The sequence below is a fragment of the Aulonocara sp. 'chitande type north' Nkhata Bay genome, linkage group LG3 (genome assembly GCF_057382095.1).
Source record: "Aulonocara sp. 'chitande type north' Nkhata Bay isolate Kocher_YH1m ecotype deep benthic linkage group LG3, A_spYH_male_GT1.1, whole genome shotgun sequence".
NCBI classification, from domain to species: Eukaryota; Metazoa; Chordata; class Actinopteri; order Cichliformes; family Cichlidae; genus Aulonocara; species Aulonocara sp. 'chitande type north' Nkhata Bay.
Window position 1 is genome coordinate 3,169,341 of NC_141346.1, and position 57,389 is coordinate 3,226,729.

The 57,389-nt window shown below is 43.6% G+C and overlaps 4 protein-coding genes, 2 long non-coding RNA genes and 1 pseudogene across 8 annotated transcripts; 4 read left to right on the forward strand and 3 right to left on the reverse strand.

Annotated features, from left to right (window-relative positions):
• The first annotated feature begins 5,757 nt into the window (after positions 1–5,757).
• Positions 5,758–14,476, forward strand: LOC147333513 (E3 ubiquitin-protein ligase TRIM21-like). Its single transcript, XM_086268204.1, has one exon. The coding sequence runs from the start codon at positions 5,827–5,829 to the stop codon at positions 7,516–7,518; it is 1,692 nt and encodes a 563-aa protein (XP_086124330.1). The 5' UTR covers positions 5,758–5,826; the 3' UTR covers positions 7,519–14,476.
• LOC147333514 (CST complex subunit CTC1-like) lies at positions 10,444–24,814 on the reverse strand (annotated as a pseudogene). Its single transcript, XR_015125598.1, has 25 exons — positions 24,482–24,814; positions 19,957–20,041; positions 19,473–19,572; positions 19,175–19,397; positions 17,980–18,209; positions 17,774–17,903; positions 17,408–17,704; positions 17,205–17,327; positions 16,889–17,118; positions 16,624–16,768; positions 16,348–16,550; positions 16,106–16,275; positions 15,911–16,025; positions 15,365–15,767; positions 15,174–15,263; positions 14,713–14,850; positions 13,653–13,699; positions 13,423–13,508; positions 13,116–13,251; positions 12,770–12,838; positions 12,534–12,696; positions 12,276–12,331; positions 12,013–12,169; positions 11,194–11,314; positions 10,444–11,122 (listed from the first exon to the last, which is right to left on the reverse strand). The product of XR_015125598.1 is annotated as a CST complex subunit CTC1-like (transcript).
• Positions 20,245–22,081, forward strand: LOC147333515 (uncharacterized). Its single transcript, XM_086268230.1, has one exon. The coding sequence runs from the start codon at positions 20,245–20,247 to the stop codon at positions 20,917–20,919; it is 675 nt and encodes a 224-aa protein (XP_086124356.1). The 3' UTR covers positions 20,920–22,081.
• Positions 24,815–26,645: 1,831 nt separating the features above from the next.
• On the reverse strand, positions 26,646–37,664 carry LOC147333516 (uncharacterized). Of its 2 annotated transcripts, XR_015125588.1 has the most exons (3): positions 37,526–37,664; positions 27,245–27,298; positions 26,646–27,129 (listed from the first exon to the last, which is right to left on the reverse strand). It is a non-coding gene; the product is annotated as an uncharacterized LOC147333516 (long non-coding RNA). The 2 variants fall into 2 exon arrangements; XR_015125591.1 differs by lacking the exon at positions 27,245–27,298.
• On the forward strand, positions 31,778–35,574 carry LOC147333517 (uncharacterized). The gene has a single exon (XM_086268187.1). It carries the CDS (start codon positions 32,215–32,217, stop codon positions 33,037–33,039), a length of 825 nt encoding a protein of 274 aa, XP_086124313.1. The 5' UTR covers positions 31,778–32,214; the 3' UTR covers positions 33,040–35,574.
• Positions 37,665–47,479: 9,815 nt separating the features above from the next.
• Positions 47,480–52,113, reverse strand: LOC147333518 (uncharacterized). Its single transcript, XR_015125601.1, has 2 exons — positions 51,623–52,113; positions 47,480–48,102 (listed from the first exon to the last, which is right to left on the reverse strand). It is a non-coding gene; the product is annotated as an uncharacterized LOC147333518 (long non-coding RNA).
• Positions 48,090–50,587, forward strand: LOC147333519 (E3 ubiquitin-protein ligase TRIM21-like). Its single transcript, XM_086268218.1, has one exon. The coding sequence runs from the start codon at positions 48,748–48,750 to the stop codon at positions 50,437–50,439; it is 1,692 nt and encodes a 563-aa protein (XP_086124344.1). The 5' UTR covers positions 48,090–48,747; the 3' UTR covers positions 50,440–50,587.
• Positions 52,114–57,389: the final 5,276 nt, after the last annotated feature.

Consider the following 57,389-nt stretch of genomic DNA (forward strand, 5'->3'; position numbering starts at 1 on the left):
CGATATTTAGTTTCGCCAGTAGGTGGCAGTGGCGGCTCAGCCAAACGGGTAACTGGCAAAATAATCCTTCACAAAAGTAACGCAGGCCCGTTATTACAATGGAAGCCGCCAGTAACACTGAATTGTTTTGCTGTGTTTCAGGTGAGAGCAAAATATGAGAACTACATACATTTATGTAAAGTTGATGCTTATTTAACATGTTTGGAGTGTAATTCTTGTTTATATGGTGTTTAATGTGAGCGAATAAGGGAGTTGTTTCACGTTATCTGTGGGTAATGCTAGTAACATTTGTGCGCTAGCTAAGTCATGTTTAATCATGCATTAATCTCTGTAACCGTGTTGTTCCATCAGTAAGGTGAAAGGAAACTGTTAGCTGGTTTCAGTTAAAGTTATAGGAAATAGACCAGCCAGTACATGTTATGTTGTCTATTGTTACTGGTCATTTTCTCTGTGTGAAGGGCTGATTAATACATGGCCATTACACGTAATGCTACAAAAGTAACGCAGGCCAGTTATTACGATGGAAGCCGCCAGTAACACTGAATTGTTTTGCTGTGTTTCAGCGCAATAAATCGTCCTGAGGGTAGAAGTGTGAACAGCCGTGTTGGGGGGATGTGGGGTCTTTGAGGATGGAGGCAGCTCTCCTCTGGACTCTGCGATGGTGGATGCAGAGGGCAGCGGGGTCCTGATCATCTTCTCTGCAGGCGTTTGGTCCATAGCAGTAGTGCTGCCGTACCATGCAGTGATGCAGCTGGTCCGTGTGCTCTCCACAGTGCAGCTGTAGAAGCTGCTGAGGATCTTGGGAATGAGTTTGTGAGGGATGACTGTATTGAAGGCGGAGCTATAATCAACAAAAAGCACCCTGAGGTCTTTGTTTTCCAGGTGGGAGAGGGAGTAGTGAGGGGCAGCAGCGATGGCGTCTGACGTGGACCTATTGGGCCGGTAGGCAGACTGCAGGGGGTCCAGAGTGTCTGGGATGTTGCTCTGGATGTAGGCCAGCACCGCTCTCTCAAAGCACTTTGCAATGATGGGAGTCAGTGCGACTGGTCTGCAGGCGTTTAGTGGCTGGGCTTTTCTTGGGGAGGGGCATGATGGTTGTGGTCTTGAAGCATGTGGGGATAGTGCTCTGTGTGGGAGTCAAATTGTTAAATGTTGTCATTGTGTTACTTACATTTGTAAGTCTTGGTTCAAGCAGCCTGATCAAAGACGTTCCTTTGTCTCTGGCTGATTGGGACCCACACCCAGTTTCACACCTTGGCTCAGGCGATTAGAGGATCATCAGGGGGTCCTTTTGTCCCTCTGTGGGGGGTCACTCCCACTAGGTTTATATCTGGGACTCTCCACCATTTGATCTTAGAACTGAAGAAGCTTCTCGGATGAGAGGTGAAACGTCTTCAAGTAACTTAAAGAAGTCCAGACGCTTTTCTTTGCAAGCTCCTTTGACTACGATGACCTGGATGACTGAGAGCCTTCACAGACACTTTGTCTCTGACCACCTCTCCAGCCAGTTTGTTGGTGGGGAGGCTGCAGTGTTTTGTTATAGGCACATCTATGTGAGGGCTCTGTTTGCTGCTTAGTAAGCTTCCTGCTTTATCATCCTTTGTGGGCAGGAGGTCACACAAACGCACCCCAAACACACACACACACATAGGGCCTTATGTTTGTTGACCATAGGGGTTTACAATGGGTGGTGCTTGTGTGTACTGTAACTGTGTTCAGTAAAAGGTCGTCTGTGGGTGGAGTCAGTGCTTTCCTGAGACACCGAGCGGTCCTCCCTTGCTAGCAAGTAAAAGCTGTTCGTCTTGTTTCCGTTAACAGGAACAAGTTTGTAAACCAGCGGGGCCTGTGGAAGCACAGACACAACACTCTGGCTGAGGAAAGGTTGAAGATGGAGGTGAGAACGTGGACTAACTCTGAATGCAGAGCTGGTTTGGAGCTGTGGAGACTTACTGAGGAGTAAAGTGGACATGAAGGAGTCACAGAGGGAGGAGGAGGTGAACAGTGATGTTTGTTAGACAGGATCAGACTGAAGAGGGAACATAAGAAGAGTTTCATGCTGGATTTGAACAGGACAGGAAGATAAGCTCCGCCCAGCAGCTGAGTCCTCTCTGCTCACACTGGTGTTGGACTGCAACATCAGGGAGTCTGCTTCCACATCTGGTTTCCACAGCTGGAGGAAGCTGTCCCACGAGCACGCCTACGCCCCTCTGTCATTACTGAAGTAGTGATGGTGTTTAATCAGTGTGAGACTGTTTCACTGGTCCAAGCAGAGATTTACATAAATGAGCTTTTATGAGTTCTTATATTATCTGATCAGGCCGTTTGCTCCTGTTAAAGAGAAATGTGCATCGAACGTTGTGGGTATTCATGAGTCTAACAGTTTAAACCTGTGTGTGACGTTGTGTCCTTGAACGGCCCTGACAGACGGCTGTAGTCCATAATATTAATGTTTCCTGCTGACTGAAATAAGCAGCTGAGCTCTGTGAGGGCAGAGCTGCTGCTAACAGGTGAGTCTGTTACCTGGACTGGACTGAGTGAGCTGCTGTGTCACAGCTTTATCAGTGACACACTCAGCATGTGTGTGTGTGATATGTCACAGTGCTTGAAACACACATGAAAATATATTAAAGGTTGAATCTTTTTTCTTTTGGTTTGTGGAACAAAAATCAGCAACGAAGAAACGCGAGCGTAAAACTTGGTGTAGAAGTGCAACAAAGGTAAGCCGGCTCATTTGATGCTGTGACGCTTGAAAAGGATTTGCGCACCTACATCATTATTTACGGTTTAAATTGTGCTGCCTTCAGGTGCACCTGGTAAATTCAGGAATCTCTACTCCAAACCACAGCAGGTTGTTTTAGAGGCTTTTCTGGGTTAATGTTGGTTTGTTGGCAGAAACATGTCTGTGATCGCTGTGTTGTTCTTTTTGATGCAGGATTTCATGTAACTCGGTGCTAAAATCATAACAATGAAGTTGAACAGTTCTAGTGCTCATGCGTCAGCTAGCATGCGTCAGCTAGCATGCGTCAGCTAGCATGCGTCAGCTAGCATGCGTCAGCTAGCATGCGTCAGCTAGCATGCAGCCTGTTTCAGTTGCTCCTGCTTTTACTCTTTACTCTAATTTTTTCTTACTTATTTCTTTGTCCTTTACTGAGTGTGTTCATCTGTTTAAAAGCTTTCTTTTCAAACATGTGGATCGAGAGAGTTTTTGTTCTGCTGTTGCTTTCACTGAGGAATGGGAGCGCAGCACAGCAGCTACACACCAGAGATCAGCTGAGCCGCCTGATGCTGCTGTTGCAGATTAACTGGTGTCTCAGATTAACTGGAGACGGTCAAACAGATGTGTGACAGACTTTAAGGAGCTGCTGCCAACAAACCAGCAAATAAACACTGAATATTTCATGTGTGACATTTGTGAGGTGGCCTTAAACACAGTCCGTCGGTCTTTTTGCTCTTGAACAGTGAAATATTAAAAACTGTCTGGAGTTTATTTGGTGATGTTCTCGTGCACGAGGCGAAAACAGCAAACAAACGTCACAGTAAATCTTTCCAGCTGATGTTAGGCATCCTCCACCTGCTGAATCCACTTCAGCCTCTTCCTGCTCATGTTCCTGTTTAGAGGCACAGTCGGCCTGTAAATGGAGAAAACTGAACACAGGAATATTTGGATTTGCTTCTTTTTCTCTGCTCATGTTCAACTTGTCTGATTCAAGCTGGGAATATTTATTAGAAACAAAGTGAATAATATTATTTTATTATCACGTTGATGCAGCACATGGTTCAGTTAGCTTTGTATAAACACATGTGTTAGAAATGTTCTTCAATCACCTCTTTTTACTCTCATTTCACAGCCACTACTTTTTTACTTTTACTTAGTAAAGAAGTTGAATTAGTACTTGGAGTATTTTTAACAGTAGTACTTCTACTTCAGTACACACTGTGTGTACTTTTACCACCTGTGTCTGAGACCTCCTTCAGGGTCCACCTGAAGCTCTCAGTCTGCTGTGGAAAAAGGAAATCCAGGTGAGTTTCTCCTGATCACCTGAGGCCGTCATTACTGTGTGAACCCACACACCACTCCTCACTCCTCCCACCCGCTGCACACAGTCACTGAGTACAGACCGGCTGATTCCTGTAAAGGGAGAGGCAGGAAGAGGCGGAGCAACACCTGAAAAACAAGAAGCTCAACGTCATTTTGCAGAAGTGAAAGTGTGAGAGAGCAGCAGCAGAGCTGCAGTCGAGTCCTGTTTGTCTCTAAAAGAAGATTCACTCGAGTCCATCAGGTTCCTCTCAGCAACAGTGGTGAGTGCAGCTGATCACACTTCCTGCTTCTACACAAATCTTCACTCTGTTCACTTCATCAGGACTCATCACAGTCACACTGGATCCATAGAAATCTGCTCATGTAACCACAGATCCACTGTAGGAGCATCGAGCTGCTGCTTCAGTCTCACTGTGGCTCTGCTCAGGACTGTGGACTCAGGCTGTGCTCTGGACTTCAGACTGACTCCACACTTCCTGTTCCTCTTAGATTGATTCTGGATCTGATTGATCATAAGGATTACAGACGTGAAAACACCTATTTATTCTTTATTGATATAAAGCCTTTGATACTGTAAACCAGCAGATTTTGGTCAGTACTTCAAAAAGTCATTCACACATTTTACAAAGATTATCTGACTTAGTGTATCCTGTAAGAGTCACAGATGATCCTCAATCATTCAGAAAACAGTCGATGCTGCACTTTATAACTTTGTGTGGAAACATGAATCTCATTATTTAGACAGATGTGTTTGAATCATCCTGATAATCAGGCTTTAAACATGTCAGAGTTCCACACATCAGCTGTGATATTCAAGCTGACCTGGATCAAACATGTCATCAGACACAAACATAGATGATGCTGTTTAATCCCAAAGCTTATTTAAACAAACTGGAGGACAGAATTCCTCCTTAAATGGGATTTTGATCAAATCCACTGATCTCGTTTTCACACACAGGCTTTATCATGGTGGCTTCTTCTCTACTAACATCAATCTTTGATTTGGACAAACAAATATGTGAAACACAAAAATAAATCAATGTTTTCTGAGGATCCAGAATAACATGAATGATGTATCCCAGCGAGTGACTGGAAAAGTTCATCTTCTTCCACATCCTGAGTTTGTGAGGATGTTCCAGTATCTGTGAGAGAAAACAGGACAGTTTTTACTGACGCACAAATGGACCAAATATACAGACACCTCTGAATAAACATGTTCTCATCAATGCCATTAAAATACTGGATCAACAGTTAATAACACATTTCTGAGGTTTGTGATTCATCGTCCTCCTCACTGTCAGCTCTACTGGAACAGTCACTGTTTAATATTAATGGCTCGTTGATCTGGACGTACAATAAGAAGTATTCAGTCACCAACAAGGTCGAAGTTTACTTCACAGTGATTGATGGAAAATATCCAACAAACTGATTTATTCAAGTATACAAATGATCTGGATGAATCTTGGACCTTCTGTAAAACAGAGAAACAATTTCACATCTTTGTAACGACTGTATTTATCTTCATCCCCAAACGTTGATCCTGTCCATCTGGACGCTGCACTGTACAGCAGACACTACGATGTTAGGTTTGTGTTTGGATGAACCAGTTTGTGTCTGAGTGTGTTGCTGGGTCTCCACCAGTTACTCTGAGAACTGAAGAAGCTTCTCTGATGAAACGTCTTCAAGAAACTCAAATAAGTCCAGACGCTTTTCTCTCCAAGCTCCTCAGACTACTGACGCTTGTTTCTCTCTTTGTAAAATGAAATTTAAAGTGAATTTTGAATCAAATGTTTCTCTTCTTTCTCCCTCAGAGTGCAGACATGTCTGCTGCCAGCAATCTGCGATCTGAAGATCAGTTTCTGTGCTCCATCTGTCTGGATGTGTTCACTGATCCAGTCTCTACACCATGTGGACACAACTTCTGCAAAACCTGCATCAGTCAACACTGGGACATGAATCAGAGCTGTCAGTGTCCCATGTGTAAAGAGACTTTCTACACTCGACCTCAGCTGAGGGTCAACACCTTCATCTCTGAGATGGTTGCTCAGTTCAGACGTGAAGCTCAGCAGAAAGCCAGCAGCAGCAGCTCAGAGCAACAAGCTGCCAAACCAGGAGAAGTTCCCTGTGACGTCTGCACTGGAACCAGACTGAAGGCCCTGAAGTCCTGCCTGGTGTGTCTGACCTCCTACTGTCAGACTCACCTGGAGCCTCATCTGACACTGAAAGGCCTGAAAAGACATCAGCTGGTTGATGCTGTGGAGAACCTGGAAGGCAGGATGTGCACGAAGCACGATAAACTCCTGGAGCTGTTCTGTAAGACCGACCAGACATGTGTCTGCGTGCTCTGCTCTGTTTTAGACCACAAGAACCACGAGTTTGTTCCTCTGAGAGAAGAATATGAAGGAAAGAAGGCAGAGCTGGAGAAGACAGAGGCTGAGATTCAGCAGATGATCCAGAAGAGACGACTGAAGATTCAGGAGATCACAGAGTCGGTGAAGATGAGTAAAGATGCTGCAGACAGACAGAAAGCAGAAGGTGTTCAGGTCCTCACGGCTCTGATGGAGTCTGTTGAGAGACGCCTGAAAAAGTTCATAAAGGAGATCGAAGACAAACAGGAAGCTACAGAGAAACAGGCTGAAGGTCTCATCAAAGATCTGGAACAGGAAATCTCTGAGCTGATGGAGAGAAGCTCTGAGGTGGAGCAGCTCTCACGCTCTGAAGACCACCTCCACCTCCTCCAAAGCTTCTCCTCCCTGAAAGCTGCTCCACCCAGCAAGGACTGGACAGAGGTCAGAGTTCATCCACCATCATATGAGGGGACTGTGGGGAGAGCTGTGGCTCAGCTGGAGGAGACAATCAGGAAACTCATGAAGAAGAAGCTGTTAGAGGCTGAGCTGCAGAGGGTGCAGCAGCATGAGGTGGATGTGACTCTGGATCCTGATACAGCTCATCCTAAACTCATCCTGTCTGATGATGGAAAACAAGTTTATCATAGTGATGTGAGGAAGAAACTTCCAGACAACCCAGAGAGATTTTCTTACTATGGTATTGTTTTAGGAGAGCAGAGTTTCTCTTCAGGCAGATTTTACTTTGAGGTTCAGGTTAAAGGAAAGACTGAGTGGGATTTAGGAGTGGCCACAGAGTCGATCAACAGGAAGGGAAAAATCACAGTGAGACCTCAGTATGGTTTCTGGACTGTGATGCTGAGAAATGGAAATGAGTACAGAGCTCGTGCTGGTCCTTCAGTCCGTCTCTGTCTCCATCCTGGTCCTGAGAAGGTGGGGGTGTTTGTGGATTATGAGGAGGGTCTGGTCTCCTTTTATGATGTAGGTGCTGCAGCTCTGATCTACTCCTTTACTGGCTGCTCCTTCACTCACAAACTCCACCCATTCTTCAGTCCCAGTCTGAATTATGGAGGTAAAAACTCTGCACCTCTGATCATCTGTCCTGTCAATCAAACTGATCAACGACTGATTTAATTGGATGCATGATTGATTTTTCTTGAAGGGAACAAATGAACATGTTGAGTGTAAATCCTCTACAGTCTCCATGTTTCTATAGAATCTGATCATCAGGACTCTGATTCACACTTTGATTCTCATGGAGTTTGATTTGAACAGAAGAAAAGTTGAATCAGGAAATGTTCCCACTGATGGAGACTCGAGCTGAAGAGCAAATATCAGAGAACAAATGTCCAAAAGCTTCATTTCCAATAAAGTTTGTTCAATGCTTTGAGTGAATCCAGACTCATGTGTGGCTGTTATACGGAGCATCAGAGTCCAGCTGAGTTATGTTGGATACAAACTGCTTATTTTGGCTCTGTGAGGAGTTTTGTTCACTGAAAACTGATGAGACGGATAATATTCAAAGAACTCTGTAGAGATTCATGCATCCATGTTCTCCACCTGCAGGCGTGGAGGAGAAAGGTGGAGCACAGACTGCTGCATCCTTCCAGTCACATCATTTTGATGATTATATTTGCATGTTGTGATGATTTGGGTTAAAGACAAACAGAGTTGAACGGCTGCAGTCACAGCATGAAGACGATGCTGAAGCTGAGCTGTCAGTGAACATGTTTCACTGTGATTTGATTTGAAGAATAGAAAGTGTGTGTGGCTGCTGACAGCTGCAGTCTCTGCTAGTCTGCATAACACACACACAACTTTCCCCCTGAGGCAACGATGCAGCAACAACACAACAGCTGCAGACACACACACGATTGTGCGCTCCCTTTCAGTCTGAACTCTCAAACACACAAACAAACTCTATCAATGTCGTACTGTTAAAGAACTCCTCCTTCTTCAGTAACAATGATTTGAGGTCTCTACCAGTGTCTCTTGTTTTGACCTTTGACCTCTTTATTCCTTATAACCAAAAAACCCTTTTATCTGATATTTTCACCTTATTGATTGATTATATATATCTATTATATTTTCTCACCTTACCTTATTTTGACCTTTGACCTATGTCCTTGTTAGCCTTGATCTTCCTTCATCAAAGGTGAAATTTCTTTCACCTTTGAACTTAAAGCTTAAATCAAACCTTTGTTAAAAAGCTTCTTACCAACTTGTAATTCCAACTCTCTGCATTAAACACGTATCTTATCATATAAACACTGGATCACTGAGAGAACTTTAGGCAGAACCAAATGAAGCAGCTGACCTCGTCAAACTCACAGCGACAGTAACTGACAGTGAATTATTTTAATCTTCTTCATTGTATTTGTTAGAAACATTTATTTTCCTTTAATTGGACTTTGGTTAAGTTCAATCCGATGTATTAACCGACCTTTGAGGTGAAGTGCAGCTGCGAAGAACGCTACGGCAGGCAATGAGGTGCGTTTAATGTCGCTCTGTTAATTTGAGCGTCCATAAATTGAATGTCTTATTTTTTCTTACTTTATTATTGCTCATTTATTGGAGAATTAGGCCATTTAATCAAGATAGATTTTATGTTGTTGGTGGTAAAGATCTGGATGGATATTTTATTCTGTGTTTCTATTTTTCAGTTTTACTTTTCAAGACTTGGTGAATTGCCTTTTTCTACTTTTTGTTTAGTTTTGTTAAAATTAGCAGCAGTGAGAAGTGTTGTTGTCGGTCTTGAATATATTTGATGTAGCCCATACTGTTAAGGTAAGTGTCATGTTTTTAGTTGTTAGTCTGATGAAGAATCTTTTATTTTTCTCCAAAAGTTGATTGTGTTTATCTGGACATAGTGTTTTTCAGGTCCAGCTGAATGCAGGTTTCCCCAGTCTTATACGTTGTGACAGCCACTATGGTGTGGTGTCCCTTTAAGACACCCAAGTCGAGGGTTGATGGTGTCATCAGTTTGTGCCGCTGCTCTCTCTCTCTGGGATTATGAGGACACGTGCCTGCACGCTTCTGCTTAACGAGGGACGGATTTATGTTTTCTTCTTGTTTTGTTTGCAACGCTTGGGTTGTATGAACGCTGGGCGTTATGCTGTTGAGCCGCAGCCGTTCAGCCGGGCTTTTATATGGTTGTTGAAGAAGGCGTATTAAAGAACCACCGTGGATTACCGATACCAGCGTGGGTGTGTGTTCTTCCGACTAGCCTGCTAGGTGTTTTGCCGCCTCCTCTCAACCACGCAACACAACCCAACGTTCCAACGTGTCAGGAGCATCAGCACAGCTGAAATGCATTTTTTCTAAGCACCGCGTCTCTGTGGCTTTTAAACCCCAAAACACGCTACAACAAAAATGGGTCCACCCCAAGGATGGGGTCCCCCGGTGTAGTTTCCACTGTGAGAGACTGTGGGCTTCCTCAGAGTGAGGCTGAGAGCGGCAGGCCCAGCTGGAGTCTGACCTGTGGCCCTTCAGATAAAGCTGAAAAAGGCCAATATATGATATTAAATATAAAATATAATTAAAAAACAACATCAGAATGAACAACGAGCTGCTGTTAAGAACTCCGACGTCCGTCCAAGGCCCGATTGGTTTCTGTTTCCATGACAACAACAACCGTATGTGGAAAAGACCAAAAACTGAAGCGGTGACAAAGTTTTGTTGCAGATTAACTATTAACTTTATGTTATTCATTGTCAGCTCGTGCCATCATTAAAGCATGTTAGAACACACATGTAGGATTTCACGAATCATCGCTCCTACATTTAATCGTCTCCATAACAACTGTGTGTACGTGTTCGCTTTGAAAACATCACGTTCTTTATGTTGGTTGGTTTAGACGAGTGATCTCCAGGATGAATGAGGGCAGAGGCCCGTTTCATGGAGACTGTTTAAGTGTAAACCTGGATTAAAAGCCACATTTGAACACCTTCATCAGAGGCTGTGACCATGTTGAAGGACTGATGCTGACGTGCTCTGACACTCATTAGCATAGAAAACAAAGTGGTGAAAGCACAGAGCCCTGAGGAGCTCCACTGGACGGTCTGTTCACAGAACATTTAATTATTTCACTTTTATTTACATGCAAAACAGCCTCAGAGAGAACAGCTGTTTCAGAGCTGCCAGCTTTATTGGAAAGATGAACTGAAATCCTAAAATAGTCCAATTCATGACAAACTGACACGGTGAAATGTTGCAGGATTCAAATGTGTCGATGGATGAACTCTTTCAGTATAAGATGCAATAATACAAAACACATGAAGGTGAGGAGGAATTCATTTAAAGTAAGTGTGATTTAAAGAGGACTGATTGTTTCCTGGTCAGGCTGAAGCTTTCACCGTCTGACCTCTGTAAACAAACCGAAACACGTTCAGTGTTTAGTTTTACCAATTAGGTTTCATGAATCACCATCTGAGAACGTCTCCGATGTGGGCGCCACTCACAGGGATCACTTCCTGTAGAAGGGTCACATGACCTGTTAAACCCAGAGAGCTTCGTGTGACCTCTGACCCTGATCACCAGCGTCAGGGTCAGTGAAGGTGAGATACCGTGTGACAGGAGGAGGAACTATAAAGTTTTATTTGTACGAACACGTAGAACAGATGAAGTCAGAACGAAGCAGGTGGAGCTCAGTCAGGGTGGAGGTGCAGACAGGTGAGCTGAAGGGGAGGAGCCAGTCTGGTCAGGAACTCTCTGTCTCCTCGAGTGAACCTCCTCACCTCTGAAACACACACACACGACTCTGAAGGTTGCAGTCAGGGTGGTGAGGGTGGTGTGTGAGGGTGGGGTTACCTTCTGGTCTCTGGTTGGTGTGTTTCCTGCAGGTGAGGCTGAGCGGCCGAATCATGACATCGCTGCTGCACAGACACAACAGGAAGTGGAGGAGGAAGTCGTCAGCGTCCCCGTCACACACCTGAGACAGACACAGAGGTTATGTCTCTGCAGACTCACGGCTCGGCCCTGTGGAAACGTCCTGCAGGACGCCTGTTTCTCTCTGTGGTGGCCCCCCCACAGCGTCCCCACCGTGCTTCACTGTGTGGACGCTGTTCTTTGGGTTGTAGCTGCATCTTCTTCTCGTTTCACCTCCTCTGACCACAGGACGTTTCAGTCTTTTAACACAGCTCCACCTGTGGGTGGAGGGGCCCTGTGGGTTCTCCTGGTGTGACCCGAGTCCTAAATGCCTCTCGCTGTCCTGCCCCTCCCCTGTGGTCTCCACCCTCCATGTGGGAGGTGTGGCATTCACAGTCAGCCCCGATTACCCTCAGAACTACACCACCTGCTGCTTCATCAGGTCGAGTGGGTGGAGTCAGGGGCACGACCTGAGTCTCGCTGAAACACACGGCTGTAAGGCCCCTCCCTCCTGTTCACGTGAGCCCAGCGTGGGTCCGTCACACCTACAGACTTTTAAAGGTGGAAGTGGCCACGCCCCCAAACCAGTTCAGCAGTAAGGTGTGAGCAGACGGAGCTGTTACCAGGATGCAAACAGGATGTGCCCTTTCACAGTTAAAGCCTCATCTTAAATTTTAAAGACAAAATAAAGTTTAAAGACGACGATGAGCACGTGACTCACCTGTGACAGGTTAACATATACACCTGACAGGTGCTACTGACCTGGCTCTGCCCACGAGGGAAGACTCTGATGTGACCTCTGACCCTGAGAGCTCTCTGAAGCCCCTCCCACTGAGCATCAGCCAATCCCAGCAGAGCAGGAACCAGAGCAGCTGAGAACCAGACGTGAGCCTCACCTGTCCCGTCATCGATCACCAGCCTGATCGAAGAGCAGAGCCACATGGTTTGATCATGTGACTGTCACCTGACTCATCCAGGTGATTAACACGTATCAGCAGGTGAGCTCAACAGGAAGCTGCTCTTACTTTGCTTTGGACTGAAACACTGACGAGGTCGAGTGACACTGAGAGCTGCTGCAGCCCTGAGAGAGAGAGAGCAACAGGTAAACACACACACCTGAAATCGTGAGCAGTTTCCTCCAAAACGACACTTTACTTACTGCACCAACACTAACACGCCACCAACACGCTAACAACACATGAAGCACTCTGAGTACTTTCACTGCACCCGAGAAACTGACACTAAACACATCCTGTACACACTGTGTGTATTTTATGCAGTACCTGTGTGTACACGCTGCCACACAGCGAGCAGCTCCACTGCAGTTGCAGGAACAGGAAACACACCACGTGACCTTTGACCTGTCCCACAGCGCACCTCTGCTTGCTGCTCAGAGCCCACTCACCCAGGTGCATGATGGGAGCAGGAGGAGGAGGCTGGGCCGAGCTGATAGAAACCAAACAAACAAATAAACAACAGCACGACAAACACGTGAACCAGACTTTACCTGTAAACTTACCTGGTGTCTCCCAGGGAGACCACAGTTATGGAGCTGACAGGTAAGTACGTGCACTACACACTTCCTGTCCTGAAACACACACACAGGTAAACCGCACAGGTACGTAACCATGGGCGTGACTTTGTATTGAACATTGGGGGGGTCAAGATCTCTGTCTAAATAAATAAATCTGGGTACATTTCCAGATGATCAAACAACTATTTTGCTGGTAACACCTGAAACCAGTAAAGAAAACCAGCAGCCTATTGATGCAAGATGATCCAGAACTTTATTGGGGCTGACATTGTTGGAAATGAGTCCAAATAAAGAGTCCAAACTTTTATAAGCCTGTCTATGTGTGTCTCACCTGGACAGCCTCCTCTGGAAACCAGACAACAGCAGAGTGTTACCTGGCAACAGGCCAGGTGGGTAGGGGGTGTGGCTTAAGTCCAGGTACACCTGCAGACTCCTCCCAGCTTGGTCACAAAGAGTGAGACGCACACCTGCACACACACATTCAGCTAACAGTCAGACCTGAGACTCAGACCTGAAGCACTGATGCCTGCAGTTCCTCTAGTGTCCAGCAGAGGCAGCAGTGAGTCGCCCCCATAGACCCCCATGTTACAACTTCACAGCAGAAAAGCCTGATACACAAACCACCTGTGTGTTTGTACCTGAGTGTGTGTGTCCAGAGTGGGCGGTCCTGTTGTTCACACTGATCCTTTCAGACACCACACCCTGAAAACACACCAGCTCTGAGCTGAAACACACACACACACACACACACACACACACACACACACACACACACACACACACACACCAGTAAGAGTTTAAAGTAGGCTGCAGCTGCAGTTCCTCGGATGGCCACAGGGGGCGACTCAGTGAGGGACGAGCAGTTTACCTGCAGTCTAAGACCTCTGAGACGGACAAGACTGTGGGTGGGACGGCCTGAAAACACAGACATTAAAAATATGACGTCATTCAGGGGTAAAACCGCAAAGGATTGTGGGAACGAGTGGCAAGCGGTACTAGCGCACGCAGGCTTTCACACGAAAACAGTCACACAGTAATAAAAAGAAACACAAAAATGCCAAGAAGCTGCTGTATTATTAACTGTGTTGTATTATTAAGTCTTCTGTTGGAGTTATTACGTAATTTATCACAACATGATTGTTGATGTAGGTTACAAATAAGTCTTATATTGATTTGAATTGAATTCGTTGCTATGCTGCTTTGTTCACTGTGGCTTTGCGGGCTAATCTTTGTTGTGTTTTGTAGGAAAACCAGAAACAAAATGCAGGAATGTGATCCAGACTGGCCCCTCTATCAGCCTGGGTCATACCGAGTTTAAAGCTGCTACCACAGCCAGATCTGATTGGTTAAGAGAGAGAGCGATATCGAAACAGCCACGAAACGTCCGCATATATGTGCCCAAGGGTTGTACTGAAGCAAGCAAGTGATGAATAACTGTTTTCCAGTTTGTTGTTAGCAAAGTTTTTTTTCTTTGCATTGTTGATTTGTTTTTCAGGAAGCAGCTAATAATGATGGATTTTTACAATGTTGCTTCTTTCTTGTAAGATTCTATAATAGAATGAAACAATGATGCCAGTTATAAATAAAGACAATAAATTGAATGAATTACGAAACACTCATTTTATTTATATTAGATCTGAAAATGTTGTGTAACACTACAACCTGAAACGACAAACAGATTGTGTTGGCCTGTACAGGAGATAAAATATTTAACAACAGCTAAATAAACGGTAAATGGCCTGTATTTGTATTCTTTACTTAGTCCCGAAGGACCCCAAAGTGCCGGAAATGCTAGCGCTTAATGCAGTGTTTTGATTTTGTTGCCACTTGTACCCACAATGCAATGCGTGAAAGTCACATGGTCTGTCAATCTCTAAAAAAAAAGTTTAAGGGTCCTGGAGGAAGACGGGGAGCAAACCGAGTGTTACCTGTCTGCAGGTGGGCAGCAGCAGTGGGCGTGTCAGAGTGTGGAATCTCCAACCACGTCTGACTTGTAGGGTCGACTCAGCGTGGAGATCCACCCCACTGCGCTCAGAAACTCCACAGCCAATCAGAACACTGGGATCCTGATTGACAGACACATGGGCCAATCAGCTGCAAGGATTCAGGTCAGATCAACTCCCCACAAACAGGAATGGTGGGAGTCATCTGCATAGCAGTAAAAGTGTAAGCTGTGTTTTGATGATGCTGCCTAAGGGAAGCATGTATAATGTAAACAGAACTGGTCCAAGCACTGAACCCTGTGGAACTCCATAATTAACCTCAGTGTGTGAACAACTACAGTTAAAGCTGAAAAACGTGTTCATGTGTCTAATATCAGAGAGCAGAGACCGATGAGGCCAACCTCTGGCCACGCCCCTTAGTGACATCATCAAAGCTGGGTTGATACCTGAGTGTTAGCGGCGATGAGTCTGTAGAAACATCCAGGCTGGAGGACAGGAAACCACCGCGTACACACACCTGAGAACGCCAGCACCACCTGCACACACACACACACACACACACACAGACACGCACACACACACACGTAACTGTGTATCCAGGTGAGCTCAGGGAAACACACACAGGTGCGTCTCTCACCTGTCTCTCCTGCTTTTGTTCACTTTCTTTCTCTGTCATTGGCTCATTCTTTGGGTCCCGCCTCCAGCTGACCACTGGACCAATCACAGCAGCTTTCACTGAGAAGCACAGTCTCAGCCCTGCCTCCTGATCCTCTGCCTCCGCCCCTGTATTCCTCCAGGACACACCCTCCTTCTGCTCCACCCTGATCACCATGGAGACACAGGGCCAGGGGTTGCCGGACTTGGCTTCTTCTTCTCTTCTCCTCCTCTTACTCCCAGCAGTCTCTTCTTCTTCTTCTACTGTCTGCTTCCTGGCAGTGACATCCCCTCCTGGCTCCTCCCCCTTGTGTCTCAGGTGTGTCTCCATGGCAACAGATGGACTCAGGATGTGCAGGTGGTCCAGAGAGAACTGCAGGTAAACCCTGTGAATTGAACCCAGCTTTATTTAACTCATAATGTTTACAACCAGGAAGGAAGCTCACTCCCTGAACCAATCAGACGCCCTCCTACATCACAGAGTGGACCAATGAGCAGTCAGCATGCTGCAGGTTGTGTGTGTGTGTACCTGCAGTGTTTGTGTGTGATGAACCTGTCCTGGTCCAGGTGTTGGTAGGAGGGGAAATCTGATTGGAGGAATCTCTCTGTCACCATGGTGAACTGCACCACACCCACCAGACAACCTGCAGCACACACACACACACACACATTAAAGAATAAAGCTGTGTGTCCCTGTGTGTGTGTCTGTGTGCGTGCATTGTACCGATCCAGGCGCTGTTAAAGACCGCCCTCTGCGCTCCCTCCTCCTCCTCGCTGCTCTCCGTCAGCACGCAGGCTGCAGCTCCCGCGGCGTCTCTGAGCTGCATCGAGTGTTTGAACTCAGACGTCTGTGACGGCAGCTCCAGCACGCCGACCAGCAGCAGGGGGCGCTGCCTGACACACAAACCGGCAAAAACCATTGGTACGTAATCACAAGACTTCATGTGGGAGCTGCTGTCACCTTACCTGACAGCGTCTCCACCCCGAGGCTCGGAGGACAGAGTCCTGCAAGACCAGGACAGGAACCCGTTGATCTGGGCGGAGGTCAGGTTGGAGCCATCAGGGGGCAGCAGAGAGCTCAGAGGGGCCGAAGACCAGCAGCCAGTCTGCAGGGACTCCAGGAGCTCCGACACACCGAGGTACTGCCGGACCGCCGAGGACACGCTGTACTGCAGGGACACAGAGCACACTGAGCATGCTCCACACTCACCTGTAAGGAAGACAGGTGAGAGTGGGACCTACCTGCGTCACAGGACAGGTGTGAGGCTCGTCCAGCATCTCAGCGTAGATGTCTCTGCGTCCTCGTCCTCCAGCTCTGCTCAGAGTCTCCATCAGCCTCCAGGACAGCAAGCACACACACTGCTGCCTCCACACACCTTGGACCAGACTGAGGACCAAGACCAGAACCAGGACCAGGAAACAAGCCAGAGCCAGCGGAGGACAGGAGGACAAAGGTTAGGCTCTGCTGTCTCTGACTGTGGACAGGTGGTGGTGGGTGGAGCCTCACCTGTGTGCCAGCTGCGAGCTTAGGTGACAGGTCCACAGGTAATCGGACACATCTGTGTTTCTCTGCAGCAGTAACCGTGGTAACGCCCCATCTCCCGGGCAGCGGTTGTCGGGTGGCGAGCCTCCCGCCCTGCTGAAGGCCGTCACCCTCAGGCTGGAGCGCAGGCAGGTGCAAAGCATGCTGGGAGGGAAGTCCGGGCAGGGCCGGTACAGGAAGTGGGCGTGATGCAACTGCAGGAGGAGGAACCATCAAACTTTATTAGTCGTGGCTGCCACGAACACAAACGGGCATGATGATGTCACATCATGTGACTCACCTCCACTCTGTCTCCCGCCCTCAGCTTCCTCTTCGCCGCCGGCTGATAGGCCACGCACAGACCCACCTTCCCATCCAGCACGTAGAGCCCCGCCCCCTCACTCACAACCTCAGTCACCGTGCCCTATCACAGCAGAGGAGGCTTAGTAATCAGCACACAGGTACAAACCTGTGGTAGCCAATCAGAGCTCACAGCACTCTCACCTGGTAGCTGATGACTTTGGATTGCTTTATCCTCACAGCTGATTGGTCCAGCTCCACCTCCTCATGCTCCGCCTCCTCACAGTCGTCCTCAGCAGGCTGTGACAGCAGGGACTCAGAGTGTGTGTGTTCCTGTGTGTGTTCCTGTGTGTGCGTGTAGTCGGCGTGCAGCTCGGAGCGCTTCGTCACACACAGGATGTTGTTTCCTCTCCAGCCTCGTAGCGCACACACACGTAGAGCTGTCACACACACGCTCTGCCCGACACACACACGCTGGATCCAGCTGAGCCGGCTGCTGTCCTGCACACACACACACACACTGAGCTTCATCGTCCCTCCTCACCATCATCATCCTCAGAGAGCTGGTACCTGTACGAGCACGGGCAGCGAGCGCGACTCATCCGTCAGCGTGAAGCAAAAGAAGGTCGTTCCTGCCACGGCCAGCAGAGGGCAGACTGAGCCCACCTCTCCGAACACGCTCAGCCGCTGACCTTTGACCCTGGAGCACACACACACACATCTGTCACACACACTGCTCAGAAACTCCGCTGCAGTTCAGAGGTCATGTGACCCACCTGTGCCTCAGCAGCCTGCCGGCCTCTCCGACTCCCACCGCTCCGCTTAGCTCCACCCTTCCAGGAGCAGCAGCCAATCCCTGCTCAGCACCAGGACACAACAGGACAGGGGAGCCAATCAGCTCCAAGAAGCCTGCGGCCTCTTCCTGGCCCGATGCATTGTGGGGGATGTAGTTCCAGTGAGGGAGGAAAACGGGACGATCGAGCCACCGGGGCGAGAGAGACAGGCACTGGATGAGGGCGAGAGAGAGACGCGGGTGAGAGAGTGGCGGAGTGTGTCCTGGGTGGATGCTGGAAGCCTGTACTGATGATGACAGCTTCATCAGCTCTGATCTGCAGTGATGCCGTTTGTTTTATAGCTGCAGTAGATCAGATTAGATTAGATCAGATTAGATTAGATCTAATCTGATCTAATCTAATCTGATCTGATCTGATTAGATGAAACTTTATTGATCCCTCGGCTGCGTTCCTCCAGGAAATTCGGTTTCCAACAGCCCAGCACCGACAGAAGTTACAGAAGGTGAGCAGAAATATACACATATACAAATACAGAGTATAGAAAAGGGAAGAATAGAATAAATAGCAATAAGAACACAAGGGAATTGCACATTTCAAGTACTGTGAGTCATTAATCCGTGCGGTGATGCTAGGACCACACTGAGCCTGCTGCAGCTGTCTGACTGTAATCTGTCAGGTTACTGCAGGTGATGCTATCTGTATACTTTATGTGAGGAGGAGGCTCCACATCTTTATAAAGCTCTGCTGTCATCACGTCTGTGCCAGCACAGTTACTCACTTGCTGACAGACTCTGTCTTTACATCCTTACTTATCGATCAGCTAAGTGAATCCATATAAACACAGCTCACATTTAACAAGTCCTGATGTTTCTGAGTTACAGAAATGAAAGTCAGCTGTTGAGCTTGTTTGCTTGTTTCATGCTGATGTAAACATCAGCAGAGAAGCGTGTGATGACCAGACTCTATCAGCACTTGTGTCCCTGCACAGAGAATGAGCTGAATTAAAGAGGAATTCGATTTCATTCACGTTGCACATGAACACCTGCAGTTTGTTGTGACCTCGTTACCATCAGTTCTGACCAGATCCGGTTTAGTGACGCTGCTGTGAAGAAGCTCCTGAGAACTAACCAGCTGATGGACCATGGGTTAAGGTTAGGCTCCTCCCCCTCTGACTCACCTCACACATGACGCTGCCGCTGGCGTCCGTCAGCCTGTACTCTCCGTCAGGGCCTTCTCTCAGACAGCCAATCAGCAGCAGGTTGACCCTCGGCAGCGCCCTCTGACCCGGCACGGCGAGCTCCGCCTCCCTGGCCCAGGCTCTCTGCTGATTGGTGCTCCAGGACAGGTTGCTGACGCAGGCCAGGTGCTGCTGGGAGACGAGCTGGGAGACGGACAGCAGCCTGCGGACAGACGGGAGGACAGCGGTAAGGCCAGGTCACGTGACCTGCGACAGCGATGATGTCAGCGGGCGTTACCTGTAGCTGACAGGTAAGCTGTGGGCCACACACATCTGCTGCTGGATCGCCTGCACCGCACACATGCTCAGATCGAAGAGGCTGAGGTCACCGTGGTTACCTGGGAAAACAAAGTTTAAAGGGTAAACACAAACATAAACAACTGAAGCCCCGCCCACTGAGAACACCTGAAGTGGACACCAGAGCTGGTGTGTGAACAGGTGGGACCACCTGAGGAAGCAGCTGCTCTTCATCCTCAGACTCTTAGTCCTCCCTGTTCCTCACTGACAGTCGGTCACCTTCATGGCTCTGACCTTTGAACCACACTCACATCTACACACTGGACTGCTCTGATGACACCTGTGAGGGCAGGTGAGCCCTGCTTTCACTGTTTAAATAATGGTTTAAATAGTATTTGGTTTCATAAAAGACATGGACATCGTCATTAAGGATTTAAAGTACAGCTGATTTATCAGCCAGCTGTTTCAAACAAACAGGAACTCACCTGTCTGGGAGGGGGCGGAGCTACACACCACAGGACTCAGGTGTTCAGAGATGGAGGTGAAGATGTTCTTTAACCACAGGGACTCCTAAAGAAACAAAGCAGCAGGTCGGAGGTCACAATAATAAATGTAGAACAGGCTCACATCCTTATATTCTCTTTTCTGTGTGGATTTCTGCTATAGAATTAGCTCGAAACAGCGATCGGCTGCTGCTCTTAATTGCCAGGACAGGCCGGGTTTCGGCAACCCTCAAGGGTGCTTCGCAACCAGCGGGCCTTAACGCCGTTAAGATGCCGCCTAAGAGGAGCAACGTTAATGAGGAGGAACTGGAGGACATAAAGAAATCCCTAAACTTTATGTCTGAAGAAATAACAACAATTTCCAAACAACAAAAACTGATACTCAATTTAATGGATGATATTAAAGAACTAAGAAGGCAGAGCGAGGAAAAGGACAAGAAGATTGCTATGCTGGAAGGACGGGTGTCAGATCTGGAACAATATTCAAGAGTAAATGATGTGATAGTGACAGGACTGGAAACCAAGCATCAGACATACGCACGGGTAGCAGCATCAGAGAGAGGGGAGCCACCCGAGCAAGAGCTACGCTCTTTGGAAGAGCAGGTAATGGCCTTCTTTAAAAGCAAAGGTATCAAAATGGACAGTAAAAATATTGAGGGATGCCATCCTCTTCCTGCCATTATCATTCATTTTGTTAATAGAAAACAGAAAAAAGAACTGCTCAAGCAAGGAAGAAAGCTAAAAGGTACAAATGTTTATTTAAATGAACACCTAATCAAGAAAAATGCAGACATTGCAAGAAGAGCAAGAATATTAAGAAAACAGAAGAAAATACAGTCAACTTGGACGTCAGACTGTAAAATATTCATTAAGTTAAATGGAACACCAGAGCAGGCTAAGGTTCTAGTCATCAAAGAGATGACGGAACTAGAAAAATATAACTGATAAATGCAAAGCAGTGCTAAATATGATGTGACCGTCCAAGTGCACAACCAACGCAGATGTCTGACAATTTTCAACTAACAACTCATATAGATATTGAAAATAAGACATTGATGTATGACAGCAACATAGATCCTGATTGTAATTTCTTTAACAATAAGACAAATGAATGCAATTATTATACAAATGAGCAACTTAAAAAGGAATTCAAGGTAGAACAGGGTATAACAATGGTTCACTTTAATAGTCGAAGCTTATATGCAAACTTTCAATCCATCAAAGACTACATAACAGTTTGAACAGCCATTCAATGTGATAGCCATATCGGAGACCTGGATAACTCCTGGAAAAGAAGAAGACTTTAAAATAAATGGATATGAATTCCTTCATGTAGACAGGATCAACAAGAAAGGAGGTGGGGTGGCACTTTACATTGATAAAAACCTAAAGTACAAAAGAATGGGAAGAATGACAACTGTTATTGATGGAGTGATGGAATGTTTATCAGTGGAAATAAGTATAGAAAAAAGGAAAAACCTAATTGTCAGTTGTATATATAGAACACCAGGATCTAAGATTGAGATATTTAAGGATAATATGGAGGACTTATTTACAAATATAAATCAGAAAAGAATGTTTATTTGTGGGGACTTTAATATTGACTTATTGAATCCAAATCATAATAAGAGTACAGAAGAATTTATTGATTCCATGTACAGCATCGGTTTATTTCCACTGATAACAAGACCGACCAGAATAACATCTCATTGTGCAACTCTATTAGATAATATATTTACAAATATAATAGAAGGAAAGATAAAAAGTGGGCTGTTAATCAATGATATAAGTGACCATTTACCAGTCTTTGCATCGTATAATTGCCATTATAAAGTGAACAACGATGGACATAAGATTATTTACAAAAGAATAAGAACAGAGAAGACCTTAAATTGTCTTAGAAATGAACTTTTAAAGCAAGATTGGAATATTGTATATGAACAAACAGAAGTTAATAAAGCTTACGAAGGATTTTTAAGAACATTTAACACATTACTTGATAAAAAATGCCCAGTAATTGAAATCAATAGGAAACACAACTATGCAGGAAGACCATGGATGACAAAAGGACTACAAAATGCCAGCAAAAAAAAGAATACCTTATATCGAGAATTCATAAAAGAGAGAACAATAGAAACTGAAATGAAGTATAAAACGTACAAAAATAAATTAACTAATATAATGAGATCCTGTAAAAGAGAGTATTACATTAAAAGGTTAGAACACAATAAAGATAACACAAGAGATATATGGAATGTATTAAACAGAATAATCAAAAATGAATCAAGGAATAATGATTACCCTGGGTACTTTATAGAAGGGACAAGAAGTATTAATAACATGGAGGAGATAGTAAATGGCTTTAATGAATTCTTCGTAAACATAGGGCCAAAACTGGCAGAAGAAATAAAGGTTGATGGAATAGAAAGGAACACTGGTGAAAATATTGAAAGGAATAGTAGCTCAATGTTTTTAAGAGCAGTGGAAGAGAAAGAGATTTATGACATAGTTAGAGGACTTAAGAACAAAACCAGTACAGACTGGAATGATATTGATATGGTAACGGTAAAGACAGTTATTGATGGTATCGTAAAACCATTAAAATATATATTCAACTTGTCGTTTCAAAAAGGAGTTTTTCCACAAAAAATGAAAGTTGCTAAAGTTATTCCCATTTACAAAACCGGTGAAAGACATCATTTTACAAACTATAGACCAGTGTCAATACTCTCCCAGTTCTCTAAGATACTGGAACAACTCTTCATAAAAAGATTTGACAGTTTTGTGGAAAAATATGAATTAATGACAGATAGTCAGTATGGGTTCAGAAGCAACAGATCAACAGCTTTGGCACTGATAGATTTAATGGAAAAGATAACGGAATGTATGGATAATAAGAGGTATGCGCTCGGAGTTTTCTTAGATCTAAAGAAGGCGTTTGATACTGTTAATCATGAAATTCTATTAAAAAAACTGGAAAAGTACGGGTTTAGGGGAGTGGTTTTGGAATGGTTAAAAAGCTATGTAGGGAATAGGCAACAATATGTACAAATAAATGAATATAAATCTAATTTGATGGATATAGCTTGTGGAGTACCTCAAGGTTCAGTACTGGGTCCAAAAATGTTTATTATGTACTTAAATGATATCTGCAGAGTATCGGAGATTTTAAAGTTTGTAATATTTGCAGATGACACAAACATACTGTGTTCAGGAGAGGAATTGCCACAGGTTTTGGGGATGATCACACAGGAATTAACGATATTAAAGAAGTGGTTTGATATAAATAAATTATCATTGAATCTAGATAAAACCAAATTCATGTTGTTTGGAAACCAAAAGAAAAACATCGAAGTAGAAATATGTGTTGACAATGTATATTTAGAAAGAGTCAATGAAATAAAATTTCTTGGGGTGATCATTGACCACGAGCTCTGTTGGAAGCCACACATTACTTATGTTTGGGGGAAATTGGCACGGGGCATTGCCGTCCTGGGGAAAGCAAAGCATATGTTGGATCAGAAAGCACTGCACATTTTATACTGTGCTTTAACTACTGCCATATATGAGCTACTGTGTAGAGGTCTGGGGAAACACATACAAAAGTAACACACAAACAATAACTATAATACAGAAAAGGGCCATTAGATTAATAAATAATGTGGGGTACAGGGACCATACAAATGCACTCTTTGTCAAAATGCAAGCTATTAAATTCCAAGACTTGGTGAAGCTTAAAACAGCGCAAATAATGTATAAAGTCAGAAATAAATTGCTTCCCAAAGAAATCTGTAAATTGTTCATAGAAAGAGAAGGTGGGTATAACTTAAGAGGGAAATGGAATTTAAAAATACAAAGTGCTAGAACAACTTTAAGAACTATGTCAATTGCAGGAGTTAAATTATGGAACAGTCTAACAGAAGAAATGAAAGACAGTCAAAACATAAAACAGTTTAAAGTAAAATATAAAAACCTAATTTTAAATAAGGATAAGAATGAAGAAAACGGGGTTAACCCAGGACGGTAATGTAGCTGGTAATGGTGTTGTGGTTCTTTTTTGTTTTGTTTTGGTTTGTTGTTTTTCCATAACTTGTGTATCTGCAAATATACACATTCTGTATTTTTCATATGAAAGAAACTATACTGTGGTGGGGCTTGCTAATTTCTTGTTTTTGATTTATGTATGTTATGTTTTGTTTTACTTCATATGTTTCATATGTTGTTTGTTTAATTTAAGACAAAAAAAAATTAAATGAATGAGAGGTAAAACTTGAAGGGGTAGGGACAAATAAGTAAATACTTCAGCCTACTCCTTTTCAAACAAATACTGGAATGATATTTTGTAATGATTGTGAAGGCACATGTTTGAAATGTTTGAAATAAAAATGAACTGAACTGAACTCTGCCTACGTCATGACGCAGACAGTCTACGTACGCAGGGCTGTGCGTGTACGTAGACTGTTATTTATCGCTCAGTTCGGGCAAACAGGGTCAGTCTGGGACTCACCGCCTCGGTGCTGGGCTTGACCCGGTCCAGGAGCTCCTGCAGGGGGTCCATGTCTTCGCTCCGGGTGCCGGTTTCTCCCCCTGCTGACAAACTCCCGCTCACGGCTTTCAAACAGCTTCCGGTCCTCCTCCTGTTGATGTCCTCCCTCTGACCGTCGCCCCCGTGTTCCCGCCTCTTACCGTTCATAAAGCCGCCATGATGCCCTACCGTCCTACTTTGTTTACTTTTGTTCTGTATTTTAAACAAATCATCAAACTTATTAAACTGACTAGTCTCTGCTCACGCAGGATCTCTACCGCGCATGTGCGGAACAACTTTTCCCTACCCTGCATTTCACAATAAAAGCCCTTCACGTTCACATACACTCAGTGGTCTCCTACCTCCTTTCCTAAGCACTTTTCCTTGATAGAAACGTTGTGAGGTGGAGGAAATGTGTTTAGGAGATGTGATAAGAACTCGGGAAAGGAAACAGCTGTGTTTGAACTACAAGTCGATCACGTGACTCCAGCCCAGCGTGTTCTCAGCCTGATTAGTGCAGGTGAAGAACATGCTTTTATTATGAAGGGGTCAGACTTCCTGCTGAGGCTCAGGGTCATGTGACTGACAGCACCTTTTGCAGCTCACCTGACGCCACAAGGTGTTTCCTTTTCAGGAGGATGACACCGTGCGAACCTCGGGAATCTCCAACAAAAACACATTTCTGTCAAGTGGAAACTTTAAAATAAAATAAAATAATATATATATATATATATATATATATATATATATAATTTTATTTTTTTATTTTTTGAGCTTGCAGAGCATAGATGCAGATCAAACTGAAGGTTTGTCACTGTTTTTTGTTCACTTTTTATCCAGGCTGCAGGTGTCTCAGTGGAAGAATAGAGCGTGGCTGAGCGCACCTGTGCAGACCAGTGATACAGTTTAAGATCAGAGAATTGTAACCCCCTCTTTCATATGGCAGGTACAACAAGCCAAGTCTTCATCTAGGACCTTTGTTATTCCAAATTAACCAATTATAGATATCGTTTAACTTCTGAAAGGATTCTTTTGGAGGAGGCAGAGGACGTGACTCAATATAAAAACTTTGCATAACCTTTCATCCTTGTTCAGGAATAGGACGGAGGAGGAGTTTGAATCATTTATAGCCAGAAAATCGTCTAAATAGCTCCATTTGTAGCATTAATTTTGCAACTTTGCTAACAGACAGCCAGTCTAGGGCCTAGGGCCAATCTCTGCTCTCGATGTCCTAACTGGAAACCAAATAGTACAGCTCTCATTGTAAGTGTCATCACCAGAGGTTCCATAGTCAGAATGAATAGCATTGGAGATAACGGGCAGCCCTGATGAGTGGAACACTCCAATGTGACGGGTTAAGTTGAACCCATCTGAGAAAATGATTTCCAAATCCATATCTTGGGAGAAGGTTAAATAAATCTGACCAGTCTATTCTGTCCGAGGCCTGACGAGCGTCCAGTGATAATAAAGCTGCATCGTTAGCATCACATCTCTCATGAATTATATGAGAACCCTTCTTATATTGTGAAACCCTTGATGCTTTGGTACAAAGTGAATCAAATGTGGGATCCAAGGCTCTGATCTTCATGCTAAACATTTAAAGTATTTTAGTGTCAACCCCCGTCAGACTCTAAATGATGAGTGTTCTGCAGGTTTAGCAGGTTTCTCAGTACTCACTGCCTGTCTCACAGTGGGTGGAGAGCCTCAGTGTGATATGCTTCTACATACATGTTAAAAAGTGGAATTATTCTTTCTTCTGGGAAGGTTTTGTAAAGTCAGAAAGCCATCTGGCCCAGGTGCCTTACCACACAGCAAATCCAACATGTCCAAATGAAGACTGTCAGATTTGATTTCAGCTCTTTTAAAGTGTCTTTATAAGTTAATTTAACTCTTATTGGAGAGTTGGAACGTTAACTCTGACTTAGTGTTGAATACCAAATCTGTCTGGAGTTGATCATTCAACACTTATTCATGCTAACTAGGTGTTAAGAGTTTATATACTAACCCCCACAGAGGATTTTAGTTTAACTACATCAGAGTTATCTTCTAATTCATTCTGTGAATTTTACTGTTCTGAATTTCTAGAAATTCCTTTGGAAATAAACATTATTGCAAAGAGGACTGCATCAGCTGAGGCAACATGGTGTCCTGTGAGCTCAATTTCCTTTTAATCAGAAAAGGTCAGACACAACAAAAGCAAAGCATCAAACAAAGGAAAAATAAAGACAAGTCAAATGTCCAGCCAAAGGATTTATGGGAGACTCCATCAGGGATGGATCGAGTCAACCGGAGCCACAGCTGGACTGGCCAGAGTGGCAACAAGTTCATCAGACCTCTGTGTTGGGCAGGTTTGGGGAGTGTCTGTGATGATAAAGCCACGACTCTGAAGACGACTGCAGAGTTTGGTGCAAGATGTTGCGTCCTTGCAAAACTCCTGCAGCTCCGAGAAGCTCCAGAGTCGACCTTCCCTGGAAAACAGCTTCTGGGAGGCTTTAGCTCTGGAAGCTTCTTGCTCCCTCTCCTGTGCTGTGCCGTGTTTCAGGCACACTCCGCTCAGGTGATTCCAAATGAACAGCTGGGGCTTGTTGCACAGCAGGCAGTACACAATGTTTTTCTCCATGTTGTTTGGACTGCAAATACAAAGAGAGAGACAAACTCTGCACATCACTTTATAGCACCAGTAGCGTGTCTCGGTATGATGCAAAGCTAGCTATGTCGCTACACTGGACACAGAGCAGTACCTACTTTAAAACTGAACCTTTGTTGATCCTCTGCTGTTTCTCCAAAGCACACAATGTTCTGCACAAAGACATTTAACTTTAGCACATGTATAAAACATGCACGCACACGAGCAGTTCGTTCAGCTAAAAGAAACGCTTCATAGAAACCATTTCTACAACCAGCAAACGCAAAGAAAACAAGCCATGACTAAAACAGCAATTACGTAAATGAGCAGAAGTTGCTAAACAAACAAAACTGAACCAGAAAGTCTCCAGACATCATGTAACCACTGTTTGACAAACGGTCCTACTGTAGGATGATGTTACAGTGATGTCTGACAAACCATCCCACTTAACCGAAGCTGCAAATTCGATAGTTTTGTGCCAAAAGCAGATGGCGTTTTCACTTTAAAATGAACAAACATTCACAAAGGCTTAAAACAATATAGTATCCAAGTCAATAACATGCTAATACTTCCAAGTATGAACACAGAGTAGCGTTAAATCACCCGGTGTTCCAGATTAACTGGTGACGGTGGAACAGATGGTGGATTTTTTAATATTTTGTTGTTAACAGCAACAAGACTGGCGGAGTGTGTCTGAGGGAACCTCACAAATGTCACAGCAACACACTGCAGTGGAACCCCGGCTTACGAAATTAATCTGTTCCCGACGGTTTTTCGTAAATCGAAGCAGCCATCGCGCCTTTTGAGTGAGAAGATGCTGGCTGGAGACGGAGTTCTTGGTGGCGGAGGTGGTGGAGGCTGAAGAAAGCATACGTATGCATGCATACATACAGCACCACCACGGGGGAAACTGGCATAACATTAAGGTGTAAAGTTCTTGATTTTTTAATTCAAAGATTAATCAGGCTTTAAACATCAGGAGGTAGTGCAACAGACACTGAAGTGCACATTAAAGACCAGAGAGAACATTATTTTTATTAACAAAAAGTTTTAATCCACCAACAGCCCTGACATCTAAAACACTACAAGTAAAAAAGAAAGGCAACAAAAAACAATTCAGACATTTTTACACAATTAGTAACACTTCAGCTTTCTTTGTAATGTCTGCTTGTATTTTAAGAAGTATCGCATTTGGGTAAAAACATTACCAATAACTCAAAATTAGAGGAATAAGTGTATATATGTGTCAGCTGTATGCATGCATACATATGCTGCATGTAGGCACACTTTCACCTGAAGGTTGACTTGTTGCTGGCCTATTTGTGAAAAATCTATCCAACGACGTCTGTCTCTGTCTACTTTTCAAAATGGATCTGAAGTGGGAGATGTCAACAAAATGCTCTATAGCATGAGCGGTAAAGTTCTTTTCAGGGTGATTGTCCTTGATATCGGCCGATGGTATGACGGCCTCCTCCTCGCTGAATTGTTGCTGTACTGATGAGTGCAGCATCGCCTCCAACTCTTGCAGCTCTGCCGTTGACAGCTCCTCTCGATGTTCATGCACAAGGTCGTTTATATCCTCCTCGTCAACCTGCAGTCCCAGGGCGGTGCCGAGATTTACGATCTCCTCAACCTTGACTTCAGGTTGAGGTTCCCCCTCAAAGCCTTCAAAATCTCGAGGGGCAACAGCATCAGGCCACAGCTTCCTCCAAGCAGAATTTAGCATTCAACGACTCACCTCCCGCCATGCCAAAGAAATCAACTTGAGGCATGCAACGATGTCGAAATGATTTTTCCAAAACTCCCTGAGGCTGAGCTGCGTACTCTCTGTTATGTCCGAACACCGTTTGAACATGTGTTTCGTGTACGGTCTCTTTAAATTAGAGGTCACTCGCTGGTCCATGGGCTGGAGGAGAGGGCTCGTGTTGGGAGGGAGGAAGAGAACCTTGATGAACGAGAACTCCTCCAGGATATCGTCCTCGAGGCCAGAGGGGTGGGCGTTATCGATGATCAGAGGGCACTTCATGGGGAGCTCGTTCTCCTCGAGGAACTTCTTGACAGCAGGGCCAAAGACCAAGTTGACCCATTCGACAAAGAGCTGTCGGGTCACCCAGGCCTTGGGGTTGGACCTCCACATAACCTCGAGCCTCTCCTTTAAAGTTTTTGTGTTTCTTGAAGGCACGCGGATTTTCTGAGTGGTACACTAGGAGTGGCTTGACCTTACAGTCCCACTGGCATTAGCACACAGGGCGAGGGTGGAGACGGTCCTTCATGGGCTTGTGGCCTGGCATCTTTATTTCCTCCGCGGTGATGTACGTACGCCGCGGCATCTTTTTCCAGAAGAGGCCAGTCTCGTCACAGTTGAATACCTGCTGGGGGATGTAGCCTTCTTGATTTATAAGTTCAAATTTTTTAACAAATTCTTCGGCAGCCTTGTGATTGGAACTTGCTGCCTCGCCGTGACGCACAACGGAGTGGTTGCCAGTCCTCTTCTTGAACCGATAAAACCACCCATGCGATGCCCTGAACTCTGGGGAGGTTAGGGGTGCCTCCTGCGAGGACGTCGATGCCGTTGGCTGCTCATCGGAAGCTGCCTTACTTACTAAATCATTATAAATTGAGGACGCCTTCTCGCAAATGACAGTCTCTGTGGGGGTATTGCCAGTCTCTCCCTTGTCTTTAATCCAAACAAGGAGAAGCCTTTCCATCTCGTCGTGTATGGGGGTCCTCCTTTTGGACATGATGGTGGTGCCCTTTGAAGGTTTACCTGCTTTGATGACTTCTTTTTGTTTTAGAATTGTTCCTATGGTCGAAGGATTTCGGCCATACTCGCATATTTATCAATAATTTGTCTCTTTGTTTTCATCGACAGTACTTTACGCTAGGGCTGGGTTTTTATAATCGATTCATCGATTAAAATCGATTCTGGCTTGGATAACGTAAAATCGATTCATTAAAATCCTGAATCGATTTTTAATATAAATTTATTTTGCCCGAAATGCCAGAATCTCAGGTGACATCTCACAAAATTTCAACAACCACCAAACAGTAAATGAGAGCAGGTACAGGGACTCTGCACATAGACTTAAACACACAGCGCGACCCGCGGATCAGAATCAGTTAGATGGCGCCTTTCTCACGGTCGGGGCTGAAAGCCGACAGCTCGCTGATTCTGATCTGTCGGCGGGTCGGCGCTTTGTGTTCACGCCCTTTATGCGCTGATTCTAAAGCTGTTAGTTTGATGTCTCTCCAAACAATATTGACCGAACCAGCAGCAAAAGAAGATCCAAACGCTTCACATAAACATCGTCATGAATTCACTTTTACTGTTTTGCTTCCATCGCGATGCGCAGCTCTCTCTCTCTCTCTCTCTCTGTACTTCAAGAACAGTTTCGCTTTCTTCATTATTCGCTTGCTTGTTACACAAGTCTACTGTTGCTTACAGCGCTGTCGGCCGCTGTTTTTTTCCCTTTTACATTCTTCCGAAAAGAAAACCTCATTTCTGCCGTTCAATACTGAACAAATTTAAACTTTTTAAAATTATTCAAAATGCAAAACGCTTAACCGTGTCTCTAATAAAACCGCTGTAACGTCAGAGGTGATGTTCATATGTTGATTAATGGTTTTCTTTCGTTTTTGATGTACTGCAGAATATTTTTATAAAATCCCAGGCCAGGAAAATCACTTTCATGTTTTTCTGTGTTTTATCCTCAGCTACTTTGACACAAAGGCCTCTGCTGTGACGCTCACACCTGTGATAAAGTCTTGCGTGTGTCAGCTTCCTTTTTATTGATACAAAAATATGTAAATGTACTGATCTGAATTATATTTCTGACTGTCAAAATTTCCCAGATTTAAATCGAATCGAACTAAATCGAATCGATTCGGGACCTTGTGAATCGGAATTGAATCGATTCTAGAAATCAGTGACGATACCCAGCCCTACTTTACGCTTCATTATGCTAGCTGCGTGGTTCAAGTGGAACAGCGAAGCGCAGGTGTCACTACCCGATCCGTACCGGAAACCCGATCGGTACCCCGCATGCGCGAAAGGTGTCTACTTCCGGTCGAAGCATTTTATGATAGTTACAGGTCAGAGTATCTGTTAAGATGTTAAGAATAACAAGTATCTCTTAACATGTTTCCGCTAATGAAACATTTAATATAATGTAGACAAAAATAAAAAAATTAAAAGATAGTGACGGATCGGGACTCCCGATCCTTACTGCGCATGTGCAAAGTCAGACCGTACAAATCGGTTCTACCCGATCCGTACCGCGCATGTGCAGGGGTTTTCTTCTTCTTCTGTTCCTTTAATGGCAGTGTACTCCCCAGTGTACGAGGATACCGCCACCTGCTGACTGAGCGAATGAACCCTATTGTAAACTGAATTAGCGTCATTACAAACGTGTGTTAAATTTGATTTAGTGATAATCGAGTGTGTTTATGCTTGTCTGTGTGGAGAGGATTGTTGGAAAAGTGATGATAATGTCTGCTATCACTGTCAATTGCCAGTAAACACTTCATCTGGCTGCTGAATCTTCACGTGACATATTATAAAGTCTGTATTATTAACTCTGTCATTAGGCACCATTCTTCTTATTTTACGGCGCTGTTGTTCAATCGGGGAACGCTTTCTTTTGAGGAGAAAAGCAAAAATTTGTTGCGGATACGGATTATTCATTGTTTAAATGTCCTGGTAGTCGAAAAGGAGGCAGAGCTGCTGAGAAATGCTAGGAGCTAACTGGGCGCTAACCGTATCATTCAAATATATTGAATGTCGCAATGTTGGCAAAGAGAGGAAGTGACGTAAGATTTGCGCATGCGGGGTACCGATCGGGTTTCCGGTACGGATCGGGTAGTGACAGCAAGTACGGAATGGAGGAGGAAACAAGATGGCGGAGTGAGCAGCAACTTTACTGCAGGCGTCCGAACTTTTTGGCTTTTTTTTGTCCTGAAACTCTGAATTTATTAAAAGCAATAACCCGTTTTTTTGCGCTTTTTGTGCACTTCAACCAGCCACTGGAGAACTAACTGTAAACCAGCTTTAATTTGTAATTTGTCCGGGGTTAATTTTGATACTTGTCCTATGATCACGATGGATCATAACTACAACGTTTCGGTATTGAGGGAGGCGTGTGACGAGGAGGATATTCAAGATTTGGAGATCACTGACATGACTTCCAAGGACTCCAGAATCAACTGGGCTCACACTCCGACGAAAAGCCCTAACCCGAAGAAAGCAAGAGGGGTGCGAGCGCAGCCGCTGGAGGAGGAGGACACCGCTGCAGCAATCTTGCAAGCAGTCAATGTGTTAACGCAAAAGATGGATGAACAGACGGCGTTGCTGCGTAAGTTTGAAAAGCGCATTGACATGAACACGGCGGAAATAAGAAAACATAAAGAAAGTATAGTAGAACTCCAGGAGAAAGTTGGTGAGCTGCAGAAAGAAAACAAATCCCTGCGCAGCTCCTGTGAGGAACATGCTCGATATAAGAGGAAATGGAACCTAAGGCTGACTGGTCTTCCTGAGAAAGATGATGAAAACACGAGAGAGTCAGTTATCGGGATTCTCACCAGAGTTGTGCCCTTGTCTGTGGATAAACTGAGAGAGACTGTTGATACTGTTCATCGGCTGGGAAAGAAGGGGAACGCTGCATCTTCCGGGTCCCCGAGAGCCATAATTATCCAGTTTGGCATGAGAACGGTCCGGGACGACGTCTGGAAGAAATCGAGGCATGCGAGGGTTTGCAAGGAGATGAACATCCACTTCAAGGAAGACTTCTCCAAGGAAGATCGGGAGGCTCGAGTTAAGCTGTGGCCGCTGGTCCAGGATGCCAGGAGTAAAGGAAAGAGAGCGTTTTTGAAGGACGGCTACGCTCTGATTGATAACCAAAGAGTGGACCCGAACTGATTTTCTTTTGTGTGACCTTTTACACCTCTCAGGTATGCTGCTGTTGATTAAGCCTATTGCTTAGCATGTCATTTAATTTAAAATTTCCCGGTTGTTAAGGGTTATTGCACTGAATAGTTATTTTATACAGGACACGGCTGCTCGTTCCTGCGTGTCTTCTTAAGTTTCTTTTTCTTTTCCCCAATACTTTTGTAATAGTGTTATATGTTATCTGTTATTTCCTTGAACGTCAGGGGGCTAAGAAACATTGTGAAGCGTAAGGCTATCTTTCTTTTTTGCAAGGAGCAACAGGCTAACTGTGTCTTTCTACAAGAGACCCATTCGGCAGAGGCAGACACAAAGTTCTGGAAAACACAGTGGGGTGAATCTGTTTTCTTTAGTCATGGTACGTCTCACTCAGCTGGAGTGATGATTTTATTTAATAGGTTTCCGGGAAATGTCATAGACTGTAAAAGTGATTCTGATGGTCATTGGCTGATGATAGTGTCAGAGATTAATGGTTCAAAATACATTCTGCTGTGTGTATATGGTTATACTAATAGAGCTCAGAATAAGAAACTTCTAACCTTCCTTTGTGAACAGTTAGAGCAATGGAAATTGAGCTATCTTGTTGACAAAGTTGTTGTGGGGGGAGACTTTAACATAGCTCCTGATCCCTCTGTAGATCGTCTTCCATCCAGGACCTCATGCCACAGTTACGATGAAAGTATCCTTAATTTGGTCAACAAAGTTAGTCTCTGTGACGCTTGGAGGCTGAAAAATCCATCTGTATCTCAATTTACTTGGTTTAATTCATCTAATAATGGTCAGTGTTCCAGGATTGATTACTGGTTAGTCTCTAACAATTTGATCAACAACATTTCTAAGTGTGAAATCTCCGCTTCCCCTCTAACTGATCACTGTTTGATTTCCTTATTCATCTCATTAACCAAGGTGAAACATCAATCCCTTATTTGGAAATTCAACAACAACCTTCTGCATAATGACAACTTCTGCCTTGAAGTGAGAAATTTAATTGTGGAAATTGATAAACTAGATATGTCACATGTGAGCAAATGGGAATGGTTTAAATTCCAAGTTAAACAGGTAGCAATTCAAATTAGCAAATCCATTGCTAAACAGAAAAGACAGGAGCAACAAAGCATTATTGAAAGAATTAACAGGCTATGCTGCAAACAGGATTTATCTCTGGACGAACATATACAACTAAACACTTTTCAATCTCAACTAGACAAAATGTTCTTAGAGAAAGCCAATGGTGCCTATGTTCGTTCAAGAGCCCGGTGGATTGAGGAGGGTGAGAAAAACTCTTCCTACTTTTTTAATTTAGAAAAATACAGACAATCAAATAAGAAGATTCAATCACTGAATATCAAGGGGGTTTTGACTGAGGACCATGACAAAATAAACGTGGAAATACTTCATTTTTACAGTAACCTTTACAAGTCAACCTATTCAACGGAGAACGGCACTGTGTTTCTGGAAAGTCTTAGAGGCCTTAATGGGACATTGGATGTGGATATAAAGGTTCGTATGGAGAGTAAACTTGCAATCGAAGAGCTGGACAAGGCAATCGGACAAATGCCCAGGGGCAAATCACCAGGTATTGATGGGCTAACAGTGGAATTTTACTCCTTTTTCTGGCATGACATTAGATTAACTCTTTACAGTGCTTACTTAGAATGTATCTCATCAACTAATCTTTCACCTACAATGAAACAAGGTTTAATCACTTTAATTCCAAAACCCAACAAAGACAAACTACTTCTGGATAATTGGAGACCCATAACCCTTCTGTGTAATGATTATAAATTACTGGCTCATGTATATGCGAACCGCTTAAATGATTGTTTAACACATTTAGTGGATGAATGTCAGTCGGCGTTTATAAAAGGAAGACATATACACAATCACATTAGATTGATTTTTGATATGCTTGATTATCGCCAGTATATAAAGACAGAAAGCTTAGTGTTGTTTTTGGACTTTTATAAGGCTTTTGACACGGTTGAACATCCCTTCCTGCTTAAAGCCTTGAATTTCCTGGGTTTTGGGGATAACTTTTGTAATGTGATCAAAATGTTTTACAGTAACATTTCTAGCTCTGTCTCGCTTAACCCTGGAATGACACCTAGGTTTGAAGTGCAGAGAGGTATCCGTCAGGGATGCCCTATTTCCCCCAAATTGTTCATATTAACCACTCAACTGCTGGCACTTATCATCCAAAAAGACCCTGATTTGTATGGTATTAACATTTTTGACAAGGAATTCAAAATAAGCCAGTTTGCTGACGATACTGCACTGTTTTTAAGAGATAAATCCATGGTAGCTAAAGCGCTTAACACTATCTCATTATTCTCCCAGGCGTCAGGACTATGTCTGAATATTAACAAATGTGAATTGTTACCTATTCACACGTGTTCTGATTCTAATATAGCTTCTATAAGAGTTGAACTGGAAGTTAAATATTTAGGTATAGTGATTTCTAAAAATATGTCCCGAAGAGAAGACGACAACATCTGCAATCGTATCGTCGACATGAAAAAATCCCTTAGTCGTTGGTTGACCAGGGATATCACTATATTTGGCAGAGTCATTCTTTCCAAAGCTGAAGGTATCTCTAAATTAATTTACCCATGTCATTCTCTTTATGTTTCTCCCCAAAATATTAGGAAAGCCAACTCAATTATTTTTCAATTCCTATGGAAAAACAAAACCCACTATATTAAGAGATCACAGTTGGTTAAAGATTATGAGAAGGGTGGTGTCAGAGCCTTAGACTTTGAATCAATGATCGGAACTTTTAAGATCAACTGGCTCAGAGCTTGCTTATCTCAGTCTGATTCCATGTGGTTTCATATACCCAGATCTTTATTTAAGGAACTAGGAGGAATTGATTTTCTATTAAAATGTGACTTTGAGACTAGTAAAATACCTGTTACACTCTCTAATTTTCACAAACAGATTCTTCATTTTTGGAAAATGATGTTTACACACAACTTTTCTCCTCATATGTCGACCCTATGGAACAATAGAGTGATAACTGCTAACAAAAAGACATTATTTATCAGGAACTGGTTTGAGAGTGGTATCTTGTTTGTAACTGACTTGCTGGATTTGAGTGGTGCTCTATTGGATTACGTGTCTTTCTCAAAGAGACACAACTTTAATTGTCCATTAAAAGAATACAGAAAAGTTTGCTGTGCTATCCCTTTGGCCCTAAGGCAGCTGATACGCAACACAATGCTACACTCTGAGGTCAATCCAGCGCTGCCAAACCTAAAAATTGGTAACTGCATCCTAAATGATAGTAAATGTAACAATAAATTTATCAGTGTGAATTTTAAATCTATTCTTTTCCAGGGGTTTAACTCAGGTAGATATTTGCAGGCCCTTCATGGGGACCAGTCACTCATGGAAAAGGCGTTCTCAAAATTCATTCAGTGGCCTGTCTCCCCAAAAGTAAAAGAAACTCATTTCAAGATAATTAATAATATATATCCTGTGTCTGAATTTTTAAAGAGGAGGTTTAAATTTGAGGTTAACCAGTGTGCATTTTGTGATTCAGCCTGTGAAACATTACACCATTTGTTTTTCTCATGTCCTGTGTCAGCTGCCTTTTGGTTAGAACTACACAGCTGGTTATCCCTCAAGATCAACGATATTCCCCAGTTTAGTATTTCTGATATTATTTTCTATATGGCTAAACAACATCCATCTGTCTCTACTGTGATTAACATTGTCATCCTGTTAGGTAAATACCATATACATTGTTGTAAATGGAGGAATAGAAAACCATCCTTTACTTGGTTCATCAATGACTTTAAACATTATTTCATGTCACTTAAAAAACTGAAGTCAAGCAGATTTGCCGCAATCTATGATGACATTTCCCATTTGCTACTGTTTTGATTATTACCTATATTGTGTATCAACCTGTGCTCCTTTTAATTTCTTCCCCATTAATACTGTGGATCTTTTGTCTAGCCCCCTCCCCCCATATCCTTGCTGTTAGTTTTGTTGTATTGACTATGTTCTTTTTTTTTTTTTTTTTCCTCCACGAGAGTTCATTTGCACTATAATGTATTATTTTGTTTGTGACTGTATTGTTCCAATTGTTAATAAAAAAAAAAAAAAAAAAAAAAAAAAGACAGCAAGTACGGAAGCCAAGGGGTTGTCACATGATTTGGAAGGCACTGTGGGCATTGAAGGCTCAGCCAATCAGAGCCAGCGGATTTCGTTACGCGGGCATTTTGCCGTAACACGGGCAGAAGTATTGCCGTTCAGTGCCTTCGTAACTTGAACTTTTCGTAAGTCGGGGCTCCACTGTATTCTGCATTAGCCAAGTCGCTAGCATTAGCATCCATCAACCTGCAGCCTAAAGCCACAGTGTACACACAATGACCCGCATCCTGATGTGCGAATGACCGAACAACATCCTGTACTGTGAGGTGCGCCGTGCACGGTCATTGTAATGTTTACTAACCTGAGGCAGTGAAGCTGCTGTCAGCCTGGGTAACAAGTAGACGAAAACACAATAATCTTCTGTAAACCGTGAACACAAACGACACACATGCTGTGCTGGCGTTAGCTTCACAACAGGAAGTTCTTTCTGTGAAATTCTTCTTCTGCGCCCCAAAACACTGCTCGGTACCACCATCGCGCTCTGCGCCCTCTAATGTCCGGATGTAGAATTGCATTTAATGCCTGAAACTCACAATCCAACAGGTTTCTGCAACGTTTTTAAATCACTGTAACGTTTGAACCGTTCGCTCAATTGAAACTAATCCAATTGTTTCTGAAAGCAGAGACTCTGCGCTTTCTCTGCATTTAACTTTAGCGTGAATATGCATGCACAGTTTGTTCACCTGATAGAAAAAGTCACATATAAAATTACCCGATACTTGAAAAAACACCAAAGTTAGCAGGTTTACTCTCGCTGTAGTTTCTCCGTAGCGTTACATTCACCTGGAAGTATGTCGGTTCTCAGTCATCCAGCTCAGCATAGTGTAAGGAGCTGCTGATGGAGAGTCCCACATTTAGCCATATGGGAGAGTCCCCAAGAGGGTCATGGACCCCTAATCATCCTCTACCTAATCATATGAGCCGAGGTGTGAAGATAACAAAGCCAGCAGGCAGAGTGGCACATTTGTCTCTCATGCACGAAGAGAGACGCCTCTGAAAAGGCCTCCAGGCCTCTTTAAGTGCAGTCACACCTTACAAAAAGGGATCTTAAAACTGGATTATAGATGTTCAACGATGGTCGTTCACACAGCACAAAAGCATTGCACATCTGCCTTTCACGAGCTGCCGTCTTCCAACAAAAAGCATTTACAATTCCTCATCAGCTGTCATAGCGTTTCCTACAGCTCGCCTCCTGCCTCTGCACAGCCAGGGAGCTTCTAACGACCTCTGACCTCCTGTAGTTTGGAGTTATCAAAGTAACCCATGACAGTAATGTTTATGCTGAGAGATGGGCTTAATATGATGGAATAAAAATCAGGTCTGATTTTATAGAAATGCTGTTGAATGCATTAGCTTTAAAATAAGTGAGGGATGTGCTTTTCTATCTCCAGTGCACCCAGGAGGCATTTCTGCTGCACACAAAGGTAACTGAATGTCATTTCTTCTTTTCAGGGTGGAAATGTGTCCAGACTCTAACATGGACCCACGGGCCCCACCCTTGGGATTTATGAGGAACAGGGAAAATGATCGGGAGAGAAGCAACAGACTGACTGAAAGAACTGGAACGAGCTCGTATAGAATCAGCTAAACAATATTGTGGATGAACAAATAGAAGCTTAAACACCTCAGACAAAACTATTATAAAACGGCCCCAAAGCTAAAGAATAACAGCACGGAAACTGTGCAAACAGTTAGAAACATTAAAAATCCACCTGCTTATTGCTGCAAACCCAAAGATACAGAAGAATCCTTTTGGTCCTCCTTCATCACTTCCCTGCTCCTCCTCTGCCTCACCTCGTGCTCTCATCCTGGGTTTGCATTGAAAGTATCCCCACCTAATCCCTTATCTATGTAATGCTGAGCTTGCTAAACCTTTTTTATACTTTTTGTTTTATTGGTGACTCCAGAACTCGTGCAGCTGTTAGTGATCACAGCAAGTTTCCCAACCCCAGTTTTAGTTTCCACTCACCCTTTATTTACAGACAGTCATCAGTAACATTGTCAGCTCTGTCTTGCCTGTTGATGGTCTTGTTTTCACATTTTGGGGTTAATCCTTTTAGATCAACTATAAAAACAATCCATGTGTCAGAGCCTCGTTTGTGCTGATTAGAGTCAAGTTTCTTTATTTGTCACATGCACAGTTATACAAATACAACACGCAGTGAAATCTATCCTGACACGCTCCTGCACTGTGAAGGGGACAGAAGAACATGATGTTATATACATTAAGTATAGCAAATATACTTTGATGTATATATTATATACACTGTAGGTGTTGGAGCTGTTATCGATGAAACACTGTCCTTCTCCCTGCCGTCTCTCTTCATGAGATCCTCCACCGATGGGCCAAAGTCGGCTGTCATTCCCAGAATGGTCCAGGTCTCTATCTTACAATGAAACACAGACCGATCTCTGCTTCCTCCTCTGCCTCCTTCATCCCCTCTGAGGATCCAGAAAAGGCTTCAAAGACTCTACTCCCTGTCAAAATTAGGGCTTAAAAAGTTTTCTCCCCCAATAAAGATTAAACCATAAGCTGGGAGGGCTGGGTTTGTTTGCTCTCACTGGTCTGATCGAGCATCCCTGACGTTTCACACTGGTTACCAGTTCTTCAGAGGGAAAAACACAGGTGGGAACAGGAGAGAAACAAGGCACAAGATAAACAGCTCCCCACGGGGTCACATGGGACTATTTCACACATGGTGTGTTCAAAAGCACATCATTAACCACGTACATTCTAAACCCTAACCAGCTTCACAACATCATTCACACTATATGAGGGTTAGTGTTGAGGAAAAGACTGCAGAAGCTGGTAATCCACAAGTGCACGGTGCTTCAGGAGACAGGTGGTCAGGAGCTGCTGAAAAGAAAGCTCACCATGGTAGGGACAGTGAGGAAGAACAAGCCTGAACTTCCCCCTCAGCTGGTATCAACCAGAGGAAGGACTCTCATCCAAATGTGCTTTCACTGACACACACACTCTTGTGTCATAAGTTCCCAAGAAGAATAGAAATGTCATCCTGACATCTTGTCGTCCTACACAAAGACGCCGCTGTCAGCACCACAGAGGACAGGAAGCCTCTGATGATCCAGGACTACAACAAGAACAAAGGAGGCGCTGAGAGCCTTGATAAGGTTTCATCCATCATACATTTTATTTTTATTTATGTGAATCATAGCATTTTTTATTGTTATATATAATATATATAATTATATATATTATTTATTATATTATATATATATAGATTCAATATTGTTCCTAATCTCTTATTTATTGTTCTTGTTATTACAGCTTAATGGTACAAACACCTGCAAGTGAATGACAGCACGCACACACACACACACACACACACACACACGCACACACACACACACACACACACACACACACACACACACACACACACACACACACACACACACACACAGCACAAATTAGTTCTTAATTAATTAAGTAAGTAAGTAAAAGACAGCAAAGGAGTCGACCAAAAAGTCCACAGGGAACTTCTCCTGGTTTGGCAGCTTGTTGCTCTGAGCTGCTGCTGCTGGCTTTCTGCTGAGCTTCACGTCTGAACTGAGCAACCATCTCAGAGATGAAGGTGTTGACCCTCAGCTGAGGTCGAGTGTAGAAAGTCTCTTTACACATGGGACACTGACAGCTCTGATTCATGTCCCAGTGCTGACTGATGCAGGTTTTGCAGAAGTTGTGTCCACATGGTGTAGTGACTGGATCAGTGAACACATCCAGACAGATGGAGCACAGAAACTGATCTTCAGATCGCAGATTGCTGGCAGCAGACATGTCTGCACTCTGAGGGAGAAAGAAGAGAAACATTTGATTCAAAATTCACTTTAAATTTCATTTTTACAAAGAGAGAAACAAGCGTCAGTAGTCTGAGGAGCTTGGAGAGAAAAGCGTCTGGACTTCTTTGAGTTTCTTTTCATCACAGAAGCTTCTTCACCTCATCCTCAACACGGACAGAACCAAGGAATGAATACTGCACTTTTGGAAGAACCCCTGATAACACAACACTGAATATGCCACAGTCAGACTGATGGCAAACAATAACACAGAACCTTTTTTGCCCCACTGTATATTCTCTTGCTTCACTATAAAAAGAAGAGACTGTGAGAAGTCTAAATGCCTCCACCTGTGGCCTTACCTGTCTCCCCGGCACCACCCACTGAATAGCCAGGCACTCCTTTTCTACAGTGTTATACCTTCTCTCATGCTACATATGTGAGAGAAAGGCTAATATAGAGCACTGGCTGGGACGAAACGGCCCCTAGCCCTCGAAGTCTGCAGGACAAATGGGAGTGAAAAGTTAGGAGTGGGGAGCAATGGCTCCCCACAGAGAGCTTTCTTCTGCAAAAATGCTGCCTTGAATGGCATGACCCACTCTCCACCCCTGGGGCAGTACACGCATCCCCACGTAATGCCCCAACAGACTACTAAACCCCGGCCAATTCCTGCCCCAAAATTGGGGGATGCAAAAGTCGCAGGCTAACTGCGGCCTTAATTCTATGCATTTTGTCCCTTCCCTTCTCCTTTGTCCTTCCTCTGAATCATGTCCTCTTCCTCCCTCCTTCTCTCTGTTCCTCTTGTTCTTTGTCTGTTGTTAAAGCTGGTGTGAAGTGTTCAGTGTGGAGGTGACTGACATGATGTGAATATCACAGTGACATAACAAATCCAAACCTTCCTTAAAGGATGATGGAAATAAAACCAGACCTGATTTAAATGTGTCAGATCTTTAAGGTGGCCTCCTTGTGCACCTCTGGACCTCCTCCAGTACTGCTGGACTGATTTACTGTTTCTTATAGATTTTTTCTCACTGAAACTGGGAAAAAGTATTTAAAAATGCCATCTCATCAGGTTGTCTGGCAAAACTCATGTTTTTAGTGTAATAAAGTTTTTTCAAGCTGAAATCTGCTGTTCTATATTTGAGTCAGAAAACCATATCCAATAATGATTTCTTACATTAATTCAAGTATTTCTAAGATAGAGACTCAAGAGACATAAAAATAGAAAGTGTAAGGATGATCAGATGAGCAATGATCATGTCTCAACAGGTTTATTTTGTTCATAGCAGGAGTTGAGGAATCGCAGAACAATGATACATAGTTAATTGTAATAAAATATGGGTCCTTTATTTTATCGTTGCTGTACTTTTTTTGATGGAAACTCCTCATGTTTTGCAAAAACACTGTACATGATGGAGAGAAATTGACATAACTTTTGGATTCAGCACCCTAAAAAACATGAAATTTACCAAACATCTGCCATGCAGCTGATTTTTCACTTCTCTTTGTGAAACTGGACCATGTGATGTTACATGTGTGTCAATATGAGACCAGACTGGATACATCTGATGCTCCTCTGTCTGCTCCTACAGGACGTCTGACGAGTTCCACAGAAAGGAAAAAATAAAAACCCAAATTCCTCTGGTGGTAAAACATGGTGAAGAGGAGCTGGTGGATGAAGAGCAGACCCTCTGCTAGCTTTTTGAGGTTCACACAGTTTAAAGAAGCTTTGATCTTCCTCTGTCAACAGCTGTTACATAATTTCCTTCCAGATCAGAATCAGAAAAGGGTTTTATTGCCAAACATTGAGCAGATTTACAACATTAGGGAATTGCTGTGGTACTTAGTGCGAAACATACTGCAAGACAACACTTTAATCAAAAATTAGTGTCCAAAGTGTCTCTATTGTTGGGGCTGGTGGAGGTATGAAGGCTGCTTGATGGCTCATAAAAAGGGCAGTAAAAGTCGTTGACGGTGTTGGCCAAGAAGAAGTTGTCGGCAGAGTCGTTCTCTGAGATCTGCTGCTGCATCTTGTCAGAGTGCTGGTGTTTAGCAATGTCCACTTCTTTACTGAACCTGTACTTGGCCTCTCTGTCCCTGTCTCTTTTCCAGCCACAGCTGTTTGAGTTTAAGAGTAAACCAGGGTTTGTCACTGTTATAACTCACCCTGGTGCGTGATGGCACGATGCTGTCCTCGCAGAAGTGGATATAGGAGGTGACAGCGTCCATGAACTCATCCTCATCTGTAAACATGTGCCAAGGTCCTCCAGCAACTTGTTGCTCCACAGCTTTTTAGTCCTCATGACAGGTTTGGAGAGCTTCAGCCTCTGTCTGTACGGAGCGATCAGGTGGATCATGACGTAGTCAAGGGATTAATAAAGTATTCTGATTCTGTTCAGTGTTCAGGTCTCTTCGCTCTCGCACTGCAGGCCTACTTGTTGCTTCTCGAGTATTTAAAGGTAGAACGGGACTATCTCAGTGCCATAAATCATTGATGGCATTGAGATAGTTTTTTAAATAATCTCTTCTTCTGTAATATAAGAACCTCTCCTGCTTTTAATGGTACTTTTCATTACTTCCTGGTGCATTCTCGTCCCAAACAGATGCTGACGAGCTGACACAGTCACATGGAAGAGGGAGAGAAATCTGACAAAACTAATGATTTCAGTGAACCTCATGTCTAACAATGACAGATGTATAAAATAAATAAAGATAAAAGTAACATGTGTCCTCTTTAGTTTTCTGTGTTACTAATACTCCACTGATCAGATGTGTGGCTGGATGAGGCTCCTAAACATGATGAAATGCCCACAGTGGGAGGCCTTTGTCATCACATGCTTGAACATGAATATGTTTGCATATGCTGAACAGGCAGTGGGACTGTATTACTACATGCTGTAACTGTTGGGTAGCAAACTGCATGAACGCCGTACTGAATATGACAGCTGTGGTTGAACTGCACAGACACTCTGAAGCTTCTCCTCTGGCAGGACAGGAGTGAGGCCTGGTCCTGTGAGCCGCTGTGAGGATGTACTCGGGGAAAGGTCACCGGCCTCAGGCTCTTCACCTTTTTAAAGACAAAGCAGTCATTTAGATAGAAGATTGGACAGTGTTCACCTGCACAAAGAGAAATGAAATTAAATGTAATTACTGACCAACACTCACAGTGTTTTCTACAGCTGTGGCCAAACATTTAGAGAACAACAAGTGTTGCTCTTCACACACTTTTAGATCTTTTTGTCAGATGTTTTCTGAAGGATAGAAACTTCTATGTTTCTACAGCATGTGATTGATTATATTTGCTCAGCTCTGAGTTCTAATTGTAGCTGATGAGAAATGACTGAACCATCCTAGTGACAGCTCTGGATCTCAGACTGTAGGATCCACAGGAAGTTTCTAAAGATGATGACCCCGAGCGTGTTTCTGCTGTGCTGATGGATCTCCACGGAGCGTCCTGACTCTGTGTCACATGTTAGCTTCATGTGGGTCAAAGGTCAAAGCTGCTGACTGTCAGGAAGCTTCAGAGAAGATCAGACAAAAACGAAACACAGAGCTGAAGATGAAGCAGATCTACATGTGACTGTTGATGGTTTCAGATGTGGATCTCTGTGCTGTCCACACACAGATGCAGGCTAATATATACAAATAGAACAAGATAAGATACAAATACTATGAATAAATGAGTGGAGACTAAATGTAAGTGTGAGGTAGATGTATGTGCAAAGGAGCTGTGAGCTTGATATGAAAGATGACCTGATGTGCAAACATTACTGTTAAAACAGGTCAGCTGTCCAAGAGTCTGACAGCAGTGGGAAGAAGGAGTTGTTGAGTCTGGATGTTCTGGATTTTGAACTTCTGAACCTTCGTTCTGAGGGTAGAAGTGTGAACAGCCGTGTTGGGGGGATGTGGGGTCTTTGAGGATGGAGGCAGCTCTCCTCTGGACTCTGCGATGGTGGATGCAGAGGGCAGCGGGGTCCTGATCATCTTCTCTGCAGGCGTTTGGTCCATAGCAGTAGTGCTGCCGTACCATGCAGTGATGCAGCTGGTCAGTGTGCTCTCCACAGTGCAGCTGTAGAAGCTGCTGAGGATCTTGGGAATGAGTTTGTGAGGGATGACTGTATTGAAGGCGGAGCTATAATCAACAAAAAGCACCCTGAGGTCTTTGTTTTCCAGGTGGGAGAGGGAGTAGTGAGGGGCAGCAGTGATGGCGTCTGACGTGGACCTATTGGGCCGGTAGGCAGACTGCAGGGGGTCCAGAGTGTCTGGGATGTTGCTCTGGATGTAGGCCAGCACCACTCTCTCAAAGCACTTTGCAATGATGGGAGTCAGTGCGACTGGTCTGCAGGCGTTTAGTGGCTGGGCTTTTCTTGGGGAGGGGCATGATGGTTGTGGTCTTGAAGCATGTGGGGATAGTGCTCTGTGTTGGAGTCAAATTGTTAAATGTTGTCATTGTGTTACTTAAGTTTGTAAGTCTTGGTTCAAGCAGCCTGATCAAAGACGTTCCTTTGTCTCTGACCACCTCTCCAGCCAGTTTGTTGGTGGGGAGGCTGCAGTGTTTTGTTATAGGCTCATCTATGTGAGGGCTCTGTTTGCTGCTTAGTAAGCTTCCTGCTTTATCATCCTTTGTGGGCAGGAGGTCACACAAACGCACCCCAAACACACACACACACATAGGGCCTTATGTTTGTTGACCATAGGGGGGTTACAATGGGTGGTGCTTGTGTGTACTGTAACTGTGTTCAGTAAAAGGTCGTCTGTGGGTGGATTCAGTGCTTTCCTGACACACCGAGCGGTCCTCCCTTGCTAGCAAGTAAAAGCTGAACAGTGATGTTTGTTAGACAGGATCAGACTGAAGAGGGAACATAAGAAGAGTTTCATGCTGAACAGGACAGGAAGATAAGCTCCGCCCAGCAGCTGAGTCCTCTCTGCTGGTGTTGGACTGCAACATCAGGGAGTCTGCTTCCACATCTGGTTTCCACAGCTGGAGGAAGCTATCCCACGAGCACGCCTACGCCCCTCTGTCATTACTGAAGTAGTGATGGTGTTTAATCAGTGTGAGACTGTTTCACTGGTCCAAGCAGAGATTTACATAAATGAGCTTTTATGAGTTCTTATATTATCTGATCAGGCCGTTTGCTCCTGTTAAAGATAAATGTGCATCGAACGTTGTGGGTATTCATGAGTCTAACACTTTAAACCTGTGTGTGACGTTGTGTCCTTGAACGGCCCTGACAGACGGCTGTAGTCCATAATATTAATGTTTCCTGCTGACTGAAATAAGCAGCTGAGCTCTGTGAGGGCAGAGCTGCTGCTAACAGGTGAGTCTGTTACCTGGACTGGACTGAGTGAGCTGCTGTGTCACAGCTTTATCAGTGACACACTCAGCATGTGTGTGTGTGATATGTCACAGTGCTTGAAACACACATGAAAATATATTAAAGGTTGAATCTTTGTTCTTTTGGTTTGTGGAACAAAAATCAGCAACGAAGAAACGCGAGCGTAAAACTTGGTGTAGAAGTGCAACAAACATAAGCCGCCTCATCTGATGGTGTGACGCTTGAAAAGGATTTGCGCACCTACATCATTATTTACGGTTTAAATTGTGCTGCCTTCAGGTGCACCTGGTAAACTCAGGAATCTCTACTCCAAACCACAGCAGTTAGTCAGTTAGCTTTGTATAAACACGTGTTAGAAATGTTCTTCAATCAGCTCTTTTTACTCTCATTTCACAGCCAGTACTTTTTACTTTTACTTGAGTAAAGAAGTTGAATTAGTACTTGGAGTATTTTTAACAGTAGTACTTCTACTTCAGTACACACTGTGTACTTTTACCACCTGTGTCTGAGACCTCCTTCAGGGTCCACCTGAAGCTCTCAGTCTGCTGTGGAAAAAGGAAATCCAGGTGAGTTTCTGCTGATCACCTGAGGCCGTCATTACTGTGTGAACCCACACACCACTCCTCACTCCTCCACCCGCTGCACACAGTCACTGAGTACAGACCGGCTGATTCCTGTAAAGGGAGAGGCAGGAAGAGGCGGAGCAACACCTGAAAAACAAGAAGCCCAACGTCATTTTGCAGAAGTGAAAGTGTGAGAGAGCAGCAGCAGAGCTGCAGTCGAGTCCTGTTTGTCTCTAAAAGAAGATTCACTGGAGTCCATCAGGTTCCTCTCAGCAACAGTGGTGAGTGCAGCTGATCACACTTCCTGCTTCTACACAAATCTTCACTCTGTTCACTTCATCAGGACTCATCACAGTCACACTGGATCCATAGAAATCTGCTCATGTAACCACAGATCCACTGTAGGAGCATCGAGCTGCTGCTTCAGTCTCACTGTGGCTCTGCTCAGGACTGTGGACTCAGGCTGTGCTCTGGACTTCAGACTGACTCCACACTTCCTGGTTCTTCATCACTTCCTGTTCCTCTTAGATTGATTCTGGATCTGATTGATCATAAGGATTACAGACGTGAAAACACCTATTTATTCTTTATTGATATAAAGCCTTTGATACTGTAAACCAGCAGATTTTGGTCAGTACTTCAAAAAGTCATTCACACATTTTACAAAGATTATCTGACTTAGTGTATCCTGTAAGAGTCACAGATGATCCTCAATCATTCAGAAAACAGTCGATGCTGCACTTTATAACTTTGTGTGGAAACATGAATCTCATTATTTAGACAGATGTGTTTGAATCATCCTGATAATCAGGCTTTAAACATGTCAGAGTTCCACACATCAGCTGTGATATTCAAGCTGACCTGGATCAAACATGTCATCAGACACAAACATAGATGATGCTGTTTAATCCCAAAGCTTATTTAAACAAACTGGAGGACAGAATTCCTCCTTAAATGGGATTTTGATCAAATCCACTGATCTCGTTTTCACACACAGGCTTTATCATGGTGGCTTCTTCTCTACTAACATCAATCTGTGATTTGGACAAACAAATATGTGAAACACAAAAATAAATCAATGTTTTCTGAGGATCCAGAATAACATGAATGATGTATCCCAGCGAGTGACTGGGAAAGTTCATCTTCTTCCACATCCTGAGTTTGTGAGGATGTTCCAGTATCTGTGAGAGAAAACAGGACAGTTTTTACTGACGCACAAATGGACCAAATATACAGACACCTCTGAATAAACATGTTCTCATCAATGCCATTAAAATACTGGATCAACAGTTAATAACACATTTCTGAGGTTTGTGATTCATCGTCCTCCTCACTGTCAGCTCTACTGGAACAGTCACTGTTTAATATTAATGGCTCGTTGATCTGGACGTACAATAAGAAGTATTCAGTCACCAACAAGGTCGAAGTTTACTTCACAGTGATTGATGGAAAATATCCAACAAACTGATTTATTCAAGTATACAAATGATCTGGATGAATCTTGGACCTTCTGTAAAACAGAGAAACAATTTCACATCTTTGTAACGACTGTATTTATCTTCATCCCCAAACGTTGATCCTGTCCATCTGGACGCTGCACTGTACAGCAGACACTACGATGTTAGGTTTGTGTTTGGATGAACCAGTTTGTGTCTGAGTGTGTTGCTGGGTCTCCACCAGTTACTCTGAGAACTGAAGAAGCTTCTCTGATGAAACGTCTTCAAGAAACTCAAAGAAGTCCAGACGCTTTTCTCTCCAAGCTCCTCAGACTACTGACGCTTGTTTCTCTCTTTGTAAAATGAAATTTAAAGTGAATTTTGAATCAAATGTTTCTCTTCTTTCTCCCTCAGAGTGCAGACATGTCTGCTGCCAGCAATCTGCGATCTGAAGATCAGTTTCTGTGCTCCATCTGTCTGGATGTGTTCACTGATCCAGTCTCTACACCATGTGGACACAACTTCTGCAAAACCTGCATCAGTCAGCACTGGGACATGAATCAGAGCTGTCAGTGTCCCATGTGTAAAGAGACTTTCTACACTCGACCTCAGCTGAGGGTCAACACCTTCATCTCTGAGATGGTTGCTCAGTTCAGACGTGAAGCTCAGCAGAAAGCCAGCAGCAGCAGCTCAGAGCAACAAGCTGCCAAACCAGGAGAAGTTCCCTGTGACGTCTGCACTGGAACCAGACTGAAGGCCCTGAAGTCCTGCCTGGTGTGTCAGACCTCCTACTGTCAGACTCACCTGGAGCCTCATCTGACACTGAAAGGTCTGAAAAGACATCAGCTGGTTGATGCTGTGGAGAACCTGGAAGGCAGGATGTGCACGAAGCACGATAAACTCCTGGAGCTGTTCTGTAAGACCGACCAGACATGTGTCTGCATGCTCTGCTCTGTTTTAGACCACAAGAACCACGAGTTTGTTCCTCTGAGAGAAGAATACGAAGGAAAGAAGGCAGAGCTGGAGAAGACAGAGGCTGAGATTCAGCAGATGATCCAGAAGAGACGACTGAAGATTCAGGAGATCACAGAGTCGGTGAAGATGAGTAAAGATGCTGCAGACAGACAGAAAGCAGAAGGTGTTCAGGTCCTCACGGCTCTGATGGAGTCTGTTGAGAGACGCCTGAAGGAGCTCATGAAGGAGATCGAAGACAAACAGGAAGCTACAGAGAAACAGGCTGAAGGTCTCATCAAAGATCTGGAACAGGAAATCTCTGAGCTGATGGAGAGAAGCTCTGAGGTGGAGCAGCTCTCACGCTCTGAAGACCACCTCCACCTCCTCCAAAGCTTCTCCTCCCTGAAAGCTGCTCCACCCAGCAAGGACTGGACAGAGGTCAGAGTTCATCCACCATCATATGAGGGGACTGTGGGGAGAGCTGTGGCTCAGCTGGAGGAGACAGTCTGGAAACCCATGAAGAAGAAGCTGTTAGAGGCTGAGCTGCAGAGGGTGCAGCAGCATGAGGTGGATGTGACTCTGGATCCTGATACAGCTCATCCTGACCTCATCCTGTCTGATGATGGAAAACAAGTTTATCATAGTGATGTGAGGAAGAAACTTCCAGACAACCCAGAGAGATTTTCTCTGTGTCCTGGTGTTTTAGGAGAGCAGAGTTTCTCTTCAGGCAGATTTTACTTTGAGGTTCAGGTTAAAGGAAAGACTGAGTGGATTTTAGGAGTGGCCACAGAGTCGATCAACAGGAAGGGAAAAGTCACACTGAGACCTCAGGATGGTTTCTGGACTGTAGTGCTGAGAAATGGAAATGAGTACATAGCATGTGCTGACCCTTCAGTCCGTCTCTTTCTTCTTCCTGGTCCTGAGAAGGTGGGGGTGTTTGTGGATTATGAGGAGGGTCTGGTCTCCTTTTATGATGTAGGTGCTGCAGCTCTGATCTACTCCTTTACTGGCTGCTCCTTCACTCACAGACTCCACCCATACTTCAGTCCCAGTCTAAATTATGGAGGTAAAAACTCTGCACCTCTGATCATCTGTCCTGTCAATCAAACTGATCAACGACTGATTTAATTGGATGAATGATTGATTTTTCTTGAAGGGAACAAATGAACATATTGAGTGTAAATCCTCTACAGTCTCCATGTTTCTATAGAATCTGATCATCAGGACTCTGATTCACACTTTGATTCTCATGGAGTTTGATTTGAACAGAAGAAAAGTTGAATCAGGAAATGTTCCCACTGATGGAGACTCGAGCTGAAGAGCAAATATCAGAGAACAAATGTCCAAAAGCTTCATTTCCAATAAAGTTTGTTCAATGCTTTGAGTGAATCCAGACTCATGTGTGGCTGTTATACGGAGCATCAGAGTCCAGCTGAGTTATGTTGGATACAAACTGCTTATTTTGGCTCTGTGAGGAGTTTTGTTCACTGAAAACTGATGAGACGGATAATATTCAAAGAACTCTGTAGAGATTCATGCATCCATGTTCTCCACCTGCAGGTGTGGAGGAGAAAGGTGGAGCACAGACTGCTGCATCCTTCCAGTCACATCATTTTGATGATTATATTTGCATGTTGTGATGATTTGGGTTAAAGACAAACAGAGTTGAACGGCTGCAGTCACAGCATGAAGACGATGCTGAAGCTGAGCTGTCAGTGAACATGTTTCACTGTGATTTGATTTGAAGAATAGAAAGTGTGTGTGGCTGCTGACAGCTGCAGTCTCTGCTAGTCTGCATAACACACACACATGTAGCCCTCATTTACTCAATACCATTAAATAAATGGGCTTTGGGTTCTTTTCCTAGTGTACTCTCGTACGATGTTTTTAAATTAACTTCTCTTTTGTTTCTGGGATCAATGAAGCTTATTCCTTAACAGCAGCACTACACGTGAAAATGAACACGAGTGTCTACAGTGCAGTAAATCATGTCATACATCATGTAAAGTAGAGCCTTGCAACCCTCCTTTAATTTACCAAACAATGAAAACAAGAAAATAATAAAATGGCAGATTTCAGTATTCAGGCAAACCAAAAACACACACAGCAATTTACCCACTGTACACAGAATCTCCACACACACAGTGTAAACCACCAGTGATAAAACAATTACAGTCCCAAACTAAACCTAAAGCCGGCAGAGATAAACCCTACGTTGCAGGCCTGTGTTGCTCCAGAATAAATCCAAAACGATCTCCCAACCGGAAGTTCTTCACTCAACGAGCAAAAAATAAATAAATAAACTCAGCACCTTGTGAAACGTGCAATTCCCACCAGATTAATCCAGGCAACAAGTTGTCCTCAGCTCCTTCAGAAACACTCCGCTCTGAATGCAGCAGCACAAAGATGAGGAAGGTCCGTGATCTCCACCTGCTCCACAAGCTACCTGTTTTAGCTTCCCACGTTGCCAGAGGTACTCTGAGTGACGCGGGCACTCAGAGTGACTATCTGGGGTGTGTCCGTCGTTATCCAGTTCGGTAACGATCCTCTGCAGCTTGTTATGTTCCACAACTTTAGCTAAACAGCAGCCTACAGTAGTCCTTATTAGCGAGCGGCTGGGTTAGCCTCACTTTAACTTTAACGTGCACGGCCGCAAGAAACAAAGCACACAGTCCAGCAGACTCACGCTGAAACTTTACGTGTCATGTCACTAGCTTACCGACACTGTGACTTATCTGTCCGAAAAGTCAAAACACACTTACTACTAAGCTAACTTCTCTGGATGCTCGTGTAACTCACGCACCACCGCCCTCTCTCCTCGCGCTCTCTTTTTTTCCTTTTCCTCTCCACCCTGTGTTACCTTCACAGACCTTATCCCCGTAGGAAATTACAGTTCTCACAAACAATTCACAAGAAAAGAAAGATAACTTATTTTAAACAATGCAAACATGTTTTTAATCATTTTACATGAACTTTTACCTTTTTAATAAACAAGAAAATTTTAATAAATGAACTCTTTGATATTTATATTCTCAGACTTCACTTATCTTTTACTATTTATGCATCTTTTTAACCCGGGTTACACACACAACATTCCCCCTGAGGCAACGATGCAGCAACAACACAAAGAACAGCTGCAGACACACACACACACACACAATATCATTTTATTCTGTCTTTGTTTAGATTTTTTACAATTTTTGCACATTGCACTTTATGTCGTCCTGTGTTGATTGTCTGTTATATGTAGGGATGGGTACCGGTATCCGGTGCCGTAAACGGTAGTAACCAGACCGAAAAGCAGCGCACATTTCGGTGCTTTATTTTCCTGAGCTGTCACACACTTTGGCTTCTAGCCAATTATTTTACCTTTGCAAGCGTAGTAGGCGGGGCCAGGTACGTACGTTCTTTTAGAGCAGAGCTACAGATTAAAAATGCCCAAGGCGAAGCGGTCAAAAGTCTGGCTGTACTTCACAGCAAAAGATGCAAACTCAGCAGCAACAAGTGCTTTAAGCTGATACTGTGACACTGTCAAAGGAGGTAACACCTCAAATCTGATGAAACACCTGGCGACGCATAGCGTTTTTTTTAAAAGCCGAGAAATGCGCCGTATTTGATAGCTTGCTGCGAGACCTCACACCGAGCACATCTACTGCGGGTGTGGTGCCTGTTATCTGACCCGGAGTTAGCAACATCCCCCAAAAACACGAAGAGCAGAGTCCTGGCCCCTAGCCCTGCCAGTGTAGCAGAAATGATGAGGATGATGATGCAGCAGCAGCCGTTCTTCTCTGCGTGAGTAGCTTAATGTTGTTCGTGTGTAATTTACGTTGAGTAGGCTAACCACGTTATTACATCAACTCATGTAAGGTGAACTAGCAAACATCATCATAGCTACATGCAGCTGTCTTCTTGTTTGATGGCAGATGCTCCCTTCACCCTGGCCAAAAAGGCTAAAATGACCAAAGAAAAAGTGGAAAACAGTTAAACATGAGAGGTTTTTGGACAAAGTCTGTGTTTTTTCCATTGTTTAAGCACTGCTTCCAGCCAAGAGTGATACCATATATGCCCCATAGCTGCAGAAAAGGCTAACATTGTTATCTTTTTACAAAAAAACAGCTGAACATGAGAGGTTTTTGGACCAATTTTGTGTTCTCCATTCTTTAAGCACCGGTTTGAGCACCGTTTAAGCAGGAACATTGTGTACTGTACCTGGACATGGTTGTGTAACACAGTAACAGGAAAAAACAATATTAATTATTATTAATTAAAGAATATATTAATGGGCCAATAGGTTCGACTATAGAAGCACAGGGATGTGTTTTAATGAGACACAGAGACAAGAATGTAACTCAAAAGAACAAATCGGCTTTAGTGAAATAAAGCATGAGTTTGACAACCACAGGTTAAAGGCGATTTACAATTGTAGAAAAGAACAACAAATGAAAGCAAAGTAAAACACATAAAAATAGTAACTTTTGATCTCAATGTTGGGACACCCTAGTAACCTGACTCCTTAACTGTTATAGAAAGCAGATTACACAAATTCAGTGTTCATTCAGATGAAAATCTCACACACCTTTCACATGTGGAGAATGTTCTACACAACAGCTTATCATTTAAAGTCCCAAATAAAACATGTCCAAGGGGTAAAGTCCAAAAATTCCCAGGGTGTGAAAGAAAATAGGGGTGAGAGAATGTCAGTCAGTGGTGTTATAACCAGCTGTGTGTGAAAGTGTGAGTGATACAGTCCTACCACAACGCAAAGTGCAGCAGATCATCAAGAAAGAAGCGAATCTCAGTCTTTCAAAGTCCAGGTGGGAAGGCTCGCACCTCAGGAACAATCCAGTGTACAATAAACCAGACCTGTCAACAGAAGGGGTCAGCAACTCAAATATTAATTATGCTGTTCTAGCTGTAATTCACAACTTAGAAGTTTGATGACGTCATATTTGACATAAATGACAAAAAATAACATCTCTCTCATACAAACTATGCATTAATGCAACGTATTGTTAAAACACTTTTCCAAATAATATATGAAAACATTAAAACTTACAATCCAACTAAGGAAAGTTATTGCAAATGCGACAATTATAAATCAAAACAATTTAGAGAGTCATGGTGCCACGACAATAACTTGGTCTTAAACACCAAAAAGACCAAGGAGATCATTGTAGATCTCCGGAAGAGGGGTCATAACAACCATCTGCCTCTCTTCATTGGCAGTGAGGCGGTGGAGAGGGTGAGCAGTTTTAAATTCTTGGGGGTAACTGTGACCGAGGACCTGTCCTGGGGCAACCACATCACCTCAGTTGCACGGAAGGCCCAACAGCGCCTCTACTACCTGAGGAGACTGCGGAGCGCACACATTCCCAGATCTCTGATGTTGAACTTCTACAACTGTGCCATCAGCAGCGTTCTGACGTATGGATTTCTAGTGTGGTTCCCCAGCTGCACCAAGGCCGATCAGCAAGCACTCCAGCGGGTGGTGAAAGAAGCTGGCAGAATTATTGGAACAAGTCTGCCAGAGATCAGTAATATCTTCCCCACTCGCTGTCTGAGGAGGGTGCACAGTATCCTGCGGGACCAACATCACCCTGCGCGCCACCTTTTCCATCTGCTGCCCTCAGGGAGAAGGTACAGGTCTATACAGGCCAGAACATCCAGACTGGCCAACAGCCTGTATCCACAGGCTGTGAGGCTCCTGAACTCTCTGCCCCCCTCTCACGGACAATAACCATATCCAACTTCTTAATAGCAATGAACTGGTCTGCATTGGTGCATCATATCTTTATTCTCTTCCCCCTCCTGCCCCCCCCCCCTCTTTCTTAAATAGATAACTATCATATCTGATATCATATCTCACAGTACAATAATATTGAATGGGTTGCATTGTTGTACTTTGTCATGTTTCTCAGGTCTTTGTCTGAATTTCTTATGAACATTACTTGTCATTTTCTCATGTTGTTGCTAAGGATTGTCTTGTTGTACTGGAGTCACACTGGGTTAAATATTTACACTTGGGTTTTAAGGGGTATTTATTATTTTCTTCATTATTTTATTTACGGGTTGTATGGAAGCCCCAAACGCAATTTCATTGTTCTCTGACAATGACAATAAATACTTAAATACATAAATAAATACATAAATACATGCCACCTTAAAATGAAACTGAAAAACAATATTGTAACTGAAATAAATGTACTCTTGTATTGAAAGTTTAAAAAAATGATAGTGAAAAAACAATTAATTGAAACTACATTTTTTGTATCACATTTTTTGTTTTTCAGTTTCAATCTGCTGGCACTGTCCGGGGGTGCGCTTAAGGGGCGGAGATTCCGACCTGCATGTATTTGCATACATTATAGAGGCAACTAGTGCTGACCAAGCTGTCATCTTTCTCTCTTCACCTCTTTCAATGGCTGCTTCAATTTCAGCTTGACCCTCTAAACTGCACGTAAGCAACCGTTTTTTGTCATCTTTCCTTGCTGTCCCACTGGGCTGGACATGAGTTTAGTTTTTTTAGCTACATCTGGTGAAGTTGTGGTAAAATGTTAATGTAACCCAGTGTTAATTTGGTGATCTGATATGGTGTGATATTCAGTATATCTGTATTGGGTGTTCGGTTATAAAATGTTCTTCAATGATTTTGAGGGTTTTTGTATTGCTATTGATTTGCGGCTGCTTTACGACGGTCGACTGTGGTAGTACATCCTAGTGGGAGGGGCTACGAGCTCACATGGCTTGTAGCTGTGCCAGAGCAACACGTTCAACTATCAAATAAATGTTGTGTTTAGCCTATCAAGCCTACAAGTTCCTAATAAAAAAATGCATCCTCTTAGTTTTACTACATTTCTTTATACTATAATATTATTTCTTAATACTTGGAGCTGAAAGCTGAAGGAAAAGAAAAAAAGATACATAGTCCATATACAGAAGTCTAGAAAATACTACATTATCTGAACTCAAAAAAATGATTTTTTTTTCCAGTAATGCGTTTTGTTTTGGGGTTTTTTTAGCCTGAATAATTTTATACTAGCAATGATTTTAATTAAATTTGAATTTCTTAGTCATTCCCAGTGTTATTATGCGATGTGGACAATTACACCTACTTTTACATATACATGTGTCATCTAAGGGTATTCTCTCTGCACAATATCACAACTCTCTTGGTGTGATTCAGTGAATTTCAACTTGACTGCATTAACATTTCAACCTTGGAAATTGCCCACAGTTATATTTACATGCAATCTCATGTTCACATTTGAAAAGCAATCAGTGTAATTTTCAGGTCTTGTCACACAAAGGAGCATTAACGTACAGGAGCAGTGTAATATCTAATGCACAGAAATCACTGATTCATCTGCACTGAGAAAGAAAAAGAAATGTCCAAGAGGGTCGAGTACCACATTCTCAGCTGTAGACTTTTACAAGATAAATGATTAAAGGCAGAAAGAAAAATGAGTCAGACAAAGCACATGTTCCTCATCTAAGAACATCTAGTGATGCTGTTGTTACGTTCTGGTCCCGGCAGAAACATAAACGTAACAAAAAGTTTGCCCCACTCACTCCCCACCCACGCACAAACTTCAGCAACAACACTTTTTTCAATTATTTAAGCAGCCATTTATTTTCATCGGCAGTGAGCAATGCCAAAACAATAAACAAAACTCCCTACAAACCATCCCTACACTTCCCTACACCAAAATAAAAAGAAGCCAAAACAAAAGACAAGTCGCTTACCTAACTATCTAACAAAAACAGGAGAAAACTTGTTCAGCAAAAGAAAACGGCTTCTCACGCCTACTAGGCTGCGACAGTGAAAGATATACAGCAAAGGAAAAAAAAAAGTGACTGCCACTTGTTAACTTATTTACAACTATCTACATGGCAAGGCTAGAGGTACATGTGAATACTCCAGCCTATACTGTAATGACACAACACACACAACTCCGTGACCGAGTCAACGGGGTTCCAAAAAAAAAGCACTCCCAGGTGACTGTCATCCGGACGTTAAGTACTGGAGGTGGTCCATCAATTATCCAGTCCGAAGATATGTAGAGACTCCACCCAGATAC

What these genes read in the sequence shown, in the direction of transcription:
- LOC147333513 (XM_086268204.1), top strand. Translation starts at nt 5,827, where the DNA reads ATGTTTCTCTTCTTTCTCCCTCAGAGTGCAGACATGTCTGCTGCCAGC.
- LOC147333519 (XM_086268218.1), top strand. Translation starts at nt 48,748, where the DNA reads ATGTTTCTCTTCTTTCTCCCTCAGAGTGCAGACATGTCTGCTGCCAGC.
- LOC147333517 (XM_086268187.1), top strand. Translation starts at nt 32,215, where the DNA reads ATGATCACGATGGATCATAACTACAACGTTTCGGTATTGAGGGAGGCG.
- LOC147333515 (XM_086268230.1), top strand. Translation starts at nt 20,245, where the DNA reads ATGCCGCCTAAGAGGAGCAACGTTAATGAGGAGGAACTGGAGGACATA.